Source organism: Ostrea edulis, chromosome 1 (assembly GCF_947568905.1).
Source record: "Ostrea edulis chromosome 1, xbOstEdul1.1, whole genome shotgun sequence".
Lineage (NCBI taxonomy): Eukaryota > Metazoa > Mollusca > Bivalvia > Ostreida > Ostreidae > Ostrea > Ostrea edulis.
Window position 1 is genome coordinate 84,908,597 of NC_079164.1, and position 72,089 is coordinate 84,980,685.

At 35.0% G+C, this 72,089-nt stretch overlaps 3 protein-coding genes across 7 annotated transcripts in view; 2 read left to right on the forward strand and 1 right to left on the reverse strand.

Moving 5' to 3' along the window:
* The first annotated feature begins 11,454 nt into the window (after nucleotides 1–11,454).
* On the forward strand, nucleotides 11,455–51,771 carry LOC125677345 (uncharacterized). 4 transcript variants are annotated; one of them, XM_048915357.2, is made up of 45 exons: nucleotides 11,455–11,532; nucleotides 13,598–13,738; nucleotides 14,475–14,622; nucleotides 14,754–14,949; nucleotides 15,457–15,605; nucleotides 16,150–16,242; nucleotides 18,401–18,571; nucleotides 18,842–18,979; nucleotides 19,188–19,367; nucleotides 20,364–20,524; nucleotides 20,642–20,779; nucleotides 21,024–21,122; nucleotides 21,596–21,779; nucleotides 21,969–22,113; nucleotides 22,823–22,956; nucleotides 23,133–23,259; nucleotides 24,392–24,483; nucleotides 24,661–24,825; nucleotides 24,927–25,049; nucleotides 26,015–26,149; nucleotides 26,353–26,472; nucleotides 26,777–26,917; nucleotides 27,004–27,191; nucleotides 27,527–27,626; nucleotides 27,718–27,888; nucleotides 28,201–28,281; nucleotides 28,509–28,589; nucleotides 29,140–29,241; nucleotides 29,429–29,533; nucleotides 29,826–29,972; nucleotides 30,139–30,226; nucleotides 31,400–31,564; nucleotides 32,840–32,952; nucleotides 33,500–33,605; nucleotides 34,171–34,205; nucleotides 35,186–35,287; nucleotides 37,609–41,068; nucleotides 41,178–41,267; nucleotides 42,074–42,164; nucleotides 42,981–43,143; nucleotides 45,902–46,057; nucleotides 47,168–47,210; nucleotides 49,407–49,489; nucleotides 50,287–50,386; nucleotides 50,876–51,771. In XM_048915357.2, coding segments are annotated over exons 2-45 (8,946 nt in total). In that variant the 5' UTR covers nucleotides 11,455–11,532; nucleotides 13,598–13,736; the 3' UTR covers nucleotides 51,211–51,771. The 4 variants fall into 4 exon arrangements, with proteins under 4 accessions (XP_048771314.2, XP_048771319.2, XP_048771383.2 ...); XM_048915362.2 differs by having other exon boundaries at nucleotides 35,186–35,275; XM_056163737.1 differs by lacking the exon at nucleotides 11,455–11,532 and adding an exon at nucleotides 11,537–11,779.
* A 2,370-nt stretch (nucleotides 51,772–54,141) lies between these two features.
* LOC125677551 (translation initiation factor eIF-2B subunit alpha-like) overlaps nucleotides 54,142–72,089 on the reverse strand; it is a 23,203-nt gene continuing 5,255 nt past the window's right edge. The window contains exons 2-10 of one of the 2 annotated variants that reach the window (XM_048915662.1): nucleotides 64,882–64,925; nucleotides 62,114–62,215; nucleotides 61,070–61,209; nucleotides 59,376–59,492; nucleotides 59,119–59,231; nucleotides 57,810–57,878; nucleotides 57,196–57,271; nucleotides 55,039–55,164; nucleotides 54,142–54,303 (exon numbers count right to left, since the gene is read on the reverse strand). In XM_048915662.1, the coding sequence (XP_048771619.1) occupies nucleotides 54,148–54,303; nucleotides 55,039–55,164; nucleotides 57,196–57,271; nucleotides 57,810–57,878; nucleotides 59,119–59,231; nucleotides 59,376–59,492; nucleotides 61,070–61,209; nucleotides 62,114–62,215; nucleotides 64,882–64,925 (943 nt within the window). In that variant the 3' untranslated portion in view covers nucleotides 54,142–54,147. Of the gene's footprint in view, nucleotides 54,304–54,647; nucleotides 54,744–55,038; nucleotides 55,165–57,195; nucleotides 57,272–57,809; nucleotides 57,879–59,118; nucleotides 59,232–59,375; nucleotides 59,493–61,069; nucleotides 61,210–62,113; nucleotides 62,216–64,881; nucleotides 64,926–72,089 lie in introns of those variants that run through there. The other variant, XM_056163997.1, reaches the window with a different exon arrangement.
* LOC125677564 (general transcription factor IIH subunit 3-like) overlaps nucleotides 65,133–72,089 on the forward strand; it is a 7,803-nt gene continuing 846 nt past the window's right edge. The window contains exons 1-11 of the mRNA XM_048915687.2: nucleotides 65,133–65,207; nucleotides 65,287–65,378; nucleotides 65,546–65,652; nucleotides 65,996–66,141; nucleotides 68,157–68,219; nucleotides 68,551–68,609; nucleotides 68,738–68,812; nucleotides 68,919–68,972; nucleotides 69,179–69,247; nucleotides 69,371–69,506; nucleotides 71,785–71,821. Of these exons, the coding sequence (XP_048771644.2) occupies nucleotides 65,201–65,207; nucleotides 65,287–65,378; nucleotides 65,546–65,652; nucleotides 65,996–66,141; nucleotides 68,157–68,219; nucleotides 68,551–68,609; nucleotides 68,738–68,812; nucleotides 68,919–68,972; nucleotides 69,179–69,247; nucleotides 69,371–69,506; nucleotides 71,785–71,821 (845 nt within the window). The 5' untranslated portion in view covers nucleotides 65,133–65,200. The remainder of the gene's footprint in view (nucleotides 65,208–65,286; nucleotides 65,379–65,545; nucleotides 65,653–65,995; nucleotides 66,142–68,156; nucleotides 68,220–68,550; nucleotides 68,610–68,737; nucleotides 68,813–68,918; nucleotides 68,973–69,178; nucleotides 69,248–69,370; nucleotides 69,507–71,784; nucleotides 71,822–72,089) is intronic.

Genomic DNA, 72,089 nt, shown 5'->3' on the forward strand with positions numbered 1-72,089 from the left:
TTTCTGTAAAGATATAAGCCAAAAACTGTCCATTCTGTGAGAGAAAGAACTGGTTGAGGCCCGTAGGGCCGAGATCAGTTCTTTCTCTCACAAAATGGACAGTTTGAGGTTTATATCCTACTTAAAACATTACATCTTTTGTTCTAAGAATGGACAGGCTCAGGTAAACCCATTGACAATGCAAATTATGAATAAAGCTTTTTTTTTTTTTTTTAATAATCTGACAATATAACCAGTCTTGCGTAGAAGTCTGTTTCTTTTGTTCACTTATTGGAGCCAAATTTTGATCTGAAAAGCATTGTGTTTTCGAATATTTGGATGAGGAAATAATTAACGCCAACCAAAAGAACCCAATGCGCCCATTTTGTGAAATGAAATTATTCATGAAAGCGAAAATAATAATTCAGAATTATGATATGCTAATAATTGATTGTATCTTGCTTAACGTCTCGCTCGAGAATTTTTCACTCATATGGAGACGTCACCAAGACCGGTGGAGGGCTTACGGCCATTGAGCAGTGAGGGTTCTTTAGCGTGCCACACCTACTGTGACACGGGTAATCTGTTTTTAAGGTCATCTCCGAGGACCCGTGACATTCACACCTGATGCCGAGCGCTTGGCGATGGAACTGTCACTACCTGTATTTTATCGACTTAGGTGTGTCGCGGCTGGGATTGGAACCCCGGCCTACCGCATGCGGAGCGAACACGCTAACCTCTCGGCCGCCGCGGCGGTCCCAAAAAAACGTTGTGAAGAAGCATTGCGACCTAACATTGAAAGGTGACAATACTCATTGGAGTTTGAGATTAAGATTGTGTTAACATGTATTTTTGCATAATATTTCTGAATTGTCAATATACATTAGGTCTATATATCCGATTTTTACAGTCCAGCGGATAGAGAAGTTCTATATATCGTCTGCTTTCTTTGGTAAAAAATTAAAAAGTTGCTGCAGATAAAAAAATTTTTGTTTTAATGTCGTTCTTGACAGATCTATAACGTTATATGCACTTCACTTCAAATATTCAACATTTCTCGAAAGAGAATATCCTAACGTCAAGTATTATTTCCAAACATCGACTTGACACAATCAATAACCCACCCCACCCCACCCCACCCCCAAATACAATCGTCTTGCATACCCATAAAGTCCAAAATAATTCAAAATAAGCCCTTGAAAAAAAAAATACCCTCACTGGTTATTATAACAGAACTTATAATAACCAGTGAGGGTATTTTTTTAAAGGGCTTATTTTGAATTACATGTATTTTGGACTTTATGGATATGCAAGACGTTGTTGACATGCATTAGAAATATTTTCAACAAAAATTGATTAAATCAACTCATGTAGCTTATTCGGGGTGGGGGTGGGGGTGGGGGGGGGGGGGGGTGGTCCTGAACCCAAGCACCTGTGAGATCATCAAAGATGTGCATATGGTAGATCTTAGGAATAAATAGGTTGATGCCTACCTGGCAAGCAGTTAATTACATTAATGCGAAGGGGAGATGTGATTTTTTTTTTTTTCGAAATTCCCAACTCAACCAAGTCATTTGAAAAGAAAAGACTGCGTAAACTGTGGATCCATCATGAAAGATGGGATATAGCTTTGTAGCTGAATGCATCGTTTACTGACAGTTCAAAAAATAATTGTACACAGCTGGGAAAGTCGATGAAAAATGCTAACTTACAAAATGACCATACCCTGCGGCTTCACTGATTTGAAGCCGCTATTACTTCATCAAAATTTTTGGATTCAAGAATACCGCCAAATGGTTCATTTACATCATTTAAAACATTGAAATCCAGGTTCCAATATCATTTTTATACGATCTCCACGGGCGGATCCATGAATTGCGGTTACGGGGGGGGGTGCCACTTTATGAGGCAAGGGGTCTGGGGGCCGCCTTGAGGCCCCCAGTGAGTCGAGAGCGAAGCCCTGGTGGGGGTTTCGCCCCCGGAAGCTTCTGGAATTTACAGATTGTATAGGGCTTGAAATATGTCTCCTATTTATAGTCATTTATACTAATTTCTATAATTTTTTATAAGGTAAAATTGATAAAATGACGCAAATTTTAAAGGTTTTTGAAAAAAAATTAAGTTTTTCCAATAGAGAAATTCAAGAAATCAAAAGATTTTGCCATTTACTTCTCCGGCTGGGAAAGAAAGAAATTATTGCTTTTTTAATCGTTTATTACATTTTTTCTAAACAAGATACTACGATTTACCTTAAATTTGAAAAATTATGGGAGGGGGAGGGGGCGTCGGCTGCCCCCCCCCCTTAAATTCCGCCACTGATCTCACTGTGAGTATCAGACTAACTTTTTAGACAAGACAGTCTTCTTGTGTATTCGAAATGCACATACACCATGCCACGCCGTGTCCACGGACCATTTTACACCGTGTGTTGGGGAATACTCGTGGTCTGTACTGTAGATTTTATTATCAACATTATTGTATTCACCCGTAAAATTACTAACTGAACCTAACATACACTAACTACGCAAATAACACATCAGTTTACAGGTACAGTACCTGGCCATGAGTCATAATTGTTTATTTTTTCACTAAATATATTTCATTGAAAAAATGCCATTTTGAATAAGCTTAGTGTAGTATCACTTAAATTGTAGCTAATTTTTATAGATATACTAACAAAAAATACACAATTGTGTGTAGTTTCTTCACATGATTTCAAAGTGATTTTTAATATCTATAGGTTTTGCGGTGAAATCACATGTCAAATGCTAAATTGAAATTTTACGGCACAAATTTGTTAAGAAATCATTATATTTCGATGTTAAAAAGTTTGCCTTGATGATTTCAAAAACTATTCTTAATGTTGCAGGGGTGGTGGTTTGTAATGTAGAAATAACCAACTCCTGGCTTAGGGTTCACAATGCAGTCATTTATTGTACGGTAAAACGAATAAGGATGATGACGATGATTACATAATGTTGATTACAAAAATAAATGGCCCTAAAAGACAAAATAGTAACAATGAATATCACAGCGATTTACAATCAACAGAGAGTACATTTCAACCTTAAGAGTTATCTCCCTTAATTCAAATATAGTAAAATATACTTTACTCAAATATTTACAGTTGCATTACAAATAATGTAACACTATGAAATTACATGTTTTAAATATAATAAAAGCTAATATCTTTTAATTACCTATCTATGGGACAAGGCCCAATGCATGCAAACATCAAAATGCTGCCTGGATGCTTCTAATCTATTTATAACAAATATATCATTACAGTATTATATACACTATAATAACTAAAGATATAATATAAGCATATACTGAGATGAAATAACTTTAAATTGATATTTACTGTTCTTCATAATATTTAAACTTTCACTCTTCTCTCAAACAGTGATATTAGTTATATATACATATTATGAAGATAAATGTTAATAAAATTAGTACTTACTGTCAGGTCTGGATTTGAAGGTCTAATAATGTCTTTGTCAAAACCAAAATGCCAAATCAGCAAAAAGATACAAAAACTGCTTAAAAGCAAGCCACGACCAACCTGACCAAAAACTCTCTAGATTCTAACTGAATAAAACTCAGTTCTACAGCCAATGAAATAGGAAGACCTGTGAACCTTTTCACTCACCTATTACACTAAGTAAATAAAGGGGTGGATCTGGGAATTTGACTTAAATCATAAAATGCGCTTTTAATTCCATATGCACTATTCATGTTTATTAAAATATGGTATCATATAATATATACAAGGTGAAGGCAATGCGCTCCTTGTGATTCTCTTCTATCTCAATCTGATGATATCCACTCTTCATATCAAGAACCGTGAAATAACGATTGCCATGCAGAGAGTCTAAGATGCCATCAATTCTCGGAAGGGCATACGCATCCTTCACTGTCCTCTGATTCAACTGTCGATAGTCGATGCACATCCTGAGCTGACCATTCTTCTTCCTCACTAATACCACGTTACTGGCCCATGGCGACTTTGAACGTCTAATCACACCACTAGTAAGCAGTTGCTGAATATGGTTCCTCACTTCGTCAATCATGCTGAGTGGAATCTTTCTGTGTCGCTGTTTAAATGGCACAGGATTGGTAAGTTCAATCTGATGCTTCACTCGAGCAGTGAGTCCAATATCCTCATCATTTTTCGAGAAGATGTCGTTAAAGGCTCTGATTAACTGGAGTCCTTTCTGGAATTCTGTTGCATTCAAGTTACTATCATCTATCTTGATCTTCTCCATAATGTCAGTATCCAGAAGTTTCTGTTCCTTTGAACTCCTGTGACTTTCTACTGTGACAGGTTGAAGTTCACACAACAATGCTTTCGGTGGAACTGTAACTGTTCTAGTTGATATGTTCGTGATGTGAATGGGAACTAATTCAGTCTTTTGGCAATCATATGTCACCAAAGTAGGTGAAATATCCAAGTCATCTGGAATGAATGATGAAGATGTCGGTTGTATAATGGCACATACTGGTTCATACAGAACTTTCTTGTCCAAGTAACCATTGATCACAACTTCACTATTTGCAGGTATGGTGATTTTCCTATTCTCTGCTGATTTGATGAAAGCCAATATGTTCCTATTCTTGGAAAGTTCTCTTTCACGCATCACTAAACATCTCATGGATAGGTACCACGGAGTATGCATGTCTGCTTTCTGTAGGAACTGGTATCCATACATATCCTTTGTGGTTTCCATAATGATACCTAGTAGATTGGTTCCGATAAGAACTGGAACTTTCGAATTATAATCACTCTGTGGAACAACCAGGAACAAACAGTCATTGAGTAATGGAAATGATGAGATTCCCGATATCTGTATGTCCAGTGAAATGTATCCGGAATATGGAAGCTGTTGTCCATCTGCACACTCTACACTTAGTGCAAATTCTAATGACTGTAGTGGAATATCAGGGAAATGTTCCTTGTAGAATGTTTCACTTATGGTAGAGACAGTGGAACCAGTGTCAAGTAATGCAGTAGTTGCAATGTTGAGAACCTTGATAGACACTTCATTGCACTCTCCTATCAATGACGACTTCTTGTTGTAAGTCTTTGAGGACTGCGTATACAGTTGATGTACATATCCTCGTTTTCGGGATTCCTGAGTATAGTACGGCCGTCTTTTGTGGTGCGTAATCACTCGACATCCTATTGCGATGTGACCATGTTGTCCACATTTGAAGCACACAGGTTCATCATCATGTTTACTGGCTGTCCAAGAAGAATGTTTTGGACTGTTATGTGACACATATGATGTTGATACAGTTCCTATATCTGTTTCACTGTTGTCCTGAGTGTTTACAATAGGATTATTCATATCTGAATTCACCGAAATCTGCATGTCATTAAAAATCACACTGTCACTAGTGTCTTTGTTTTGCACAGATTTCTTTCTCTTTGGTGGTTTTGGTTTCCCTGTCTTTTGATCCATAGAATTTCTGTTTTCTACAGGATTGTCTCTATCATTCTTGTGTTCCTGTTCCACTCTCCTTAAAGCCACTCTAAGTTCATCAAAGCTTTGGATGCTGTCAAACAGGTATCTAGTGATGTTCTTTAGTGAAGGTTCAAGTCCAATCCACAACATGTTGTGTAGCATGGAATCCTTTTCACTAGAATCAATGTCTTTAATCTGTCGCACTTTGCACATAATGTCCTCTAATCTGCAACTCCATGATGATACATCTTCAGTGGGTTTCTGTCGTGCTGAATAAAATTCCGCAAGAATAGCCTCTGCTCTGTCGACAAGTCCATAAACACTGTCTAATCTAGTGAGAATATCAGATAGTGTTGCTTCAACACCTAAATTCATCACAATCCTGCTCGCTTCGCCTTTAAGGGACTGTCGAATAGCTTGAAGTATCCTATCTGTAGGGTATCCATCCTGTAGTAGACACCGAACTTCATAATGCCAGAGCTGAAATGAAGTAGCACCGCTTCCTGAAAACAATGACAATTTAGGAATATGCATAGGCAAAACAGAACCATGATAATCAGACATCCATTCTATAAAGCTTTGTGGTGAATCTACATTTGGTTTAACATCCATTTCTTTAAAAGCATTGACAATGTTTTCAATCTCTTTTGCCGAGAACTCCATAGTACAATAGTATGCAATTACACTGCAAGTACCTATCGAGACATACAAAGTACACAAAATGATATTAAATATCAGAGAGAAATGCATTTGTCAATTATTCCATGTTCAATCAGTATCAAACAACAATGTGCATGACTGTACATGATTGCAATACAAGCATACAGTATAAAAGGAATAAAATACTTGCATAGTCAATGTAAACAAACACTACTCATGTAAACAGTTGATGTTTCCGGTATGTAGAGATGCACTTCCGGTTTGCAAATCGTGCAACATATTACAACTTCAGATGAGAAAATCATCAAATATGTCTGCACGATTTGCAAACCGGGAGTGCATCTCTACATACCGGAAACATCAACTGTTTACATGAGTAGTGTTTGTTTACATTGACTATGCAAGTATCATCCCAGCCTGTTCTTGGTAAAGAATGGCTCCAAGTCCTTTGGAACTAGCATCAGTATGGAGTTCAAATGGAATTGTCATGTCTGGGTATCCAAGTATAGGTGGTGATATCAAGTGCTGTCGTAGAACGTCAAAAGCCTCTTGTTGTTCTCTACCCCATCTCCAATTAACTGAAGATTGTTGTTTCCCTTTCTTCTTTGACGACTGTGGACTGGGTGTTAAATCTGTCAGTGGTCTGGCAAGTTTGGAGAAATTTCTGACGAATTTCCGGTAGTAACCAATGAATCCTAGGAATTTCCGGACCTCTTCGGGTGTTCTTGGTGTTGGCCAAGACTTCACTTTATCCACTTTCTCTGGATCTGGTTCTATTCCATCAGCGGAAATAATGTGTCCAACGTACTTAACCTTAGTCTGGAAAAATTGGCACTCCGGAAGAGTCAGGGACGACTCTTAAAAAGGAGGGGGACAATGTGGTAGTGTGAGTGATATGGCATTCCTACTAGCTCTGGCTAGTGGGTTAACCCTTTAGCTCGATTGGTAGAGTGCTGGACTTTAGTGTCAGAGACCCGGGTTCAAATCCCATCAGAGGCATAAAATTGTCTCTGTTACATTAATTATCATGGTATCACAATTTGCTAAGCATCATGGAAAAGAAAATTTGAAGAATTTTGTATATATTTCATAATCTTTTCTAACACTAAGCCTACCTCCAATTATTTCCTCATCATACAAAATTTCCTCCTCATTAAAGTCTCAAAAGCTTACACTCGAACAGCTTCCATTCAACAAACAACAATAGCATAAATTCATTACACATCTATATTAACAAAAACAACATCATATTGTCGATATTTTGTCGCTTACGAAACTTGGGCCGAAACGACTAGGTATCTAAAGCCGAAACGACAAGAGGCCGAAAAAACTTGAGGCCGAACGAACCTAGGGTCGAACTGTAAAAAGGCCGAAACAACTTGCATCGGTGTGAAATCACTGTTCACATAAACGGTATGGAATATGGACCATTATTGTAATATGAAAAACATTTGTAAACGTATATCATAAATATTTCCATTTATCAAAAACATAATTTGAATTTCCTTTTGATACAACGTTTATGATATCGCAACGATTGGTTGACCGAACATTTTTAGTACAATTGAATTAGTAATCAAAAATGAAAGTAAAGAGGCATGACTTGAGTTGATGGATCATTATTAGGAACAGTTGACAAATGGAGGATCTCTATAGTTTACTGGACTGTGATGAAACAGCTACTTACGAAGAGCTAAAGAGAAGTTATCAGAAAATTGCTTTACGGGTTCATCCAGACAAAGTATTATCACAAAGTGAAGGGAAAGTGTCTGACGTCAAGGGCAAGACGCATGATGAATTTGCAAAGATAAATTTTGCATGGAACATTTTAGGCAATCCAGATTTAAGGAAGCAGTATGACATAAAGTGGAAACAGAGATGCGTGTCACAAGATTGGCCAATTCAGGATGACATTGAAATTGATGATTTTGTAAAGTGTGAACTTTCAGAAACTAATGATGTTACTTTCATCTACCCTTGCAGATGTGGCGGTTTATATGTCTTATTAGAAACCGATATTCAAATTAAGTTTGACATTGTATGTTGTGATACATGTTCTTTAAGTGTTCGGATTTTGTATGACTCTTCATGATTTAAATTTGTAATATGACATTGTATATGTACGTATAAAAGAACAACTACAACTACACTTAGATGTTGTATAAGTGGCAGTATATTGGCTTTATTTCTTGTATGGGGTAGTACCGTAGTGGGTTAACACTTTAGATCATTGCTAGAACAGTGCAATATACTGACCATTACTACATGTATTGAATATTGCTGGTATCATTTGATGTTATGTACATGTATGTATATATAAGTCATAATTGTTTTCTATTAAAAATTTGTCCCTTTTGGCAATATATTAATATGCGAGTGCATTGATTTAGGCCTATAACATGATTTCAGTGGAGAAGGAGTTGTAATTCTGTATGGGTTGTGGTGGTCAGGATAGCTTTGGCCCTAGCCAAGTTGCCATCAGAGTAATAATTATTTAACACATAATGTGTAGCTGTTCCCCATCCAAGAAATGGTAATGCTTGCCGTTGCTTAACTTGTGTGATCAAGAGAGACCCAACCACATCACTAGAATTACTAGCATACCATTATAAGTTCCTATATACTGCCCAGCAGTGCCCGCTACACTTCCCCCTACTCTGGGATAGGTTTGGTCCCGAAGCTTAGCGCGAGTGCTCTTTGAATGTTTGGCAACTCCTCAGCAATGGCATCCGCCGTTCACCATGACAACTCCAGGCCTACCACCAAACATCAGAGTCACTACACTACCACAAGTTTGTAACGTGTAGTGGTCATCCATCAAAGGGCTGATGAGCTCGCCGTTGCTCAACTTGAGTGATCGAAAGAGAGACACTACCACATCACTAGAAAAGCTAACTCACTAGCAAGGCCATCTTCACAAGTCAAGGGTTATTAATTCGTTACCTCGAGGTAGCGAATCAATAACCCTTGACGTGAAGATGTAGCAAGGCAGTATAATTAGTTCCCTCTATACTGTCCACTAAACTATGTTTTGGTAAAATCCAAGTTCATTCAATCTCCTGTATTCTTCCAATTCTGGAAAGTCAAGCAGCAGTATTTTATATGTTTTATGAAATAAAATTGATATGACATTTGACAACTCAGTGGATAATTGGTCCACAAATCTATTTACCCACTGCTAATATGAACAAAGAACTATATGTATGATGGCACCCTTTCTTGGTCCCTAATTAATGTTTAGAAACTCAAAGGTCACACTTTTGTCTCCTGATAGTGGAGCATAGTCCTCGCAGGATGTCAGATTTAAGCCCTCATGGACACATAAATGGATGCGAATTCACCGTGGACCATCGTGACCATGGTGAAAAGATTCAGTAATGCAGGGTTTCTAGATTTTTGAAGCGATCGGTCGATTTATTTTTCTCAAAAACCACATAAATGAGAGTTTTCTTTGTCTAACATAAATCGCACGGAACGCACAGAAGTTTTAAGAAACAGAATATGTCCCATACTTTGAATGAAAGTAGTTACTTTTCTCAAACAATATCGAGTACCTACGAAAATTCGCACGGATGTTTGCTTCATGAGCTGAATTCAAGGTTCGAAACAATTTGAGAAAGAACCATGATAATCTGTCACAAGAATATAAAAAGACATTCAATTTCTTACTAAAGTGGGATTCATAATAGTCTTTCTTTTGACGAAATGCTTGAAAAGGAAAATAACGCAGGGTTAAAAGATGGAAGATGCAGCGTTACTAAGGTGAAAAGATATCAAAGATTGTCATATTGATTAATATCATCCAGTAAATTCACAATTTTAAGTTTTTCTGTCACATATTCTGATTTAGGGAATGAATCTATTTTTCTTTTCGCAGGCATGATACATAAGTTTCCCTTCCATTATAAGATATAAATAATTGCTACAAATAAGATGAATTGTTGGTACATGTATGATGTACAGGTACATCTTTAAGAGGATGTCAAGGTGCGATTTTTTTCTTTAATCTTAGCCATACTTTAAATCAGACAGAAACCCAACATTCAATAACTTAGCTGTACTATAATTTCCACGGAACCATACTCCAACTTCCAAACCACGAGCATAGAAAAGCAAGAATTTTGTAACATTTATTCAATGATGAAAACATAAGAAATGCAACATATAAATAAATCAAACATAATTGATGTGTCAAATTCAGAGGCAGGTCAAAGATTACAGGGGGGTGGGTGGGTTACATATTAGCCAAAATACTCAGCCACTTTGGGTGCCAAATCTCTTTCTCTTCTGGAATGTATCAATGGTACTAGCTTTGGAAATTAGTCTCGTGATAAATGGGAAAAAAAGTAATTCAAATTGTTTCAAATTACGTTTTGAAATTGAAAAATCTTTCATGTTTGATTGTCGTAAAATGTAACTTTGTATATATATAATTATTTTTGTTTGTTCCTGTTCATATCTAAATATATAATGTTCTAGTTGTCAATTACTCATAACTATCTATTATATGGCACGCCAAATTCACAAAAATGAGCTAAACATAGTTTCACAGTTGATAAACTAGGTTTATCGACTGTAAACTATAGTTTACGAACTGTAAACTATAGTTAATGATTCGTTAACTATAGTTTTCATCCATAAAACTATATTTAACGGTTGTAAACTATAGTTTACAAATGCTAATCCAAGTTTATCTGTCTTTTTTCGTAATTACGAGATAACTATCTCGTAATAACGAGATCTTTTCTCGTATATTACGAGATAGGGGAATGTAAATTTATTTTTTATATGATACTAATAGGCTTTCGTAGCATCTTTATCAAAACTACATGTACTTCAACGGAGGTTTTCAAGAGGATTCATATTTTCTTTTTCTTTCTTTTTTCCACAATCCGGAAGACAACCCCCTGTGACTTTTTGCAAAAGGATACCCTCAAGAAAACCCTCTTCCCGGGGAAAATTCCCCTTTATGTACATTTTATATTGATTCCTAACCGAAAAAATAAGAATCGTTACAATACTCCTGTTATCTGCAACACTCTACGAGAAAATCGGGGGTTTTTCTGTGGAGCGTTGCCTGCAACGTCTTGATGTTAGATGCTATAATAGCATGGTGGTAATATTTTAATTTCGTAAATAATATTGATAATAATTAGGGCACATGTTTTGTTAAAATGTTGATATAGACATGTATATATGAAAGAGAAACAAATGAATTCAAAGAGAAATGGTATAACCGAACAGTATCTTTCTGATGTCACAATTTTGAGTTTCAGAGAGAGAGAGAGAGAGAGAGAGAGAGTTACACAGATACATCGGGTTCGTAGAACAGCTACTGTTATTTTGATCGGGTTCATATGATAATTTTGTAAATAAAAATAAACATGATGCCTGATGTCTGTTGGTTTTGAAGGCTCTATGGAAGGTTAAGTTTATTTATAGCTTTATTATGGCAATTTATTATTTAAAATGGAATTAGATGATTAATAAATCGAAGTATGAATTTCTGACATTCAATAAGTAAGGATTTTGAATGGTATATATGTAGTATAGCTAAAAATATCGTGGTGGGTTTTTTTCCTACTACAACGAGCGCATTCCGTCTGTGAATCAGTTTGAGTCAGATGATCTGACAAAACTGCAGACTGAGATTCTGGATTTCTAACTGCCATGTGAGGATTGTTTGAAAAAATGACTGAATGAACAAAGTAGTTCATGGTCTATGTTAAGTGGTTCTATATTGCTAATATTTCTGGACAAGGAATGTGTTTTCAGTTTTACAAACTGCATTGTATTATACATGTAGTTTGTTTGTGTACTGATACCCTATATATGTTGACTTGTTTGAATTCTATGCCTTTCATTTGTTTTACTGGTATCTCCTTAGTGTCAAATGAAACAATGCATGATTTAAAGGCCAATATAACTGTGTACATCAAGATCTTCCGAAAGTTATAGGCCAGATCCTCAGATATATCACACACCACTATGTGTTGTTTCTAACTGAAATAACCAACTTGTAATCTCACTTGTTCAGCCATTCCACCAATTAGACCTTAATTCCTGCACCTTTCTGTCAATTTTGGTTGATGTTTAAGTTTGTTGTAAATCACTGTAATTTAAGCAGCAGTGTCTGTCACTGCATTGATTTAACGTTTTCAGTCCTTATAGGAATATATATTGCTTTTCTGTGGTTTGGTTCTTTGAACAGATCACGTTGTTTGACCTTAACTTTTACAGATTGGGGGGTTCCCACTTCAGCGTTCTTTAAATAAATGTCATTGACCTTGAACTTCACCTTAGGAGGGGACCTTTGTGTTTCTACTGTATAGGTTGATGAATGCCCAACTTCCCCCAACCTAATGAAGTTTAAATTTCCGGTTGACCTACTTTGAGGTGATGATGACCTGTTTCTTGACCCTGGACATTCTCTAGCGAAATGACCCTCTTGTTAACAATTGTAGTATGTAATTGACCTTGTTGGACTTCTAGTGGGGAGATGTACTATTCGACCGAGTTGCACGATTAGGGGATGACTCGTTACTGTTTGAGGTTGATTTTTGAAATGGTGTTGACCTTAATGACACTCAATTTTTCCTGAATTTCTGATTTGGTCTGTTTGCCTTCTTCTTTTATTCTTTTACTTCTTAATTCTAAACTTGTCATTGGCAAATTTGTTTTTGAGCTTTCTTGTGCATTGTAAAGTGTTCTAATTTTTGGTTTTTTGTCATCACTTGCCAAATTTTCAAAAGTAATTACTCGTTTTATCTCATTTCTTTTACTTCCTAATATGAGTCTCTGATTGGTTATTGCGCTTTTTAGGAATTGCATGGCTTTATCTAAGGTTGTTGGATTTTTATCCAATGCAGTTAAAGCTGCCTTTTTGTTTGAACAACCCTTTAAAAATGCATCAACTGCTACAGCCTGTACACAGTGACCAGGGGTATTCGGATACCCATCAGTAGCCATTTCCCTAACCTTTTCTGTGAATTCTTCTTGAGTTTCGTCACCATTCTGATGTACATCTTGTAACTGATGCCTAATTATGTGTGGTGGATCTTTCATACCGAACCTCTCATTCATTTTTTGCACCAAGGTGGGGAAATGGTTTTGATCATATACTAGATGAGTGCTGAAATATTTAAGGGCCTTGTCTCGCAAACTTTCAATTACATTGTCTAATTTCTGTTTGTCACTCCATTTATACCTCTTAGCTATGGGTATAAAATGGGTGCCAATCTGATTTCCCATCAGAAGTTGACATTTTGTGGGGACTCGGACCCTCGTACTTTCTTTGTGAACTAAACAGTGGTTAATTGCACTTGACACTGACCCTAATGGCTAATTTATACATTGCATTTTCTGATATTTATTTATTGCCCATATTTACCGGTCTTCTAATTTGCATAAATTAGGTATTAGTGTGTTTCCAAACAAAGATGGAAGCAAGCACAAATAGTTTAATTTCGTTGGACTGGCTTTTTATTTAGATTCTTCAGGAACTGCATGACTGAAACGATTGTAATGTAACTTGGTGGAATGGTCCTTCACTCCTTTATGTCAAGAAAAAGAAATATACAGTAACCTCCCAGGCCTGAGACACGTTCTTGGAAAATGTCTAGATCGTGAATGTAAGTAGGCCATCATATAGAAGGAGAAGATCAATCCTGAACGGCGATCAATTTTTCACACCATTTGTACAAGAGGGGACTTGACAGAATTAATACATTCTTCAAGCTACAATTGATCAAAATCATGACTGTTTCCTAATAATTGTTATATATCTAAAGTTTTACATTTACTGTTTTTCACATCACATTCTTACTAACTGAAAGTTAATATCTCGTAAACTTTCAACTTTTGAAATATGCTAATTACACTTGACCTGACAAACATTAAGTTTCAGTTAGTAAGAATGTGATGGGAAAAACAGAGTAAATGTAAATATTCATTCTAGTCAAAACAAACTCAGTGAGATCAAAATATTTTCATATTACTTGCATTTTCTTGTTGATGTTTTGCTTACTCTGGATATACCTATATAATGAACAACATTTGAGAGTACAACATGGTACAACAGAGGTTTATAATGAAAATGATGAAAAATATTATAATACAAGAAATGTCTAACTAACACACAATATGCTGGTATGAATAGACTTGAGGTATATCATCTTTTATTCTTTCAAACTTGAAAGACACTCCTTAAATGTACTCTCAAAAATCATATCTTACCTAGTGTATAAATAATTTCTATGTTTTTCCCATCACTAGATTTTATTGGACTACAGTTATAATTTTTTGTTGATATCAAAAATTATCGTCGCAAACCACAGGTTATTGTTTCATTGTATTTCACAAATTCAGGATGATGGAAATTTCTGGCACAAACATTTTCCATAACTGCACCTTTGTGTTGGAGTTTGATAATTTGACGAAATTGAAGGAAAAGCAGTGCTGGAGGAGAAAAGTGACAGATCATGGGGGAACTGTGTCCTATGTTTTTACCCGCAAGGTAAGTTTACAAGGAAGTTGAACAGAGCAGGGTTTGTACAAGTACATGTATTCACAGATGTAAAATATTATCTATAGCTCTGTATTTGTCAATTGTGCTGATTCTGTGCAATGTTTTTTTCTTTCCCTCAGACTAACTATGTGGTGTTATTTGGGGATATGTTGGAGAAAACATCATACAAACAGAGACAGGCAGTTCGATATAATGTGCCTGTTCTGCGATGTGAATTCATTTCAGACAGCATAGAAAAGCAACACCTTTTGCAGACAGCAAGTTATGAAGTGGGAGAACCGATTACTGGGAAGAATTTCAGAAAAGGACGAATATGTAATTTGGATTACTTTGATTACTCATTCGAACTATAACTTAATTACTGGTTTTATACTAATATGAAATTTCTCTTTCTTTATATTTATGTAGTAAATGTTGATTTATGAATGCACTTTTTTATCTTGATCATAATATCCCGAAAGCTATACACGTGTCTCACATTTCAGTGTAACTGATGTGTTGAAGATTAGGGAGGGGGGGGGGTATTATTTGTCTGTCTCTCTGTGTGGACCTTAACAATTATATTTTTGATATGAAACAGAGACTTTAAAATACTTGATGACTTGAGATCAAATCTAAGAGATTGATGAATGTCATTTATTGAGATCAAGGTCAATTTGCCACATTTGAACATGGTCGTATTTGGGGCATAATGTTTCACAACCACATCTAGTTTGAACTTTCACTTCAATTCCATGAATTTGAAAGTACATAATACCATTGAATAAACATAGAAATAGACGTGGAATCGATGAGAATTTTTTGTAACATTGTAATTTATAGCAAAACAGCAGAAGGCAAGAACATATCTAAATGTCAAACGACACAAGACTGTGAATTTAAATGCCATAAAATCCTGGTGCCTGGATGACCCCGAGGCCCCTTATCCCAATGATGACAATTACAAAGTGGCAAAGTGGGCTCTTCTGAAGGTATGTAATGCTTTAATGATCAGGAAATCAGTATCAACTTGCCATAAAGTTAATCATGGAAGCTTTGAATTATTTGTACAGTTTGTAAGTCATCTATAAATAAAGAAATGTTTATTCGGTATATACATACATACAAACATACATACATAAATACCAAGGATAACCCATGAAAGCTCAAAAGCTTATTTCAAATGGGATCCTTTGATGCACGGATGTTTGCGCTAGGGGGTCATTTATGTGGGAGGAAACCGGAGGAAACCCACATGTCCAAGCGGGCGACCACCAATACCCTCTCACATACAACCACTGCCGATCACAGGGATCAAACTCGGGTCACAGCGGTGAGAAGTGAGAGCGCTACCCAGACTCCCCTCTATAACTCTGTAGCAGTGATCTATGTTTAGTATGCTGTCAATAAACGCATAATATTTTTAAATGTTGTTGACTGTGACATTTCTGGGAATGGCTGGAAATGTTGATGTTATTTTTTGTTTGAAAATAATCTACATTTAGTTTAGATTGTCGGTACAATTTTATTTTGCAGTCTTCAAAACTGGTTCGTGTTATTGAGGTTCATGCACTAACATCTTGTGACAAGTTCCGGCTTTATCATCAGGAAGGCCAGATTGAAGGGGAGGTAAAACCACCAACACATGTATAACATGATTAGATATGATGAGTTTTCCAAGTACTCTATCCCCTATTTACACACATGGTATATTGTACAGTGTAAAACCTGTCAAATTCGACATGCAGTGGGAGACCAATTTTTTGTGAGAATCCGCATGTGTTGGAATGAACAGTGTAATGAAATTGAGAATGAAAATAAGGGTTGAAATGCTCAGTGAAACAGATTGCACAGGTGTCAAATAAGACAATTTTAACTATCTACATTTAATTTAGTTTAGATTTAATTTCCAATGTTTTGATTTTGATAATCTTTACTAATTGTAGTGATAGCCATTTCCTCATGAATGTGATGCAGTTGTGCATGAACAATGCTTGTATGAATCTTGATGAATATAACATGTCAATTTTAACCACTGGGAATTCTGACAGAAATGATTATAGAATGTAAATATAACAAGAGGCCTATGAGCCACATCGCTCACCTGAGTCACCTTGGTCCATATCAGAAGACTTTCCATATATATTTGCATGTAAAACCGTAGTCCCTATTATGGCCCCAACCTACTCCTGGAGGCCATGTTTTTGCAAACTTGAATCTACACTATGTCAGAAAGCTTTCATGTAAATGTGAACTTCTTTGGCTCAATGGTTCTTGAGAAGAAGATTTTTAAAGATTTTTCCTATATATTTGTATGTAAACTTTGACCCCCCACCCCTTGTGGCCCATCCTACCCCCAGGGGCCATGATTTGAACAGACTTGAATCTGCATTATGTCAGAAAGCTTTCTTATAAATATCAGCTTTTCTGGCTCAGTGGTTCTTGAGAAGAAGATTTTTAAAGATTTTCTCTATATATTTGTATGTAAAAGTTTGATCCCCTATTGTGGCCCCATCCGACCCCCGGGGGCCATCATTTTAGCAAACTTGAATCTGCACTATATCAGGAAGCTTTCATGTAAATATCAGCTTTTCTGGCTTAGTGGTTCTTGAGAAGAAGATTTTTAAAGATTTTCCCTATATATTTGTATGTAAAACTTTGATCCCCCTTGTGGCCCCATCCTACCCTCGGGGACATGATTTGAACAAACTTGAATCTGCATTATATCAGGAAGCTTTCATATAAATCTCAGCTTTTCTGGCTCAGTGGTTCTTGAGAGGAAGATTTTTAAAGATTTTCCCTTTATATTTGTATGTAAAACTTTGATCCCCCCTCGTGGCTCCATCCGACCCCCGGGGGCCAGGATTTTAACAAACTTGAATCTGCACTATGTCAGAAAGCTTTCATGTAAATATCAGCTTTTCTGGCTCTGTGGTTTTTGAGAAGATGATTTTTAAAGATTTTCCCTATATATTTGTATGTAAAACTTTGATCCCCTATTGTGGCCCCATCCGACCCCTGGGGGCCAGGATTTTAACAAACCTGAATCTGCACTATATCATGAAGCTTTCATATAAATCTCAGCTTTTCTGGCTCAGTGGTCCTTGAGAAAAAGATTTTAAAGATTTTCCCTATATATTTGTATGTAAAACTTTGATCCCCTATTGTGGCCCCATCCAACCCCCAGAGGCCATGATTTTAATAATTTAGAATCTGCACTACCTAATAAAGCTTATCTATAAATTTCATCTTTTCTGGCCCAGTGGTTCTTGAGAAGAAGATTTTTTAATGACCCTACTCTATTTTTACTTTTTTCTTGATTATCTCCCCTTTGAAGATGACCTGACCCTTTATTTTAGCAATTTAGAATTTTCTTTACTTAAGGATGCTTTGTGCCAACTTTGGTTGAAATTGTCCCAGTGGTTTTTGAGAAGAAGTCAAAAATGTTAAAAGTTTACAGACGGACGGACACCGGACTACGGGTGATCAGAAAAGCTCACTTGAGCTTTTAGCTCAGGTGATCTAAAAACTTCAATGCTTCAAGTCAGCATCCTTTTCTTTAAAATCTAACGTGCTTCATAAAGCATACCAATGTGAAGCGTCTTTTCAAAAATGAACTTTATTTCTTCGATAACACGGAGTTGAATATAAATTTACATTGAAAAGTATTGTTGCAGTATAAAGTATGTTTTGGTCATTGAATGTAAATTAATTGATTTATTTGTATAAAATAATCGTAATTATGACACTTTTGAACAAAACTCTTTTCAATGAAAATCATTTGTAGCACATTGTGGGGACTGAGGCACCAGTAGTATGGTACGTAGACACTGCTGATGAAGTGCTTGTCTGCTATGAACAATTATACAAGAGATACACTTCAGCCATAGTGAATATGGAACCATGGCACACTCCAAATTTCATCTCCAACCAAATAGGGTCACACAAACTGAAGCTGGTATGTGGTAATGAAACATTTTACTTACAAAGAAGAGGCATGTGATAAAATCCCCCCAATTTTTTTTTAGATTGAATTTTAAAAAATGGTGTGTTAAATAGCAGTAAGAAATGATTTACTTTTCTTTAACAGACTGTGATTGAACTTGTTATTAAAAAGTATTTGCACCCAATCTATGTATATTATTAGGATTATAGTGATGCAGACAGAATTTGTTATTTCAATTCAGTTTAATTTGTGACATTTAAAAGAAGAATACTGTTACTTCAGATATTGGATGATATTTGTTCGATGTACAATGACCTTGACCAAGATGTGGGAGAGTTTGTTGAGATGATCTGGAATGAGGCAACACAAGAAGCTGAGAAAATGTTGACTGTTTCAATGCAGCATACAAAAGTGGATAAGGTAGTCATATTGAATTTAACAGTTTGTGTAAATAGGTAGAAGAGAATTTCATTCACTTACAATGTGGAATTTTACTTTTGTAAAAAGTGATACTTATTAAGCTTGTAAATTAAGAAGCATGGCACATAAACAAAACAGCTATTTTACTGGTGATGTGTTGTGTTTTTAAAAGTAGTCCTAAACAACCAGAATATGTTTGCATGTATAGGTGGATGATGCCATGGCCATTCTGAAACAGATAAAACAAATAGTAAAGAAGAACAAATCAGATGATGGTTTGGCCGAATTAGTGGAGGAGTTCTATCAGGAGGCTCTTCCTCATAAACAACAGTACATAACAAAGGATATGACTCCAAAGGTGATTTCAGAGAAACTAGATCTCTGTCAGGTATGTGTTTTCCAGTGTGTGGGGGTGGGGGGGAGGGTCTCCTTTACAGAAGAGGATCTTTTTCAGCACTATTATATCTGTGTAATAAGGACCCCCATGAAGTCTTCAATAAGACGGAGTTCCCCTGATGTTTTCTGTTGCTCATATTTTGTTGTGCACTACAAGTCATTCGTTGGAGTTTCTTTTCATGTATTCATCAACATTTCTCATTTTCAAATTTACAGATCTATAGTAAAAATTGCTATAACTCAAAATATAACAGAATAAGATTTATTGACAAGCAGGAATTTGTAGACTCATTGTAAGGGTTCTGTTCTATATTTACATGTTACAGTGTAGTCATATTGTAAGGGTTCTGGTCTATATTTAGATGCTTCAGTGTAGACACATTATAAGGGTTCTATATTTAGATGTTTCAGTGTAGTCACATTGTAAGGGTTTTGTTCTATATTTACATGTTACAGTGTAGACACATTATAAGGGTTCTGTTCTATATTTAGATGTTACAGTGTAGACACATTATAAGGGTTTTGTTCTATATTTACATGTTACAGTGTAGACACATTGTAAGGGTTCTATATTTAGATGTTACAGTGTAGACACATTATAAGGGTTCTATATTTAGATGTTACAGTGTAGTCACATTGTAAGGGTTTTGTTCTATATTTAGATGTTACAGTGTAGACACATTGTAAGGGTTCTGTTCTATATTCACATGTTACAGTGTAGACACATTGTAAGGGTTCTATATTTAGATGTTACAGTGTAGACACATTATAAGGGTTCTATATTTAGATGTTACAGTGTAGACACATTGTAAGGGTTCTGTTCTATATTTAGATGTTACAGTGTAGACACATTGTAAGGGTTCTGTTCTATATTTAGATGTTACAGTGTAGACACATTGTAAGGGTTCTGTTCTATATTTACGTGTTACAGTGTACTCATATTGTAAGGGTTCTATTCTATATTTCCTTGTAAATGTGTCTTTTCCAGCTCATCTATGATGTACTGGCTGTAAGTGAAGCCACAGACTTTTCTCCCAATGCCAGCACAGTTGCCAAGTACAGGGCACTAAGATGTCGGATGAAAAACCTGAATGAACCAGCTGCTAAATTTCAACTCATTCGAAGCATTTTCAATGATAGGGAACACAGGTTATAAACTATTTTGCATTGGTACATTATGTAACCATTGGTAAAAACTGAAAAGTGTAATAAATAAGTGTATTTGATAGTGAACATTGGCTGATGTTACTTTTCTTCATTTTGTAGGATCATGATCCACAATGTTTTTGAAGTTGGTCGAACTGTAGAAGACATTATGTACCAGGGTACTGCTGAATCAATAGGGAATTCTCATCTTTTGATGCATGCCTCAGGGCCACAAAATCTGCTTGGCATTCTATCAAGGTATGCATCCATGTGTCTAAAGCCTTCCTCACTTAATTACTGCAAAATGCTTTTTATGTATCATGCAAACTTTTTCCCTGAAACTAGTGAATTTTGTGTTTTACTTTAACATCAAATACATACAAATGTTAATTTATGAATTATTTATTTAAAAAACTCAAGTGGTGGACAAAAGAAAGAACTGAATATAACGTGTATATTGTGAGAAAATATCCATGTTGTGTATGTTTATTTGTATCTGTAGGGGAATGCTGTTACCTCAGGATGTGGTAGAGGAACATGGAGTCACCAGAATAGATGGTGGAAAACTGGGATGCGGCATCTATTTCTCCAACTCGTTTGAGTAAAGAAAATATTATTCTGATTATGATTAATAGATCAAACATGTTTTGTTTATTCATTCAACTGACATTGTTGTTTTATGTTTTTAATTCGTGTTGAGACGTGCCAGCTTTTGTTGATGTGCCTTGTTTTATGTTTTTCACTCGTGTAGAGATGTTGCCAGCTTTAGGTGATGTGCCTTGTTTTATGTTTTTCACTCGTGTAGAGATGTTGCCAGCTTTAGGTGATGTGCCACAGTTTGATCAGGGAATGTTATCTTAAATAAGTAAACTAGCATAAATGTCAAGTTTGTCCAAGCCTGTAATTGACGGAAGAAAAGCTGCATGAAAAATATCCATTGTATGTTACAAGACCTGAAGTGTTACAAAAACACATCAGCCAGATGATGTCATAATTCCAAATATTGGTCAATTTTATCAAATTTACTGTAAATAGAATAAATAACTCCATTTGCGTGATTTTTTTTTATTACAGTACATGCCTTCAGTATGCTGTGCCCAGTGCTGTTACAGGAATGAGGATGCTAATCATCTGTGAAGTGGCCTTGGGAAATTGTTGTGACTATACAACAGTACAGCCTGAGCTTAAAGCGCCACCTAGTGGTTACCACAGCTGTCATGGTGTGAAAATGACAGAGGACAATAAAACAGATTTCCCAGTATGCTCTTGTGATGTACTTGGGATGGGGGAGAAGGGATACTTTGAGTGCTCTTTATCTTGCTCTGTAAATTAAGAAATATTGTCCCATGTACAATTTTAGATTCCCAGTATGAATTATTCATTTGTAACAGATTTTTGCCAGTTATGTCACTACTGATTGGTTGAAATTTGTAACATTTCATTACAGGATGATGAGTTTGTGATATACAACACATCACAACAACGAGTTCGATATATTGTTATGTTCACACTCCCATGTGATCCACCCATACATTCAATTCAGACAATGCCTGAAGAAAAGGAGGATATTGCAGTTGTTTCAAGCTCATTTGGTATGATCATTTCAAAAATAAATTTCATTTTTGAAAATACACGAGGGTGCATGTATAAGCTGCGACACTTTATGCCGGCATACTTCATGAAGCACATTTTAGCACTTCATGAATAGCATGCTGGGGTGAAGCATTGGTGTTTATACCTGTATGTACAGTATTTGCAAAAATGAAATTTATTTCTTATATTTACAAGTTACTTTCATTTCTGTTTGAATATTCCCAGCTGTTAAAATAGTCACATATATTTATCAAGATTCATACTCATTTTGTTTACATTCATGAGGAAATGCCTAGGTAAAGGTATTGAAGGTAAAATCATTGGAAATTAGACATGTTTATCAAGACTCTGGGACTTTGAAATTGATGAGTATTATAATATTTATTAGGCAATCAATTCTGCTTGTCATTGATATCTGATGTGCTACTCTCCTCTTGGGTAGGTTAGAGGGAAGACAAAAGGGAATGTAATGTTAGTTTCATTGTCAAAAGCCACGGGTGAAATATAGGCTCCTCTACCCTGGTATGTTTCAGCCATGGTTTTGCGATGATGTGTTAGTTTTTGGTGTAGTCAAAGGATGTGCTCTTAAAGAATGTAAAATGAAATGTGAGATGAAATGAATAGATTGCTCTTCAGTCTTGAATATATTTTCCATGAACATATTTGATGCATGTCTCATATTGCATACAAGATTCACAAAAATTGCAGATATCGAGGACTTAAAGGACCTTCCTGACCCTCTCTCAAAAGTGACCGGTGGTCTGATCGGTAGTAAAGGGTCAACCAAAATCCCACTCCAGGGGGTTCACATCCGGGCTAAGGTTGTAGATATGGTGGCAAAGGTAAGCTTTCTGAAAACATTGAAATTCAGGATATATAGTTTTAGCATTTTTTCTACATTTGCTAATAATGCATTGTACACTCAGTACCTGTATAGTGAAGAATAGAAAGCTAAAGCTCCATGGATTTAATGGATTAGTATGGTGGTATCCCTCTATACAGTTTTTGTTTCCAATAGGTGGTGATTCTGCAGTCCTATAAAAACAATATGACTAAACCAATTGAAGCAAAGTATGTGTTTCCGCTGGATGAGACAGCAGCTGTTTGTGGGTTTGAAGCTTTTATAAATGGAAAGCACATCATAGGTAAGGCAAGGGTGGAGTATATTTAAACAATAGAATGCTTTCTTTGTTGTTTCATCGGGTGATGAAGGTAGCTAGCATTGCAGAAAAAATTCATAACCCACTTATGTAAATTTTTTCTGCAATAATTGCTACATACCTTCATCACACGATGAAACAATAAAGACATTTCATTGTTTATATTTATACTTTTATGTATTGTTTTAAAATTTAAACAAGATTTAAGTACTAAAATATCATATGATTGACCCATTCGTAATGTTAAATGGAACAGCTAATGCACACTTTGACCTTGATGACGCTCCATATTTGGTACTGATTACACGGACAGGTGGCGCTAAAAAAACTGGATCAAACTAGTTTGCAAGAAAAATACTTTAATTGTCACAGATGAAAGAAATGTCAATTTCAAAAGAAATATATAAGAGAAAAGATTCAGTGAATGTAAATATATAAGTGGCAATGATGGGAGGAATGTGGTCAATTTTACAGTTGTATTCATCAGCTCCATTTTATATTTTAGAAGTAGGAAACATATTTTGGTATTCATAGTTACAATAGATATACAGACGTTGCAGCAGGTATATTGAGAATCTGCAGCTGGCATTCAGACGACATGCTCGCATGGAGATTGCTTGAAATCTGTATTTCAACAAGGTTGAATTTTTGTTGTATAGAAAAAAGCCTACCTGTAGTTGGTTGTAGGGTGGCCCTTCTTACTTCTGTGTATAGTTTTTCATTTTCTCGTGTGTATGGAGGATTTAAAAATTTCTGTGTATGAAACAACAAAATTTACAACCCTACAAAAATTATAGATTTTATTTTATTCATTTTGTGTTTAACAACCATGCATGCATTTCTGGGGTTATACAAGAGATAAGATAAGATAAGATAAGTTTATTCTAATTTTGGGCCCAGAGGGCATAACAGTAAGACAGTTTATAAAGAAGGAAATTCAAAAAAGAAAAAGTTTACAACATTAACTACAGGTTACATAGACTGCAAACTGCATGTGGATGCAGCATGTTGGGGAAACAAGTCTGGTGTCTGAAAGGCAAAAATGAAATACCTTAAATTCAGTCAAATTTCTTGCTGTACATTGTAATTGAATGTGTCATGTTTTCTTAATTTATAGGAGAAATAAAGGAAAAGAAGACAGCTCACCGGGAGTACAGAGAGGCCATTAGTAAAGGTCATGGTGCATATCTAATGGATGAGGAGGAGCCTGTAAGTTCAACTTCAGTGTCTCTGAAATCAGCTCAGTTGAATTTACAGCACAGTTTTTTTCTATGAAAACATAAAAGAAATTTTATACTGTGCCATATTAAATATCAATTACTTTTAAACCATGTTCCAAACAAGTCAAGATTTAAGACAAATTCTTTGTATTTCTCTAATTTTTAGGACGTATTTACTGTGAGTGTTGGAAATCTTCCCCCTAAATCAGAAGTCCTTATAAAGGTCACATACATCACAGAACTTGGGGTGGAGGGTGATAGTATAGCCTTGACCATTCCTGCAACAGTGGCACCATGGGTCAAAGACTCAGCACTGGCTCAGCAAACCCAGGTACTGAGTATTAACAATTACAATTGTTTATAGATTATTTAGCTTTCTTATGAGCCTGGATCATAATCCATTTTATTTCAATGAATTGTTATTGCTTTTAGGCAGAAACATCAGTTCTACACATCAGTGACCCAACAGGCTGTCAGATATCATTACAAGTGGCCATAGAAATGCCTTTTGTGATCAGGTCCCTGACATCAAGCACCCACTGTCTGAAGTACAAAGTAAGATCATGATGCTTTGTCTGGATATTTTATCTCAAATTTATTTTACACTCCCATTGAAAGGGGGGGGGGGGGGGGGGGGGGGCATATTGATTTGTACCTCTCGGTCTGTCCAAGTGTTGTCCACTCAATATTTTAAGAACTGTTTTCTTGACAGACATCAGATTTTCCTGATGAGTAGATTTTGATTTGAAGTCACAATGTCATAGGTCAATCTAATCTAAAAATAGGAAGACATTATCCACTTAATATCTTAAGAACCGTTTGCCTAACAGACATCAAACTTGATACACTTATTCCCCCTAAGAAGCAGATATCTGCTTTTTATTTTGATGTCACAAGGTTAAAGATCAAGGGTCAAACTGGACATAGTAAGATACTGTCTGCTCAATATCTTGAGAAATATATGCTTGAAAGACATCAAATTTGATTATGGTGCTCTGGTACATCCTAAGAACTAGATCACTCCTGATTTTGAGGTCTCAAGGTGAAGGGTCAAACTACTATGGACATAAGAAAATATTGTCTGTTCAATATCTTGTGAACCCTTTTATGACAGACATCAAACTTCGTACAATGGTACATCTGGAGAACTGATGTCCCCACTTTATTTTCATGTCATAAGGTTGAAGGCCTAAACTCAAATGATTGGTTATATTGAAATTCTGCTCAGTATCTTGAGAAATCAAACCTAATATTGTGGTTGCCCCAGACAAGCAAATAATCTATATTTTTAACTTTCATTACAGACATTCCAAATTTAAAGTTGATCCTTTTTCAATAATGCCACATAGGAGGCCATATATGTTTCTGAAATATTTCTTGTTATTCTATGTATTGTGAATATATAGTCCATTATCATAAATCATATGTTAATTGATTTCCGTTTTCAGTGACATTTCACATGGATGTACCTTGATCATGTACCCAAAATGAATTGGTTTATGTTATTTTTAATTTGATAGAAAACTGCGACCAAGGCTGTGGTGGAAATACCAAGGAAATCTGAGTTTACAGAGGGATTTCAGCTTCTGATCACATTAGCAGAGATCCATGTTCCACGGATGTGGGTAGAAAATGACCCAGAAAAAGATGTACAGGTAATTTTCGCAGAACAATAGGTAAAATAGAGTCTGATATTATGAACTTTTTTAGGGTTTTTCCTTCAAGAAGTTTTAAGGGAACTTGTAGACAAAATTGTTGAAGGTGCCGTGCCATTAGAACATATAGTTGGATAATGTGTAATTTACCTGCCTTTCGCTTTTGTACCGAAAACTGTTTTGTTTTATTCCAAAATCTCTAGGCCTGCATGCTAGCTTTTTACCCTGAGTTTGAGGCAGCAATAGATCCAAGCCCAGAGGTCATATTTCTAGTAGATTTGTCCAATTCTATGAAGGGAGACCCATTCAGAGATGCTAGGAAGGTATGCTCTTTAAAAAAAAGCCTTTCTTTCATTGGTTTCATCTTACTGGACATGTTATCAAGACATAATTACTATGTATATATTCAGAATTATAAATGATAATCTTATTTTCTTATCAAGACAACCCTGTGAATTTGTATGAAAATAATTAAGTTCTAACAAATGAAAAGTGATTTAGAGTACATCCATGTAAAATATTACTGAAAACCGATATCAAATACACACCTTATCTGTGTAAAGTTTAGCTTTCCAAAACAGAACTGTCTTTATAGTCCTAACTGTGTGTACATGATTTTTGTTGCAGGTTTTGTTACTGGCACTTGAAAACCTCCCAGAGTTGGCTACATTTAACGTTGTGGTGTTTGGATCATCCTTTAAGGAGCTCTTCCAGTTTCCACACAAAATTACAAAGAATTCAACAAATGAGGCTATAAGATACATTGAGGTATGTGAGTATGCTGTAAATGAAAATACACTGTGCACAAATCATTCAAAAGCCATGTATACTTTAGATTGAATTTATATTTTCAGACTGCCAATCCAGTGATGGGTTGCAGTGATGTGTTGTCTCCCTTGAAATCCTTTTATTTACTAAGTCCACCAGAGGGCAGTAGAAGCATCTTTCTGATTTCTGATGGATTTGTTGGAAACAAAGAGGGCCTATTTGAAGCTGTGGCTACAAACAGTGCCAAAAATAGACTGTTCTGTCTAGGAGTGGGGTAAGTGCTGGTAGCATTACACGGGTGTGGCTACAAACACCTCTCTCAGGGAGTTGGGGTAATTACTTGCAACATTACTCTGGTGTGGCTACAAATGTTTCTCTCATGGTGTGGGGTGAGTACTTGTGTGGCTGCAAACCTTTCTCTGGGAATGGGGCAAGTTCTTGTAGCATTGCAGAGGTGTGGTTACAAACAGTGCCAGCTTCTCTGTCTTACAGTTACTAAGTGCTTGCAGCTTTACACAGTTACATGTACTTATTGAGTGGAGTGTATTTTGTTCAAAGTTGCTAGACTTAATTGATTTAGTGATGAATAATCATCTGATTTCTTTTCAGGAGCAATAGAGACGGTCATAACTTGCGGAGTCTGGCAAGTCATGGAGGAGGGACATATGAATACTTCGATAAGAAAACAAAATTCAACTGGAAGTCGAAGGTAGTGCCTTCTCTCAGATGTTATGTATGTAGAAATGCTGAACGTGGAATACACATAAAATACCTGGTATTATTTCATGTTGTGGCTATAGATTGCAGCACAAATAGGGCAGGCTACACAACCAGGAATATCACAAGTACAGTTGGAGTGGGGTCCATCTACTAATAAACTGGATCCACCCCTTCAGGCACCCTGCAAGATCCCAAGTCTGTTCAGTGGCTCCAGACAGGTGGTGTATGGATTTGTCAAGAATTGTACACAGGTACTAAATGCCACTCAAAGTGCTGTTGATATTCAAGGAATTATATTCATCTACATGCAAAATGTTATATCTTGAAAATGATCTAAATAAATGTTAGCAGTTTTTGTCACTAGTGATATCAAATGTTATACTATTTGTCATGTTTTGAATAAAGAAAAATATCAAACATGAAAATTTCTCTGACAACTGATTTCTTGATAAATTCTTGACAAAAGGTGTGTCTGTAAATGTACATGATCAATGTATGAGTACTCAAATTGAGGTGTAAGGTCCCAAAATTCTTTAAAATCACTCCATAAATTTTGTTTGTAGGCAAAATTGATGGCAAAGGTTGATGGAAAAGAATTTGATACTGTTGTTTCAACATCAGAACTTCATTTTACCGAAGGAAAGGCATGTCAAGCTTTCACAAGTTTACCTGTAGGAAAACAGGAAAAATATATGCTATTGAAATCTATGAATATTAAGTTCATCGAAAAAGTATGATATTGTATCCAAATGATATTTACACGGAAGAAAAAATGAATTTTCGAATGATAACACAATATTTATTCAGTAGTCCATGAATTCTTTGTAAAACTTTTGTTGGAATTTGTTTTGATGTTATATTTGTATAACAGATGCTGCATCAACTGGCGACCAGGGCAGTCATTCGAGACTATGAAGACGGCATTCTGAGTGACAACAAAGTAAAGCACAAGGTAGAAACTGACAATTAAATTCTAATTCAATTGTACACTAAACCAATGCAGAAAATTCTACATGCAATTCAATTATAAACTAAACCAATGCAGAAAATTCTGTTTGAATTGTAAACTAAACCAACACAGAAAATTCTAATTCAATTGTAAACTAAACCAACGCAGAAAATTCTACATGTAATTCAATAGTAAACTAAACCAATGCAGAAAATTCTAATTCAATTGTAAACTAAACCAACGCAGAAAATTCTAATTCTATTGTGAACTAAACTCGCATAGAAAATCTTAATTAAATTGTAAACTTAACCAATGCAGAAAATTCTAATTCAGTTTTATGTATAAGCTGTTGAAACAAACACAAATATATTCTAATTCAATTACAAGCTAAACCAATGCAGGCATAATCTACATTTGTACTTCTATTAGAAATTAAACAAATGCAGATAAATTCTAACTCAATTAAAAATTGAATTAGAAACTAGTCTGACAAATTCAAACATAATACATGTGATAGACAAAATCAGTTTAAACTCTTTATGTAAATTTTCAGATGATCAAACAAGATAGAAAGCAGCTGATTATTGAGCTCAGTAAAGAGTTTGGTATTGTGACTCCCTACACTAGTTATATAGCCATTGAGGAGAGGACTGAGGTCAGGCAACTATCAAATTCACAAATTGTTTCCGTCAAAAATTAAAAGTAAATTTTGTGATTGTGATATTAAGTATAAATCTATTTGCAGTTTTGCCACATTTTTAATCAACATTTGAATGAATCTATGGTAAATTTGAGAATTTTCTGAATTCATTTTTATGATTACAATCTTTCTGCAAATGAAGGGGGAGACAACTGAGGGTCCTGACATAGAGGAGCTGGTGAACAGGGAGACTGTGGATATCCTGCCGTATGTGGGGTGGGTCAATCCAGACAATATGGATGACAAGGTGTGTGTCCAAAGCATTCACTGTAAAAATAGTTTCATGAAGGAACTTGAATTTGGAGATGTTAGTATGTTTTTAATAGTAAAGATGTGACTGTGGGTATTTACCTTTAATAAAGTGAAATGTCACTGTGACAGTAGAGAATACGCTTAATATCATTTAAAGCAATGTGCTTTATAGGGACTAGTGGCATGATAATGGGAGTGTCTGGGGTCATTAGTCTAAGATTAGGCTGGCTGTAAGAAAGATATCTAGGTGTAGCAATGTCTGAGTAATATTAATGATTATTAAACAGGACCCAGTCAAATGTGTAGAGGAGCTGCTACGAAAGGCTAACATTGCAGAAAGCTTTTCTCAGTTAGAGGCCGAGAGATGCTATCTCTCTGTATTGGACTACAGACAGGACTTAATGGAGGAAGAAAACAGAGACTTGGCCGAGAAGGTGAGACGTAGCTGGAGTTATTAATGATGATGTATATTCTCTTCAATTTCAATATACCATTAAATCAATAGGAATATTGTTTGTCTGAGGTAGTCAGCATGTAATGTAGTTTTAAGTTTTATTATTGATGCACTTTAATGGTACATTTCCATGCATTATTTTTCAGGTTTTGGAGAAAGCAGACCAATTTTTCTTAGGTCAGAACTCTGAACATTCCAGAAAAGTTCAGCAACAGTTCCACAAGTTTCTTCCCAGTAAGTTTTCAAGGAAGACTTTAACTCTGTAGGCCACTTAGATGCATACAGCTACAGGTACAATATACATGTACATGTATACACTTAGATGCATACAGCTACAAGTACAATATACATGTATACACTTAGATGCATACAGCTACAAGTACAATATACATGTATACACTTAGATGCATACAGCTACAAGTACAATATACATGTATACACTTAGATGCATACAGCTACAAGTACAATATACATGTATACACTTAGATGCATACAGCTACAAGTACAATATACATGTTTATTATATAGCTAATAAATAGTCCTACAGTATATAAAATCTGCGTAAAATCTAGAGAATGTTAGCGTTCAATATCCTGAGAATTTATTGAACGCTAACTTTGCATTGCGTAAATTGTATGCGCCCGAAACATTCCGAGTATGAGCGTTCAATATTGACGTTACCGTAACGACGTAAACAAGCCAAAATGGCAGACGACGGTCCTCCGAATCTCACAGAGCCGGTATTTGATATTTACTTAATCAAAATGTTTTACTGTACATAAATTATGATGTTCCCATATACAAAATCAGTTTGCTTCATGCATTAATGAAGGGTTAAATATTGAACAGTTAAGAAATGCATGCTGTTATTGCACACTGCCAATATTGATGAATTCTCGTCTATTTTGGAGCAGTTTGAGTGAAAAGGGATATAATTTAACAACTAAATACTTTAGCTATATAATAAAAGGGTTATTGAACTTATATAGGTGAATATTGGCACTCGTTGGCTGTCAAAATGCACTCGCAAGCTCGTGCATTTTCACAGCCAACTCGTGCCAATATTCACCAATATAAGTTCAATAACCCTATAATACACTGGGAGTGCGTTCGAGATTGCCGTTCTTTGCACAAGTACAAATTCCTGTCAATTCCAAACGCAGAGTACACAACCCAAAAACGCCGAGTAAACAACCCAAGAATGGGTTTGAGGTGCAAAAACTCACACAACCTCTGTAGGTAGTGTGGTCGAATAACAAAGAACACGTTCGTGCACACATGTTCTTGTTGTTCGCAACTCTAAGAATGGAGCACGAGAACAATGGGAACAGCGATCTCGAACAAACTCTGGGAGTTCAGTATTTCACTACCAATGTCATGAGTTATACCATTTATTTTTCACTCCAGTTCCTAAACCACTCACAGTGAAAACTCTGACCGGAAGATCAGTACCAGTAACAGCAGGAACAGTGGAAGAACTGAAATCAGAGATACAGAGGAAGGAAGGAATTCCCAAGGACAGTATACGATTGATTTACAATGGCAGACAATTACTAAACACAGATAATCTAGGTGGGATTTTTCTCCTTCCAATTATTCAGTGATCGTTCATGGGAAAACTATCACGCATAATGTAATAGCTGGGGACTGTTCTGTACACTGTGCAAAGTATTGGGTAACTTCCTTGGTATTAAAACGATGTTTTCAGGGTTACTGACATGGTTCAGCAGTTCTATGATATGCAGGAAATCGTTGGTGACTCTTACTTACCTGTAGATTGTCTTGTTAGAAGTACATGTACATTTAATGTAATCATCTTGAATTCCACAATTTCATGATTTTCTATGTTGGTACATTTAAGGACATTGGATATCAAAAAAATGTTTATAATAGAATTTTGTAAATTTCCATTGTTGTTTGATCAAATGATAAGAAAACCCTACGTAAATATTAAAACGTTTATGAATAGTTTTATAAAATTTTGTAACATTTTTAGCTCACCTGAGCTGAAAACTCAAGTGAGTTTTTCTGATCGCCTGTTGTCCGTCGTCTGTCTATCTATCTGTCCGTCTGTAAACTTTTCACATTTTTAACTTCTTCTCCAGAACCACTTGGCCAATTTCAACCAAAAGTGGCCAAAAGCATCCTTGGGTAAAGGGCTTTCAAGTTTGTTCAAATGAAGGGCCATGCCCCCTTCAAAGGGGTAATAATCACAAAAATGCAAAACTAGGGTGGGGTCATCTCAAGAACCACTGAGCCAGAAGAGCTGAAATTTGCCTGAAAGCTTCCTGACATAGTGCAGATTCAAGTTTGTTCAAATCATGGCCTCTGGGGATAGGATGGGGCCACAATAGGGGATCAAAGTTTTACATACAAATATATAGGGAAAATCTTTAAAAATCTTTTTCTCAAGAACCATTGGGCTAAAGAAGTTCACATTTACATGAAAGCTTTCTGACATAGTGCAGATTCAAGTTTGTAAAAATCATGGCCTGCAGGGGTAGGTTGGGACCACAAAGAAGACTAAGGTTTTACATGCAAATATATATGGAAAGTCTTCAGATATGGGCCAAGGTGACTCAGGTGAGTGATGTGGCCCATGGGCCTCATGTAGTATGTTTATGGCTAATTGTCCATCCTGGATTTTTAATTTTACTCGTGCTGCCTTCTTTTGAATAAAAACATGGCCAAAAAAAATCCTATCTGATTCAGCAGTTAGATGATTGACTGATAGATAATTAAACAGTAACAGAAAAGGTGAGACACGGTCATAACTTCAGAACACCAGCGCCCCCTATCATTTTAATATGAAGCATTATTGAATTGTTATCTTAAAATCTTTATTAGATATGCCAGCGGACTCCAACATTTATCTTGTTCTTCGTTTGAGGGGAGGGCCATCTTCTAGCCACGAAGAAATACATCATCAGTCCAGTATACAGGCATTGGCCCAAGATGAGGTAATGGATATCACTTTATATTCTATAAAGAAACCAATATGAATAGTTCACCCATGTAGTTGTCATTCTTTATGCGCAGAGAGACAGTTTTTGAAATCTTTATATCAAAAATGTTTTGAAGTGCTCTTCTAACATTTCATGTTCCCTATAGTATTGAAATAAGACCAAATTTTACACTTCCTGAAAATTTTCTTGGATTATATACATAACTAGTCCCTGCTTTATTATACTGTGGGAATAAAAGAAGGAATGAGGATTGAGGAGGCATGTTGATTTTGTTCTGTCTGTCTGTTTGTCTAGCTGTCCATCTGTCTGTCTGTCTCCAACCATAACTAGAACTATGCGAGATACAGACTTCATACTCATAATTGCAGTGAGCTGAAAGGTTATAGTTACAGCCACAATGCTACTGGAATACAGTGTAAATGACAATAAACGTATCGGGGAGCACCCATCATTAGTGTGAACGATCCTTTTGTTTCACTTAGAATTAAAATATAAAGTTGATTGAGATGTGGTACTCAGTTTTATATACATGTATCATCAGGTAGGAGATGATGAATACAATCAATTCATAAGCAGTCTTTATACACCGGAGGTGCAGTGCTTAGAAAAAACAAACATACAACCGCAACGCCAGTCCTCCATCTGCAGTAAGCATTGCCTAAGATTCATTATTATATCTGTGGTGATTTTCTTGCAGCTTTTCATTGTTAGAGTTCATTAGCAATTATGTAAAAGAATATCTTAGATAAATACTTGCATGCAAATCATTAAATTTAGTTATCTAAAGTGTTGAAATGATTGAAATGATACTTTATCCGCAATGTCAAAGTTTTGACAAGAAATGTGTATTGTATAGAGTTTATAGTGATAAGAAATGTGTATTGTATAGAGTTTATAGTGATAAGAAATGTGTATTGTATAGAGTTTATAGTGATAAGAACTAAATTTCATATGCTGTATACAGTTTCCTTTTCACCGAGTTTTAATTTTTACTTTTTCCATTGAAAGCCAAAATGTGAAGATAACATTTATAAAAATGAAAACCATGAATTTGAAACTGAAAACGGATTTTGATAGGTATCCAGGAGCAAATTTAAATGTACATACACTGTATGTATACATTATTTAGATAATCTATATCTTAGAGAAATGTAAATCTGACATAGTCATAGATCCACATTTAAGTAGATGATAATTTTGTTGTTATTATAGCACACAGAAAGATGAAAAAGAAGAAAAGTAAACGGGTATGTAACTCTAATTTGTGGTATTTTTTGACCGAATGATCCCCGTTTCACACGGACTATTTTATGTTAATGAGAAGTAGCACACCTGAGAAATCTGATGTGGATGATAAGTGGTGGATATGTACAATGATATTTTGAAATTGAAAACTTTTAAATTTACCTTATTTAGGTAAAAATGCAGTTTTAGTAGAAAGTGAACCAAAAAAATTAAAACCCCTGCCCAGTCTAATAAAAATCAGATCTTCTCTAACCATCACACTAGTGTAACAGAGAAGATCTGATTTTAATTAGATGGAATCACTGCTAGACTCGAAGCCATGATCTGCAGATCAGTGGTCAACACGTTGACCTACTGAGTTACCCAGGAAGGCAATTACCGGTAGATTAAAAGGGAATCCCACAAATATTGCTGATATTTATATTTTCATTCATATTTCAAAAAGGAAGTCGGCCATTATAACGATTTGTTATTCCCCCTTAAAAGCATTCTTTACAGAACCTTTTGAAAACCTATGTAATACTTACCTCTGAGAATTATCCAATTTTAATCTCAAGTGTCCTGTTGTCATTTAGTTTAGAATTGAAACAAATTGTTAAATTTCTTTAAAAACTCTCATTTTGTGGTTTCATCAATTTTTATGGACATCAACTTTTGAGGATTTATCAACAAAAAACTAAATAATTATTGTGATATATACACATGTAATTATGTGGGGAGCGCTGACACTGAATTTCATTCACATGTATAAGCAATACTGTACTTTGTGATCCCATCAACAAAAAACAAAAATTGATTGATTTTCAATGAAAATGATGAAAATATGTTTGTAGAGAATGGGGCAGCATATGGGAGACATGGACCTATCTTAATAGCTTATCTGTATCTGCCTTCATAATATAATTACTTTTTTTTTCACTTGATATTGTTATGTAGAAACTTTAAAAGTTTTGAAATATATTGATTAAATTTTCTGTTTTAGTTACTCTCAAGGCCTGATGAAAGATTTGCATTTTATGATCCGAAATCCAGATGCATGGCTGGAAAACCAGACAATTCGGCTAAACTGCAGGTCTCAGATACGGTTTGTTGAACTGATATACAAGCATCCTCATGTTTAGTGTATTCAAACTGGTTCATGCTGTCACCCTGGCTTAGGGCCATGATAAAGGAATTTTATTTAAAATCTTCTAATAAAAAAGCACTTAGGTAAATTTTGTCAAATTAATCAACTACCATCCTCATATGGTTTAAATTCAGTTTTCTTTACACCGTTCTTTGACCATACTACCTACAGAGGTTGTGTGAGTTCTTGCACCTCAAACCCATTTTCATGATGCATACTCGATGTTCGGGATCGGCAGGAATTTGTACTCTTGCGAAGAACGGCAGTCTCGAATGCACTCATAGTTTATGTAGAGGTCCAATAGCTTACTGTTGCAAGTTGTACAACTCATGGCTTAAGAAATACACTCGACATAACCTTGACAGGTGTGTTACACTCGACATAACCTTGACAGGTGTGTTACGCTCGACATAACCTTGGCAGGTGTGTTACACCCGACATAACCTTGACAGATGTGTTACACTCGACATAACCTTGACAGGTGTGTTACGCTCGATATAACCTTGACAGGTGTGTTACACTTGACATAACCTTGACAGGTGTGTTACGCTCAACATAACCTTGACAGGTGTGTTACACTCGACATAACCTTGACAGGTGTGTTACCCTCAATATAACCTTGACAGGTGTGTTACCCTCGATATAACCTTGACAGGTGTGTTACACTTGACATAACCTTGACAGGTGTGTTACGCTCAACATAACCTTGACAGGTGTGTTACACTCGACATAACCTTGACAGGTGTGTTACCCTCGACATAACCTTGACAGGTTTGTTACGCTCGACATAACCTTGACAGGTGTGTTACCCTTGACATAACCTTGACAGGTGTGTTACGCTCGACATAACCTTGACAGGTGTGTTACACTCGACATAATTTTGACAGGTGTGTTACGCTCGACATAACCTTGACAGGTGTGTTACACTCGACATAACCTTGACAGGTGTGTTACGCTCGACATAACCTTGACAGGTGTGTTACACTCGACATAACCTTGACAGGTGTGTTACACTCAATAACCTTGACAGGTGTGTTACGCTCGATATAACCTTGACAGGTGTGTTACACTCGACATAACCTTGACAGGTGTGTTACACTCGACATAACCTTGACAGGTGTGTTACCCTCGACATAACCTTGACAGGTGTGTTACCCTCGACATAACCTTGACAGGTGTGTTACACTCGACATAACCTTGACAGGTGTGTTACGCTCGATATAACCTTGACAGGTGTGTTACCCTTGACATAACCTTGACAGGTGTGTTACGCTCGACATAACCTTGACAGGTGTGTTACACTCGACATAATTTTGACAGGTGTGTTACGCTCGACATAACCTTGACAGGTGTGTTACACTCGACATAACCTTGACAGGTGTGTTACGCTCGACATAACCTTGACAGGTGTGTTACACTCGACATAACCTTGACAGGTGTGTTACACTCAATAACCTTGACAGGTGTGTTACGCTCGATATAACCTTGACAGGTGTGTTACACTCGACATAACCTTGACAGGTGTGTTACACTCGACATAACCTTGACAGGTGTGTTACCCTCGACATAACCTTGACAGATGTGTTACCCTCGACATAACCTTGACAGGTGTGTTACACTCGACATAACCTTGACAGGTGTGTTACGCTCGATATAACCTTGACAGGTGTGTTACGCTCGACATAACCTTGACAGGTGTGTTACCCTCGACATAACCTTGACAGGTGTGTTACACTTGACATAACCTTGACAGGTGTGTTACCCTCGACATAACCTTGACAGGTGTGTTACGCTCGACATAACCTTGACAGGTGTGTTACCCTCGACATAACCTTGACAGGTGTGTTACACTCGACATAATTTTGACAGGTGTGTTACGCTCGACATAACCTTGACAGGTGTGTTACACTTGACATAACCTTGACAGGTGTGTTACACTCGACATAACCTTGACAGGTGTGTTACACTCGACATAACCTTGACAGGTGTTACGCTCGACATAACCTTGACAGGTGTGTTACACTCGACATAACCTTGACAGGTGTGTTACGCTCGACATAACCTTGACAGGTGTGTTGCCCTCGACATAACCTTGACAGGTGTGTTACGCTCGACATAACCTTGACAGGTGTGTTACCCTCGACATAACCTTGACAGGTGTGTTACACTCGACATAACTTTGACAGGTGTGTTATGTACTGTTTCCAGTGCTCTTGTTAATTTATAATCCACCCATGAGCTATGTTGCCTTATTCTGACATCTTGCATTATCATTTTAGGAACTTGACAATGTGATGGAGAATAATGAAGAGACTCTGAGAGCGGTATATACTTTGAATGGTACTGGGGATGTAGATAATTTTTATTATGCAGCCACTGATGTTTCAAATGACATACCACTTTCAGCTGAATATGAGACACTGGGAGTATTATGCCAGTATGTTGGAGATTTAGCTTTGCCAGGATTTAGCACAACTTCACAAGCATATAATTCAGCTTCGACAACAACATTACCAGTATATAGCCCAACTTCTCCTAGTTATAACCCAACTTCTCCATGTTATAACCCAACTTCTCCATGTTATAACCCAACTTCTCCAAGTTATAACCCAACTGCTCCAAGTTATAGCCCAACTTCTCCAAGTTATAGCCCAATTTCCCCAGCATATTGTCCAGTACTCTCAGAATTTAGTCCAACCTCACTACAATGTGGTCAAACTGCCCCAGCATCTAGTGTATTAAATACAGCTGTAGTTACACAAATTTCACATGTAGGGATGTCATTTTCAAGACCAGATAGTATACGGTCAGGAAACAAAATGCAGAGTACACCCAGCATGCTAGCTGCAGAAAAAGATTCGTGGTTTGCAGTACACAGGTTTAGAAATAGGGAGAAACATGTAAATATGCACAGAAGATTCAGCGTTATCCTGGATGATGAATCAAATGATCTAAGTGAAAGTGAAATGTTGATGGAGGAAAATGGTAGAAGATCTAAAAGCAGTGACAGGGGAAGCAGTCTAGTAAGAAGACCCGAGAAAAGATATAAGGATTCAGCCTCGGAAGATACCAATGGCAGCTCTGAAAGTAGTAGAGGGAAAACTTTGAAGAAATTGCAGAGCAGGAGGATAGAGGGAAATTTGAAGATATATCAATGGAGAAGTGAATGTAGAAGATCAAAGGTATCTCAAAGGAAAAGTAGAAAAGGAAACTTGGATAGAGATCAAAGTAGAAAAAAAAGCAAGAGCAGGAACAGAGACAGAAGATTGAAGAGACCTCGAAGTATAAGTAGAGAAAGAAGCTTGGGGGATAGAGATCAGAGAAGAAGTAGAAGATTGTCGCGATCTCGAAGTAGAAGTAGAGAAAGAAGCTTGGAGGATAGAGATCAGGGAAGAAGTAGAAGATTGTCGCGATCTCGAAGTAGAAGTAGAGAAAGAAGCTTGGGGGATAGAGATCAGAGAAGAAGTAGAAGCTTAGATAGGTATCAGAGCAGGAGTAGAGAAAGAAGCTTCGATAGATACATCAGCAGACATAGAGCTAAAAGATTAGGGAGGGGAGGTAGAAGATTGATGAGATCTCGAAATAGAAGTAGAGGAAGAAGCTTGGGGGATAGAGATCAGAGAAGAAGTAGAAGATTGTCGCGATCTCGAAGTAGAAGTAGAGAAAGAAGCTTGGAGGATAGAGATCAGAGAAGAAGTAGAAGATTGTCGCGATCTCGAAGTAGAAGTAGAGAAAGAAGCTTGGGGGATAGAGATCAGAGCAGCAGAAGTAGAAGATTATCGCGATCTCGAAGTAGAAGTAGAGAAAGAAGCTTGGAGGATAGAGATCAGAGAAGAAGTAGAAGATTGTCGCGATCTCGAAGTAGAAGTAGAGAAAGAAGCTTGGAGGATAGAGATCAGAGAAGAAGTAGAAGATTGTCGCGATCTCGAAGTAGAAGTAGAGAAAGAAGCTTGGAGGATAGAGATCAGGGAAGAAGTAGAAGATTGTCGCGATCTCGAAGTAGAAGTAGAGAAAGAAGCTTGGGGGATAGAGATCAGAGAAGAAGTAGAAGCTTAGATAGGTATCAGAGCAGGAGTAGAGAAAGAAGCTTCGATAGATACATCAGCAGACATAGAGCTAAAAGATTAGGGAGGGGAGGTAGAAGATTGATGAGATCTCGAAATAGAAGTAGAGGAAGAAGCTTGGGGGATAGAGATCAGAGAAGAAGTAGAAGATTGTCGCGATCTCGAAGTAGAAGTAGAGAAAGAAGCTTGGAGGATAGAGATCAGAGAAGAAGTAGAAGATTGTCGCGATCTCGAAGTAGAAGTAGAGAAAGAAGCTTGGGGGATAGAGATCAGAGCAGCAGAAGTAGAAGATTATCGCGATCTCGAAGTAGAAGTAGAGAAAGAAGCTTGGAGGATAGAGATCAGAGAAGAAGTAGAAGATTGTCGCGATCTCGAAGTAGAAGTAGAGAAAGAAGCTTGGAGGATAGAGATCAGAGAAGAAGTAGAAGATTGTCGCGATCTCGAAGTAGAAGTAGAGAAAGAAGCTTGGGGGATAGAGATCAGAGAAGAAGTAGAAGATTGTCGCGATCTCGAAGTAGAAGTAGAGAAAGAAGCTTGGAGGATAGAGATCAGAGAAGAAGTAGAAGATTGTCGCGATCTCGAAGTAGAAGTAGAGAAAGAAGCTTGGAGGATAGAGATCAGAGAAGAAGTAGAAGCTTGACGAGATCTCGAAGTAGAAGTAGAGAAAGAAGCTTGGAGGATAGAGATCAGAGAAGAAGTAGAAGATTGTCGCGATCTCGAAGTAGAAGTAGAGAAAGAAGCTTGGAGGATAGAGATCAGAGAAGAAGTAGAAGATTGTCGCGATCTCGAAGTAGAAGTAGAGAAAGAAGCTTGGAGGATAGAGATCAGAGAAGAAGTAGAAGCTTGACGAGATCTCGAAGTAGAAGTAGAGAAAGAAGCTTGGAGGATAGAGATCAGAGAAGAAGTAGAAGATTGTCGCGATCTCGAAGTAGAAGTAGAGAAAGAAGCTTGGAGGATAGAGATCAGAGAAGAAGTAGAAGATTGTCGCGATCTCGAAGTAGAAGTAGAGAAAGAAGCTTGGAGGATAGAGATCAGAGAAGAAGTAGAAGCTTGACGAGATCTCGAAGTAGAAGTAGAGAAAGAAGCTTGGAGGATAGAGATCAGAGAAGAAGTAGAAGATTGTCGCGATCTCGAAGTAGAAGTAGAGAAAGAAGCTTGGAGGATAGAGATCAGAGAAGAAGTAGAAGCTTAGATAGGTATCAGAGCAGGAGTAGAGAAAGAAGCTTGATGAGATTTCGAAGTAGAGGTAGAGAGTATAGAGATCAGAGCAGAAGTAGAGATAGAAGTAGAGGTAGAGAGTATAGAGATCAGAGCAGAAGTAGAGATAGAAGTAGAGGTAGAGAGTATAGAGATCAGAGCAGAAGTAGAGATAGAAGTAGAGGTAGAGAGTATAGAGATCAGAGCAGAAGTAGAGATAGAAGTTTGGGTAGTTACAAGAGCATGACAAGAGGTATGACGATATCTCGAAGTCGAAGTAGAGATAAGTTTCGAAGGCGAAGAGAAAGAAACTTCGATAGGTCACAAAGCAGTGGAGAAAGATGTAGACGTGGAAACAGTGGTGGAAAAGTAGACAACAGAGGTTCTGATGAATGTAATTACAGAAAGCAAGCATGCAACAAAGTCCATGAGCTGGAGGAAGCTGTCAAAAGATATGACTTTCAGCTTACAGAACAAGGTGAGATCATTGAATAGAATGAAAATTCTGGAAACACTATTCAAATTTTGATTACTATTACATTTTTTATTTTTGATGTTGTTATTATTATCTTGCTGTTTATTTGCAGAACTTTTAAAGTCTGTGTGTTATAGTAGAAGTCAAGATGATGAATATACCAGTATTTGCAGTGAACAGGGAGAGGAATGCTTCTGGAGAGGTACTTCATATGGATTTTTTGCAACAAACTGATTATATCAAATATATCACATTGTACCAATGTAGTTGAATACGCCAGTTTCGAAATAAGAGCTCTCCTGTATAGGAGGTACATTTAGTAGAACTTTGAGTGCCTACGTGAGACAGAGTGAACCTACAGTCAATAAGGAAGACGATAAAAAATATTAAAAGTGGCTTCTCTTTAAATGTGTAAATGTAGGAAATACAAAGTACTATCAAAAGAAATGTTTTACTATTAAAAGTAGAAACATAAAAACAGTGTCATATTTGAAAGTGATATCCTGGATATGATACCTAAGACAAATGAAATTACGTGATATAATAAGAATTCCATGTATTTAATTACTCCCTGAATACTTATCACTTACTTAGTTTGTGTATCAGTTGAATTCAGGTGATGAAACAGTGTATGAGAAAAATACTAAGTACATTTATGTAATACTATGCAGTGATGAATATTTGTCCCACTCCCGCGTGTAAACAAGTTGTTTCGCGCCTTACTATGCACAAGAGTTCATCAAAGAGAAATAACTCGATTGTATCTCGAAACCGGTGTATTGGTGGACCATGGATGTCAGCCTGGATAGCTCTGTAGTAGGAGCACTTGTCTAGCAATGCAAAGGTCCCTGGTTCAATTCCTGGTCCAGTCATAGAATTTCTTCTGTCCTACTACTCCAATGCTCCAGTTTTTATATACACTGTTATTAAACTTGCTGTTTTTATGTTGAGATGCATGTTTCGAAAGAATGGACATATATAACTATCACATTTCAAATTCTTTTAAAGGCTGTATCTGTTTTCAAAACTACACTGATAGTTGTAGTAGAGAAGAATGTGTTTCCATAGAAATTTGGACTCTTTGCAAAGTTGAATCATGGTAAGTTACAAGTTTGCTATTGTGGTAATTATTACGTAACATGGCAGAGGGGAGGATTTTCAACGGTTGTTGTCATTAAAAATTCCAAAATGTTTTTCATTTTTTACCATTTTTTTTCTCACAACAACTATAATATCTGTGGTTCCACCCTCATGGGACTTATCAAAATTAATGGTTTAAAGTAGAAAAGTTGTATTGATTTCCACTTAATTTATAGGTTAATTTAATCTATAACCAAAAAGAATATATGTATTGCTAGATTTTAAAGATGCCAGACATACAAACAAGTTTATATCAACATCTGAAATTCACACATTTTCATTAAATGGCATGATAAAATAGTTTACATAAAAACTGGTTGAAATGACAAAATTTTAATTTCAACAGTTTCAAAAACTGCTGCTTTATGAATATATATGAATTAATTGTGGATATCAAGGAAATCATTGTATAATAAACATACAATAGAGAAATACCAGCATAGGAATCATTGCCCTGGACAACATTTTTGTAATATAGATAATTGATTATCTATAGAAAATATAAACATTTTCAATATCAATTTGCTTACCAGATTTGTTATAATACTCAGTAAATAAAATTCCCCCAAAGGATATATTTTTATCAGGTACAAATTCTAATGAAATAAAGATTTTGCAAGAACTTATGATGTCACACGAGGGTGAAATTACTATAAATCGTTCACAAATGATTTGAGTGAGATAAAAAGTGGATGAAATTTTCTCACTGCAATGTACATGTATACAGTATTAGAAATTGAAGTGATTTGACAATTCTTTTTTTATTTGTTTTCAGGTTTCAAGATATTGTATTGCGTGAAAGGTTGTATATGGAATTTGTGCCAGAGTACATTATGAATATGCCAAGCCTTCGGTCGTTTCTATGTGTGGAAGCTTCCATGTACCCTCCACACCAGAGAGCCGAGTCGTTACTGAGTGGACACCTAACCTCTGGACTGGTAATATTGTCTTGTAGCTCACGGATAACCGTCATTTTATTCAGCTTTGTCAAGTCCAAAGAGTAACTGTAATATCGTTGTTTATAGGTCAACATCTAAAATATCACCAGAAGACAAATAGTCCTCTCTAAATGGAACAAGTGCTTTTTTTTCTTTTTTTTTTGTAATTCATTTATTTTTTGATTTCATAGTAATTAAACATTTACATATTAACAACACATGATAATACAGTATATACATATTTCAAGCAAGTACAAACATGCTTGTATATTTAGAAGTGTATATATAATGTGAAAGGTATTTAATTTCTGAGAGAGAGAGGAGGGGGGAGAGAGAGAAGGGGAGAGATGGGAAGAATTTTACCTGGTCCACTAATCAGTCTCAATCATTTCATGTAAAGCAATTGTTTTCTGTTGACAGTACATAATTAAACTATTAAAGCAAATCACATATATTCTGCCAGTATTTCTCATATTCTGTATATTTACAGCTTTTTAGCAGCAGAGATTTTTCTATATAGAATCTATTAATAAAATGTTTTTCACAGCACAAACATTTAGTATTGGAGCCATTTTATACCTACTTGCAAATATGTAATACTTGACAATAAGTATTAGTAAATTTTGTACTTTGTGTAAGTTTCTTTTATTGTATTTGCCAAATAGTATGGCTTGTCTATCACATATAATTGCTATTTTTATACAGAAAAAGTTGTGTAGCACAAATATGAGAATATAAGAATATGTTTTAACAAAGTAATTTTCATTCCCCAAGATGTAAAAATGAATTTTTTTCTTTTGCTTAATGTTTTTAGCTCACCCAGGCTGAAGGCTCAAGTGGGCTAGCTTTTCTGATCATTTGTTGTCTGTCGTCCATCTGTCTGTAAACTTTTCACATTTTCGAGTTCTTCCAGAAACATTGGGCCAATTTCAACCAAACTTGGCAAAAAGCATTCTTGGGTAAAAGAGATTCAAATTTTGTCAAATAAAGGGCAACGCCCATCTCTAAGGGGAGATAATCACGAAAATGCAAAAAATAGGGTGGGGTCATTTAAAAATCTTAAGATGGATTAGGAATAGACATCAGAATATCATTTAGAAGAGGTAGTACCAAGATTTTAAGTACAGATATCCCTCCTATTGGTGTTAGATATCTTTTGCTCCACTGGCTGATAACTGCCTTCATCTGTATTAACTTTGGTTCATAATTTATTTTTGGAATCTTTAGCAAGTCTATATCAAAGTGAATTCCAAGTAAAGTCAATCTACTATACCCCAAGAAAAGTTTAAAGTTGAATATAGAATTTCTTGACTAACTTTAAACTTTTATCTTTATAGTCACTGATGTCAAGGGTTAGTGCGAGGTAACAAATCAATAACCCTTGACTTGTGAAAATGACTTTTAATAAAAATCTAACATTTTCAATATGTCCTGAACTTTTATGGCAGATCAGTTATATCTTGTATGTATATATATATATATATATATATATATATATATATATATATATATATATTTCTCATGGCAAAGTCTTTCATTTCATATCATGATCTTTGACCTTGTGACCTACTTTTAAGAAAACATAACCTATCAAATATATCCAGAACTATTTTAGGTGGGTTTTTGGCAAGACCTTGTACACAATGATGTTTGATTTTTTGATCTTGGAGTTTGACATACTTTTAAAAAATCCTGACCTATTCAATTTCTCTTGAGGTAGAGCTTTAAGGGGAGGAGGGGTGGATTCACCACCTCGTTCCTTGCCCTTGATTTTTAAAAAATGGTTAAAATCTATTAAATAAATGAGAGAAATATACTCCAGATTCCAGGCTATTTCTACCAAAATGTTCTGGGGTAGACCCCCCCTGACTCCCACTACACAAAAGGGGCAACCCTCCTGAATCTAACATCGGTCCTTTAGGTTCAACACCTCCTTGGCCTGCTACATGTACCATTATGGAACCATCATTTTGAATGCTTTACTAACAGAACTGGTGTATATTGTAAAGGACTTGAAAATTTCACAAATAGGAAAGTTATTCATGAGTGATTATAAAGAAAATAAATGAAAATTGTGCACAAAATGTTTTGACTCATACAAAATATAATACACCTATCAACTATTTTACATTGCTACAACAGACGGCATTACACTTGGCAAAAGTTAGCATCAGTATTTTGGGGCTACAGAGTGAGTCAGTTAGCGGTGTCTTCAGCTACGTAGTCGTACTTAGTTGCTATTTAGCCGATATGATCCTGCCTGCACCTCAGTAAAATATTGTTCTGTGTAGCCAATCGGACTAGTGGTTCTTGCACCATGCACTAAAGATTATTTTAGTGCTATTGATACTAAATTAAATTTAAATGGATATATAGAAAGAGCAGATAGTCTTTTATGATCTTAGGGGTAGGAGTTTTGGTATCAGGATGGGTTAAAAATGGACAGTGATGAAATCTTTTAACAACTGGACATCTTTAACATCTCCTTGATGTCTGCAAAAAAACTGCCAAAAAATGCAAATTTTCAATTTCAATATTAGTATTCAAAACAGGAAAAAAATTCTAGATTTCATAGGCCTTTGGACTAGTGATACTTATAACTAATATCCAGGTGAGTGATAAGGCCTCTGGGCCTCTTGTTCTGCATGCAATTCCATTTTTTAGTTCACTGGCATAAGATCTGGCATATTTCTTATGTTGAAAAAAGTATGTCCAATCACAGATGTTGCAACTAATCCATTGAATTATGATTTTCTAGGTAGGTTGCATTCAGACAAGGTGGACATCAGGTAGATTTGCACTTTTGCTTGTATCCAAGGACAACCAACATAAACCCATAAGGCTTGTGGTTCCAGGACTCGGAGAGGAAATGGCAGATCAGCTTCAATCATTTATCAATCAACATAAAAGACAGGTATGACATCAAAGGAAAGGAAGTGCATGTATAGAGTGTGGTGTATTACAAATTACAGTAGATTCTGGATATTGTTTGTGGTGTCTCCTTAAGTATGTACAGTGAAACCTTCCTTACCATTCTTGACACTACTGTTATGTTGAAGTATTTACAGTGCAGCTTCAATCATTTATCACTCAACTTAAAACACAGCTGTACAACACCAAAAAAGTAAAATGGATGTATACAGTGCAGCTTCTGTTATTGCTGACTCTTGTGTTTATAGTCAGTCCTCGCTATTGCTGTTTTAAAAATTGTGCAGGACTTGGTGAAAATGCAGTGAACAGATCACTGTATGATTCCCATTCATGGTTTGTATAGGTCACGAAAGTCTCTGAATTCACTTTATAGGTCACAGAAAGTCTCTAAATTCACTTTATAGGTCACGGAAAGTTTCTAAATTCTCTTTATAGGTCACGGAAAGTCTCTGAATTCACTTTCGTCTCTAAAAGTCTTGGAATTTTAGAGGGATACTTGATTTTCATGGAATTCCAGGCCTTGTTATTTAAAAGTGCTTCAGTATCAACATTCGTGCCAATCTTTGTTAAATTATTAAATACAGTTCAATTTCTAATTTGTTTATTTCTCTATTATGGTAAGCTTTTTTTCTTACATTACTAAGATGAATTCAATGTCTCAACTTTTTGTTTGGATTTGGGTATGGAAAACCAATCAGTCTTGGAATTTGAAGTTATTAAGTTTATTTTAAGTATGAGCATGCAGCGCAAAGTAATATTTTGTTAACCTTGAATAATATGTAAAGCCAAATGGACACAGGACCATGGAAAGCTTCCAGCTCTAACGAAGGAGTTGACTGTATCATTAGGTACCATAAATTTGATCTTTATATCCATGAACAGAATGAAAATAAACCATAAACTGCATTTCAATATACATGTTCTTTGATAGTAGTTAACATTAACTTTAAAGCTGGTGCTTAAATGCTGCAAATATGTACATGTATATCCATTATAAATAGAATTCTGGATCATCACTGTAGCTAGGCTACTGAAACATCTGTCAATCATAATTATGTTCTGATAATGGTTGTCTCTGATTTTTGAATTTTAGGTATCTGATTACAGTGTAAGGCTGGAAGAGAATTCTGCTACAGGTATGTCAAATTTCTCACGACTGCTGGAGATTGATATGCCCCTGTAATTGGAGATTCGGGGACATATCTAGTTTTTGGTCTCTCTGTTAGTGTGTTTGACCACAATAACTTTAACTTTGGCCATAACTTTTAAATGGATGGTGATAGGGCTTTCATATTTCACGTGTTTTTCTTGCAACAAAACCTTTCTTTTCATATCAAAATTTTTACCTCATGACCTTCACCTTCAAGTTTAGCCAAACGGGGGTATCAGTGTTTCACAAACACAGCTTGTTTTTTAGCTTTTCTGATTGTCTGTCTGTAAACTTTTCACATTTTCGACTTCCTCTCCAGAACCACTGGGCCAATTTCAACCAAACTTGACCAAAAGCACCCTTGGGTGAAGTGCTCTCAAGTATGTTTAAATGAAGGACTATGCCTCCTTCAAAGGGGGAGATAATCACAAAAATAGGGCGGAGTCATTAAAAAATCTTCTCAAGAACCAATGAGCCAGAAGAGCTGAAATTTACATGAAAGCTTCCTGACATAGTGCAGATTCAAGTTTGTTAAAATCATGACCCCTGGGGGTAGGATGGGGCTACAATAGGGGATCAAAGTTTTACATACAAATTTATAGGGGAAAATCTTTAAAAAAAAAAATTTCTCAAGAACCACTTGGCTAGGATAGTACACATTTAAATGAAAGCTCCCCGACATAGTGCAGATTCAAGTTGTTAAAATCATGGCCCATGGGGGTAGAATGGGGCCAAAACAGGGGAGCAAAGTTTTACATGCGAATATATAAGTAAAATCTTTAAATATGGGCCAAAGTGACTCAGGTGAGCAATGTGGCCCATGGGCCTCTTGTAGTAAACACACATTTTCTGGTGCCTTTTATATTTTCATACGCCCGTCATTAGATGGGACGTATTATGTTATGGCACTGTCCATACGTCTGGCTGGTTGTCCATCTGTCCGGGGTCACGTTTTCCGGACCTTTTTCCGTAATCAATGCAAGTACAACTTTGAAATTTGGTCACAATATCCCCCTCAAGAATTGTAAGGGTGAGTTTGCATTTCAGCTGGATTGGTCCATCCTTGACCTACTTTAGGGCTATAAGTAGGCCAAACAGTTTTCCAGACTTTTTTTCATTACAGATACAGATATTGCCCTGAAAATTACACATAGCCTTCCTTTCAGAGACATACAAGTTCAGTTGGCATTTCAGATGGATTGGTTTGTCCATCCATGACCTACATTATGACTAAAAGTAGGTCAAACAGTTTTCTGGGCTTTTTTTCATTATGGATACAGACATTGCCCTGAAATGTAGTCAGAGGCTTCCTCTTGGAGGAATACAAGTTCAGTTTCCATTTCATCTGGGTTGGTCCATCCTTGACCTACTTTAGGGCTAAAAATAGGTCAAACAGTTTTCCGGGCTTTTTTCATTATGGATACAGATATTGCCCTGATATTTAGTCAAAGGCTTCCTTTTGGAGGAATACAAGTTCAGTTTGCATTTCAGCTGGATTGGTCCATCCTTGACCTACTTTTGGATTAAAAATAAGTCAGACAGTTTTCCGGGCTTTTTTCATTATGGATACAGATATTGCCCTGATATTTAGTCAAAGGCTTCCTTTCAGAGGAAAACAAGTGCAATTAGCACTTCAGCTGGATTGGCGCACTATGACCTACAGTACTTTAGGGGTAAAAGTAGGTCAAACAATTTTCCAGATTGTTTTTGGTATGGTCACAGGTATTGCTCTGAAATTTAGTCACAACCTCCCTTTCAGAGAAATATATAATCAGTTCACATTTCAACTTAATTGGTGCACCATGACCTACTTTAGGGCTAAAAGTAGATCAAATGGTTTCTTGGAATTTTTATCATCAAGATAGATATTGCAACGACATTTTGTCACAACCTCACTCTCAGAGAAATACATAATCAGTTCACATGTCAGATGGATTGGTGCATCATGACCCACTTTAAGGCTTTTCTATTCAGAATATGTGTTGTATCAATTCAGAGTACACAATATGCTTCCAGGTTGAATTTCACTGTCCAACGGGCATATATTTTGCAGTACTCTTTTACTCTATTCCTTAATTAAAATACCATGAATTCTATGCCTGAGAGTCCAGTAAAATGTACTCACCCAGACATTGATGTTTTCAAGTGCATTCTAACATTCAGCATTTGATTATAAAACCAGATGCACCATACATTGATATGTGGAGAACCATAAAGGATACGGAACAGAATATAACGAGGGACAAGTTACCACCCCTTAATGAGGTATGACAAATTGATGATGAGGTTTAGCAAACTGATGATGAGGTTTGACAAATTGATGATGAGGTTTAGCAAACTGATGATGAGGTATGAAAAACAGATGATGAGGTATGACATTGATGATGAGGTATGACAAACAGATGATGAGGTATGACAAATTGATGATGAAGTATGACAAACTGATGATGAGGTATGACAAACAGATGATGAGGTATGACAAACTGGTGATTGATGAGGTATGACAAACTGATGATGAGGTATGACAAGCTGATGATGAGGTATGACAAAGTGATGAAGAGGTATGATAAACTGATGATGAGGTATGACAAACTGATGATGAGACAAACTGATGATGAGACAAAGTGATGATGAGGTATGACAAATTGATGATGAGGTATGATAAACTGATGATGGGGTATGATAAACTGATGATGGGGTTTTAAGAAGAAGAGAAAAATCTCGTTTAGCACTAAAACCTTATACTGTACATTTTACCTAAATTTGCAAAATGAGTTCTGACTTAAGTCATAGAAATTACTTGAATATTTTCATTGGATAAATTGAGATTTATAGAATGTTGATAATTAAGCTCTTGGTATTCTCAATTTGTTATCAGAGCTCAGCCTCTCTGTTCTGATGGAGGATTTGAATTCTTTAGAATGGCAGTGCCACATAGTAAATATTACCAGTATATATAATATAGCGCTGTAAATCCCCATTTATTAAAGACAACCCAGTAATGTCATAGCATGCTTTTTGTCCCTATTAAAATGTAAATCTCTTGTATTGAAATTCTGCAGCGTGGCCTGTGGAATCTGGATGAGAGTGTAATGAAGGCACTTGGAATTCATCATAGTAAACTACAACAGCTACTGAAAAATCAGGGTTTACTATCGTTACGTAAGTTGAATCACCTATTCATCTCAATCCAGATTTACCATATGATTATCTTTTGAAAAGCGTAATTTAAATATGCATTTTTTATCACGTTTACTCCTTGATACAGTGGATATCACCTAGTACATAAAGTTTAGTTATTACACTATGTTTTCCTATGCCGTTTGTGATGTCACAAAGAAAAATCAATTCTATGTAGTTTGTTTACAAAATTTCAGAGAGCGAGACAAAATTCCCAACAATACAGTAACGTAAATGAAGAACGGGAGTGGGTGGGTGGGGGTTTAACTTGTGATAAACAGAATCTCATTGTTTGTGACGATTTATATCCAACTCGTGTTTTTCTATCCCCTCGCCAAGTCTTGGAGGATAGAAAACACACAAGTTAAATATAAAAACACAAAGCATGGGGGATCCTATATATATTTGTTATTTACATTTTTTTACTTGAGAAAGTAATTTAATTGTCAATTAATTTGTTTGTTTTTTAAGCAAAAACCATTCAAGATAAAGCTTGTATGCTATTTTCTACGCTCCTGGTTGGCATATTCTGGTTTATGCAGGAATTTAAAAAAAGAAGACTACCTAAATGGCTGTGTAATTGTGAGAATATCGTAGATATATCCCTGGACACCTCATCCGTGACTGTTAAGCTCCGGTGTATGGAGGAACTTGTCAGCATTCAGTTTGATTTCCCTCCAGAAACATTCATTCGGCTGGAGAGTGTCAAATCCAAGTGGACCTGTTACATCAGAGAGCTGGAACTCGGGAAAAATCTCCCTCATCTGGTGGACTGTCTCCTCCAAGCCTTGTACAATTATGACTAATTCTTGTATAGCACTCACATGTACCAGAATGCAGTAGTACTATATGTGAACTTTTTTTATCATATTTAAAATTTTGCAGTTGGAGCTGATGCACTATTTGGCGTAATAATGATTTAGCTCTCCTTCTATGTATCATGATAGATAAGTAGAGAATTTTATATTTTAGTGCAATTTTAAATTAGTGCTCTTGCTACTCCGCCAAAATTTTAATCTTGTTAAAAGAGGTACATGTTCTGATGATAATCAGCATATATACATTTGTATTTAATAATCATGTGGATGTACTAGTTTTGAAAATTCTGTGATACTTAAACTAACAAGGCTTTTACTTCTGCAAATATACTACACAAGTACACTAGCTGTACATTAATGTTCGTAATAGGGATGTCAACAAATATTTGACTATTTGAATATTCTTTGATACCATTGATGTTAAAAATTGACTTGATCTTTTTTTTATTCGAATAGTCAGTAAAAATTGCGCATTGTGATAATTTACCAATTATTATTTTAAACAGACATAATTTTGCATTTAATTTGAAATAAATAGAGTGACATGCCTATTTTCTTAATTAATTGTCATAATGGATGTTAACATTGGGATCTACCTATCAGGACTTCTACGGTTGACTGAACACTAAATGGTGGGAATTATGGATGTAATCACGTTTACTTTGGGATCTACCTATCAGGACTTTTTGGTTAACTGATCACTAATCGGTGGGAATTTACACCACACTGCCCATGCTGTTATATACACTCAAGGTGGTTATCATCACTGGTATTAAACTGAAGATAGTAACGATCGTTACTATCATCCCAAGATGGCGGAAGGAAATTCCGGAAAGACCATGTTTTCTTATTATATCTATTTGTATTGTTTATTTGCGAATGATATGTAGGCAAGAAATATCATACACTAGCAACAATTACGATCAGGTGTTATTTTATCTTTTATACGGCTCATATGAACAGAAAATTCGTCGTTGAAAAAACAGCGAGGATGATAGTTACTGAATGAATGATAGATGATAGATAAATGAATGATGATAGTAACGTAAAACTTTCGTTACTATCATCCTCGCTGTTTTTTCAACGACAAATTTTCTGTTCATATGAGCCGTATAAAAGATAAAATAACACCTGATCGTAATTGTTGCGAGTGTATGATATTTCTTGCCTACATATCATTTGCAAATAAACAATACAAATAGATATAAGTAAACGTGGTCTTTCCGGAATTTCCTTCCACCATCTTGGGATGATAGTAACGATCGTCACTGTCATCAGTTTAATACCAGTGTATCATGTTTATCCTCTACAATGCCTTTGCATGACAAATTTATTTCAACATCATTTACATGTTGAACATTATGTAGATTCAATATGCCTTGAAGTTGCTTGTATCATAATTATCAGTTGGTAAAGGCACATATATATGCGAGTAAGTTCTACTGAATAATAAATGTATATATATTGTACAAAGGAACATTACCGTCACAGTGGTTAAAAAAGTTCGAATTATCGAACATTCTTCGACTAAAGCTATCAAATAATCAACTAAGAAATTTACACACTTTGACATCCCTAGTTTGTATAATCAAAACCACCATACTCTATAAAATCATTAAATTTTGTGAAATTCTTTTTTTTATGGTTCAGACAATAAAAACTGAATTCTCAACTAACAGGATAACTACTGCTAAGACTAGGAAATCAGACCCATTTTCTTCTCAAATCACAAAAATCTGACCCATGAAAATCTCATTTTACATTACAGACTTCAAGTCACTACATTCTCCATGTCCACAATTTTTCAATAATTATGTTTAAATACATGTACAAGTATTTAACTGTTGAATATGAACCTTATACATATAAATATTTTTAGGTCACCTGAGTCACTCAGATGACCTACTGCTATCTGTTTATGTCTGTAGTCATGCAATTGTCATAAACTTGAATGGCTGAACCAATGCTAACCAATTTTGGTGCAGTATATAGCAACAATGGATAATGGGGAACAAAAATTATAGATTTTGTGAACCCTGCTTCCCTGGAGGCCAGAGACTCAAACCATCAAAATGAATGCAATCTTCAAAAATCTTCTTTACTCCTTGACCCCAAGCAGTCAACTGTTCGCATGATTATAAAAAGCAACGAATCCTATACCAAAATGGTGAAGTTCATGACCCCTGGGTTTAGGCCCCAGGGTAAAGTAAAGGGCTTGGCTAAGGTGGTCATATGTATCTTGGAAAAACTTCTTTTTTACTTCTGGACATCAAGAAGGCAAAACGATTGCATAATTATAATGAACATTGAATCTTCAAAAATTATGAAATTTATGACCCCAAGTTTCAGGTTCTATTATTATAACATGAGCAAGAAAGAATGGAGTTTTCTACTGAATATTCCTAGAGTAGAAGTTTTGGGCCCTATGACAAATTACCCAATGAGATATTAAAAATGTTTGGGTATTAATGATTTTTAAAATTTCATGCAGACAAGTCATGAACTTTAGAAAACATGATGTATTAATGTACTCGGATGACCATTAAGGCCCATGGGCCTCTTGTTACGTATGTGTATGGCGTGTAAAGGAATCTGCTGTGTAGAATACCTGTTTGAAATCTGCAATCTGTTCAATATCTGCTTCTAAGATATCTGCAGTCTGAGATGTCTGTTTGAAAACTTTTGACAAATATCTGCATCTGAGATATCTTTTGGAAAATTTTTGCATTCTAGATATTTGCTTAAAAACTTTCGTACAATATTACTCCACACTGTGTGAACTGCTTATGGTTATGGAACACTAAGGCTAGTGTACACCTCTGATGATGTTAAGGATTTTAAAATATATACCATAGTAGAATTAAAATGTCACAGGCAATATTAAAGTAATGTATTGGTACACAAAAAATAACTACGAAGTGTATGTTAGCAATATAATTTAATGAGTTCGTCACTGACAGCTGACGGTGTGAGAATGCCGAGGTCTGTGAACAGCAATGTTATGTAGGAGGGTGGAGTGTAGTCTACCAAGGGGTGTTCCTTCATCAGGTCAGGACTAGACTTCAGAGTACTGGCGTGGTACTGTAAAAGATATTATATAAACATCAGGACTAGACTTCAGAGTACTGGCGTGGTACTGTAACAGGTATTGTATAAACATCAGGACTAGACTTCAGAGTACTGGCGTGGTACTGTAACAGATATTATATAAACATCAGGACTAGACTTCAGAGTACTGGCGTGGTACTGTAACAGATATTATATAAACATCAGGACTAGACTTCAGAGTACTGGCGTGGTACTGTAACAGATATTGTATAAACATCAGGACTAGACTTCAGAGTACTGGCATGGTACTGTAACAGATATTGTATAAACATCAGCACTAGACTTCAGAGTACTGGCATGGTACTGTAATAGATATTATATAAACATCAGGACTAGACGTCAGAGTACTGGCGTGGTACTGTAACAGATATTATATAAACATCAGGACTAGACTTCAGAGTACTGGCGTGGTACTGTAACAGATATTATATAAACATCAGGACTAGACTTCAGAGTACTGGCATGGTACTGTAATAGATATTATATAAACAACTGGAATCACTAGAAAATTATACCCAGCAAGACATATTGAATACAATGAATTCCTGTTACAGTAGATATAAATGTAAAAAATTCACAAAATATGCCTATTCTGTAATGCTAGTATATTTTAAAACAAGATGGGGGGAGGGGGTATTCTACTGGCATATTTTACTCTCTATCACTACCATACACATTCTGTGGTATAAGTACATGTAGTTTTCATACCTTGAATTCATTGGGGAGATCTTGTTGGTTAAGTGGATATAAACGAGCAAATTTGAAACTTTCTGCAACTACATAGAATGGTTTATTCATGGCTTTTGCTGTCAGTCCCATTGTGTATGTGCCAATCTAAAATGAAAAAAATCCCATATGCAGCATAGTACAAAACTAAGTTACATACTTACCAAACAAAGAGAAGGAAGATATGGTTTTTGTATGTAAATAAGAGGACTGAAAAGTTTCTAAATACAACTTCGTACAAAGCATAACTTGTGACCTTGATTTCACTTTATTTAATTTCCCTTAATGATAGGCAGGACACTGATCAACTGAATGAAATATATTGTCAGTGACTACCCATCATAATAGTGACTGTCTTTGCTTTACTATGACATCATAGCCTACTAAACTACATTGAGCCTTGTAGTAGGCTGTGATGTAATGGCTCTTGAGTACATTTTGATGTCACAGTGCTGAGGCTCTCAAATTTTCTACAAATTCTTTGTTGACTTGAACGATATATAATTAGAATTTTGACTTGTATATTTTTCAGGACATTTTAAATATTGACAAGCATTGAAGTACGTACCATTGAAGTACATGACATTGTATATTATATGATATTAAAAAGCAGTTATAGTAGTGGAAGTGCACAAAGTTCAATATCGCTCCACAGGCACACTGGGGATAATTTTTCATGTACAGTGTATTATAGACTGTATTTTTGTCTAAATCACAAACTCTTGAAGATACAGAAAAATTACTGAAAGGATATCTATTTCCTATAGTCTGTAAATTTCAGACAAATTAATATCAAGTAGAATTTAATGGGAATTAATGTAATGTTTTCACTGACTTTCAGGGGAGATAACATTTCCATGTACAGAACTTCCTACAATGACAAGACACCCACCCCCCCCCCCCCTCCAACATATCTTCCTACAATGACAAGACACCCCCCCCCCCCCCCCCCCAACATATTTGGGTCCTCTACACTACAATTTTACCAAATATGAACAAAAAATTATGGACAAATAATTTTTGAATGCCACTGCTCTGCCTATCCTAAACACTTCAACGGTTGTCTTGTAATCAGATATGTCCCAATGGGAATATTACCCTCTGAATGGCTCACCCAAAGTGGAGGACTGTATTTGAAATACAGCGTACTTGAATGCCCCATTTGCACAAACTGCTACAATTGAAGCATTATGTTTTAACAAGCCAAACTATGATTCTATTTAACCTTGGCCAAATGACCTTGGTCAGAGTCATGACACCATCTATTAAAAGCAACCATTGTGACAAGTATGAGCTATTGTTTCCCCTAGTTATATATTCAAAACTTTTCTTTACCAGTGACTTTGGCTTAATGATCTTGAGTCAGGTCATGAAACACCATCTGGCTAGAATCAATTAAAGCTTTATGACAAATATGAGCTTCTAAATGTCTGTCTATTACAAAGTTTATATGAGCTTCTAAATGTCCGTCTATTACAAAGTTTATATAAGCTTCTAAATGTCTGTCTATTACAAAGTTTATATAAGCTTCTAAATGTCTGTCTATTACAAAGTTTATATGAGCTTCTAACTGTCTGTCTATTACAAAGTTTATATAACTTCTAAATGTCTGTCTATTACAAAGTTTATATAAGCTTCTAACTGTCTGTCTATTACAAAGTTTACACCGAAACGAAAATAGCAGATGAAGAGACAAGCAGGCAAGATGGACATGGTGATTCCTATGTACCCCTAAACTTTGTCTGTGGAGGGTATAATCATTAATGTCAATGCTAAATCTCAAACAGTTCTTGAGATACCATTGATACCCAAACATCAGGTCTGGATTTCTCAAACAGTTGAAACTTGGACTTAAGTCAGAGATTTTGCTCAAATTTCGACTGCTCAAATAAAAGAAAACTCCAAATTAAGTCTGAATTTTGTTTTTGAGAAATCCAAGCCATATTATAAGCTAAGGACAACATTGTCACAACTCTGCTATAAACACAGACTGATACTTTTGTGTTCTTTGTCCAAAACTGGAGAAAAGAATACAGATAAAATAAAGAAACACCAAACTTCACCATCAAAATTAAGTCTAAGACTTTTCTTTCTCGGTTCATGTTTTTTGTTTACTCCATTCCTCTGTTAATTAATCACCTTGTTAATTATGCCTCCACTCTCCACCACGCCTTCTGCTCCCACCAAAACCATGTCTACCTTCTCCATTACATATCTGTCATTTAGACAAAAGAAATCATTCATGTAAGAATTCCTCGACTATTCTTGAATTGAAATAAGGGAAACCTAATCATCTGAATCAATACATGTATTTAGATTCATCATCTACATTTTGAATGCGTTGGTCGGAGTACCAATGGCTGCCTTACAATATGATACACTTCATGATACACACGTGATATGACATGAATCACAATTTTAATAATTTAAGATTTATTAGTTTTTCCGTTATTTTGTAGTAGTAGTACTTATAGTAAATTTAGTATCATTTGTAAGATAAAAGTCAAAAGACCTACTGTACTAACTTGATCATTAACTATATAAAAGTAACAAATAGAAATTACTAGAGTAATATTTGCTTAACAACACTATTAAACATATGCCACACTCTGAATCATTTCAAATTATTGACAAATATAACTTACAACTGTATCACTTATCATACTTGCAATCAATACAATCTAGATACTGTCGTATTTTGAGTTCAAACTTGGTTAACTATTTTATCAATAACAGAATTTTTAAAGAATTACCCAACTGCAGCATCCAAAACGAGTGTAACAGGGATCTCCATTTTCTGCAGTTCATCGTATGTTTCCAGACTGAAGAAGATCAAGAAAAGTTGTTCATTAAATAGGTATACTAGTAAATGAACAAGTATGATGAGGCCAGACCTGGGGTCAATTACTTTAAAATGTAATGCATTAAATTACAATTACATTGGAATTTTCACCATTACAATTACCATTACTTTCATTTATATAAGTAATTAATTAAATTACAATTACTTTGCTAAAGTAATGAATTACATTACACATTACAAAAAAAAAAAAAATACAAAGAAAATTTATGAACACAATTTATTTGAAGTTAACTTTTAAATCAGATTGTGAATAAGTATATTTGTTATTTTACACATTATAGTTGCATTTTTTCAAAAGTATTGTCAGTCAGAGAGCAGCGTTCTGGTCTGAAAACTTGCCTGCAATACTTGTATTAACATAATTAAGTAACATATTGTCTCTGATCTCATATCACTTAGATGAAATTTAAAATATTTACCTAAAGTCCTTCAATTCATTTCATAAGTTTTTATTAAAAATTTCCATTAAAAAATCAATTGAATTATTCATAAATGACCATTGAATGAACACATTAAAAAAAGAAATATGTTTTTATTTGAAGAATGTATTTTTAATGTATCATGTTTTAAAAATTATTAATCACTTTCATTGAAAAGAAAAACTTTGATAATTGCATGAAATAAGAAATGATATGTAATTCAAATGTAACTGAAAAGTAATGGTCATTACTGGCATTTTTATGGAAGTAATGCATTACATTACAATTGCTTGTAATTCAGAAATGGGTGCATTACACCCCATTACTTTAAAAAAAAATGTAATGATTACAATGCATTACCATTACACATTACCATTACCCCATGTCTGGATGAGGCCAATTACTAGAGATTTCATTTTAGCATGAGGAGTTTTGACTTTCTACAATTCTTAGAGTACTTTCCTCACCAATTCAGTTACATATTCCGCACAGTCTGATTAAAACCAGCCCCCCTTCTCCTATCGTCGTCAGACGATAGGAGAAGGGGGGCTGGTTTTAATCAGACTGATATTCCGCACTTCTTAGACTTTCCGTTAATAACATGCAGTATAAAACACCCCAGATCCACAATTCCCTTTAATATTGCCATCTACTTAAAGTCTTGGTTACAACTCTGATTTTAACACAAACCAAACACGCACGACTCAGGGGTAGTAACTCTTTATAATCTAGTGACATCTACTTTGATACAAGTACACAGCTGTAAGAAAATGAACTGACCCTGATTTGTTGGGTCGAGATTCTGTCACATAAACATGGAATCGTTTGTTGCTCTGTTGGGCTTCCTTTAAAACTTGTAGAACAACTCTCGACTTTGAATGTGTCAAGATGGTCTGTAAAATGAATTTGACAGTTATTTACATTCTGGTGTTTTATCTGACAGTTATTTACATTCTGGTGTTTTATCTGACAGTTATTTACATTCTGGTGTTTTATCTGAAGCTGAAATAAATTAACTTGTCCTTGCTTTGTCTTACCGTTCCATCTCTAATAAATTGCTGGGCTTGTTTAGCAATTTTCTGCCGAGAGTTCTTGATTTTGCTTAGGAAAAGGTTTCCTCTTTCTACCAATATTCTCTGGCAATCTTGAATGTTCTGCAATACAGCGGGAGAATGAGACACGAGATAAGAAAAAAGACACATTAACATAATCTGAAGCATGAATTATATCTAAAGTTTATCTAAGGACACCTTAAGAATAATTGGCCTACAAAAATGAACAATCAAAATTTACACAATATGACAAAATCAACAGATATGAGGACAATGCTGAGAAAATATTGATTGCATTTGATTGGCTACATCTTAAGAAAACCAACCAATGACATAACAAGAGTGACACTCAGATGGACCCCTAAAAGAAAAAGGAGGAAGGGCTGTTCAAAACAACATGGATGTTAAGATGGAATCAAAGCCAGGGGGAGCTCAAGATAGAGGAGTGTGGAAATCTCTAGTCTTTGTCCTATGTGCCTCCGGGTACAACAAGGTCTATTTAGGAATATGTATTATCAGGACATACTGTAACATGACATTTCTCTTCTGTGATAGATCAATATCATTCCCTAAGTTTTGATGAGAATATATTTGTTATTAACGTGACTCCCATTTCAATTTACCAATGAAAGCTGCAAACCAAATGCCCCTATTATAACATATATATGTAAAAACAATGTACCAGTATACAGCTTGATGGGGGGGGGGGGGGGGGGGGGGGGGGGGGATTGCACAGACACCAAAATGGCTCAAAGTAACACTTTTAAGTTCTTTATCAATAAAAAGGATCATCAGTCTCTATAGTTGTGTAATGGACTGACATGCACAAGCCTTTACCAGGGTTTGATTTGCTGCCTTCTGATAATTATGAACTAAATAAATGAAGCAGGTTAGTTCTTGCAGTCCCCTTAGGTATCCTTGTCCGGTGGGGTTATGGGACGTCCTCTCCCACCCCTCCTCTGGTCTCTCATGAAAGAAGGTTCAGGGTTTTATCCAGCTTTTAGATGTTACTACCTATTTCATATTTAAGGGGAATTTTATTTAAGAATGCAGTCTTGAGTTTCCAGGGGAGGGGATTGAAGAGATACATCCTCAGATTATAAAATATCAAAAAGGACGTATAAATTGATTGACAGCTGATTATTGTCTATATTGTGAGACTTTGAAATATTATTATTATATTATGGAAGATGATTTAGAATTAAATTAATATGATATATAAAATTAAATGATTTTTTGTTAAAATTCTCATACAAATTTGTGTAGTTTCTGAAGGGAAATTTTTACCTATGAAAGCTGAAATATCCAATTTGTTGTCAAAGGGGGAAAGGTACCCTTTACCGGTAGTAAAAAGAACATAGATAAATCCCTGAGGTTAGAGGTCAGAATTGGATTCATTTTCAAACTTACCATACTCTGATATTTTTTTTATCAAAATTGTAGAAAATTACTATGTAGTCATTTCATTTAAAACTTTTAATTCCTATCAAAAATCTTAATCATGGGGCCCACAAGGGACAGTGTTTTACAAAGAACATTTATAATTACAAGAGACATATATGAGACATATAACAGTTCAATACAGCACTAAAGTGTAGTTTACTAAAGCTAAAACAAGTCTGGGCGATTTTCTCATTATAGTACAGTGTATAACTTTATTACATGCTGAAGTTCCTTACTGGGTGTTCCAAACTCGTGAGGGTTATGAAGCGGAGGAAGAGCTCTCCAGCAGAGGAGATAGAAGTAGTGCTGCTGTCTGTTTCGGTCAATATCTGTATTGCCTCCTTTAGCCTGTCTCTCATTTCAGCCAAAGTTTCAACTGCAGAAATGGGAAAATGTAAACATCGACACAGATAGGGCAACACATACTCACAGTACTTTCATTTTTCATTGACTTGAAGAGAATATTTTGAAGAAAAATAAGGGCACCAGGTTTGCAAATACATGGCAATGTAGTGGAACTGTGATAAATGCATATATAAACCTGTAATTATTGCTGAAATTCCTCAATTATAATTTTCACACCATGACAGTGTTATATATATAATTATGTACTTTAGTGTGAAGTATGAAATCAAAGTATATGAATTCACCCTTCCAATGTTTTTCCCTTTTATTGTAATCATAGCGATTTCCTTATGAATGTGCTGAGAAAAATGCATATATAGATCTTGATAAATATAGCACGTCTATTTTAACAGCTGGGAATTCCAACAGAAATAAAAATAGGTTGTAAATTCAAAAATAAATTTCATTTTTTAATATAAATGACAGTATGAAATGCAGCGCTTCATGCTGGCATATTTCATGAAGCATGTAATAAGGTTATGAACTGCAACGAGTCGCTCTGGCATACTTTTATGAGGCGCTAACACACTAGAGTAGTAGTGTAAAGTGTAAAGCATTGCAGTTCATAACTTCATACCCTCTTCTATTTTCAAAAATGAAATTTACTTTTTAAATGTACTATCTAATTGCATGAAATTAGACAAAAATCCTGTTTATACATTGCTGCAAGTCCTTTTCTCATCTGCATGACATGATAAGATAAGATAAGTTTATGACATGTATGCTAGAGTGCTATGGTGTAGTGTTCCATAAAATATTTCATGACATTCTACTCTTTTCAAGTGAATTTGTTTTGGAGAGTAAACAGACTTTATATTTAGGTAAAAATCCTCTTACAGAATCAATCATTCATAATTAAACATTTATATACCTACTTTTATTATTTTCGAGGAAGTGTAATAAAGTTTTAATGGCTGCCACAGCTGTTGAGAGACTTGGGTCCTCCTTGACCAGTGTCTTGAAATAAGATGATATACCTACAAAACAAAGTATTTATTATCTATTATATATCATCTTCCTCTAAGGTACAGATTTAATTGGTACTTTTACCCAGTCATATAGGGCTACACTTCATACGAACAATCTAGCTCGCAGCCTTATCCTCTCTCATCATTAACTTGGACCTTGGGACATTTATATCCATTTATGTATAGAACATTCTATTACATCAATGAGATATGATGAACAAATGAACTGTGGGCATTAATTTGGATAGATCAGTGGTAGCAGTTCCCACTCTAGTGTAAAAGGAAGAAAGAAAATGCAAAATCCAGGCCCCCTGAATCTCTAATCAGGTTCTCTACCAATTGAGTTATCTGGCCACCAGCAATCGAACCTGTCTAATTGCTACATTTCTCCCTCCTTAAATGTCTTCATACTTGAAGACATCAACCCTGGCAGGATTTTTATTTCCTGGCAGGCATTTTTTCCTGTCAGTTCCAGGGGATGGTTTACGGCACCAAATGTAACAGGTAGGGAGAAAATGCAACGGACCAGACAGGGATTCGAACCCGGACCCCTTGAATCTCTAGTCAAGTGCTCTACCAACTGCGCTATCTCGCCATCCACGATCGAATCCGGCTGACTGCTACACTAGTAATATTACAGGGGTCCTCAGTTCGACTTCCAGTCCAGGGCTCACGCTGCCTATCGCATTTGTCGCATTTTGCGATTTTTCAGGAAAAATGAGACAGAAATTCCGGAAATGCGACACGGACATTTCGTATTTTAGAAATCGCGGCGCCATCTTGGATTTCAGCTGTTGGCATCCAAACAGCCTCAGGGCTGTTTTACCTGTGCAGAATGTGGATACCCTGCCGCATGAACAATAGACGTAGTGGTGTCTTGTTTATTTAGCAGTTTACACAAGACAAAGGGTTGATCCTCTGTGTGCAGGTAGGTGTGAATGAAATGAACTTTACACGTGCGAGTTGCTTACATATCGTAATGAAAATAGAAATAAAGTATTCTGTGTAGCTTACTGGGGAGGTACCTGTTTTAGACTGGGGGGAATAAAAAGCGTGTGATTATGCACACAAGCTAGTTAATGGAAGATATTTATCAATACAAATGTAATTTGTTTTTATTTGTCAATAAAAACATATAAAATTTAATTTGTCGGTACAAAAACAATTTCATCTAGAAAATTAAATTATTGAATGTTCAGCTACATTTTCTAATCCATTTGACGGTAGTATAGTTTAAAAATGGGGGAATGTTGGGGAAACTGTATCATTCTTTAGGTCTTTGGTTTGATCTATATGGAAAATGGCCATGAGGAAACGCAAAATTGTAGGTTTTTCTGACATTGCTATGCTGTCATCTTTTGACTTCACATCATCTTAAGCCATTTAAAAATTTATTTCAGACTTCCCGAGTTCCCTTCTCTACAACATGATGATATTTACTAAAGGACTGCCTTGCCATTCAAGATTTCAAGATGAAAACAGGATTCTTCAGTGAATTCTTTGAAGAATGTGATGTTGTGAAACTATGATGATGTGTTATGTATTACAGTAATTAATCTTCAGTATCTTTGTCATCAGTGACTTTTTATAGACTGCAAATTTAATGTTAATGATGAGTATTATATGTCATTTGCACTACTAACATGATTAATAAACATATAGAAACTCTTTATTGTCTTTATTCAATGTAGCCAGTTATAGGCTATGGAATACTCCCTATTTTTTTCCCCAGCTGGTATGAAATAGAATTGAATCAACTTAGCCAACAACAATATTTAAAAATAAAACCATGATTGTGTTGCAATGTCATCTAGACTGACTGATAAGCAATCTGCTGAAATACAATATCATATAGTGATTTATGATAAAATCTGAACAAAGATGTGTTGTAAGAATAATCAGAGACATATATATGATATGTTGTATATGCCCTCTTGAATAATATACATGAAATATAGATAAATATAGATAAACAGTATGAGTCGATGCACGCGCGCCAGGTTGCGACACAAAATTTTGGTCCAGTGTGAGCCCTGCAGTCCAATACATTTAATTCTCACTACAGATGGAGAGATGCCTTTTCTCTTTCGAGAAGTGGACAGGTATATAACCTACATCCATGTGGATATTAGTCCAAACTATCTGACATTTTTCTGGCTTTTTAATGATTTTGATATTTACCGTGCCAGGAATGGTAAATATCAAAATCATAAAAAAAAGCCAGGAAAACGTCAGATATTTCGGACTATGTGGATTAGTTAGAATAATCTAACTGTGTCTCGGGACAGGGGGTCCGTAGGACATTATCATTTTAACGATAGAACATTCTATCTATATGTGGATATATGATGTTCTTGTCTCCTTCTCTAAAGAGAATAGGGTCATGTTCAGCTACGTTTAAACTAACAGAACAAACTTTAAATGTTGTACTTTGTGGGAATAAATATTGTTATGTTTATTTAAGATTTCAGTGTCCCTTAAAATATGGATTTATATAAAGATTATAGAAAATCTTATGAAAATACACGATATGTTGTCCCAAAATATGTTACTAAAATACAATCGATCAAAATGTACGCCTGCATATCCAAAGGGTTCGCCGAGGAAAATTTGAGCACTAATAATGTCGTCATCCTTATTAATGTATAATGTACATATCCCCAAAATATGCATACCTTCTCTCAGAGAATCTCTGTCCATGTTTGCATCAGCTCTGAAACTGAAAGTACACAAAATGAGAAATGTTAATCATATCGTGCCGCGTTTAGATTTTGTTTAGTAATCGAAGTTTTAATAAAAGGATATTGTTTTTGAATATATGCATATAATATCATGATAGAATCATTTATATCAAAATAAAGATTTTTAATTCATCTCCAGAGGTTGCATAATCATCATTGTAAAATCTACGAATAAATCATTGAATGCATTGATGTTGCGAAAGAAAATGAAAGTAGAACATGCTACTGGAAGTTGATGTTTGAGGCTTGAAAAATGACAGGTAACTTGGGCAATTAAAGATTGTTTTGGACGTTATAAAGCTCAGTATATCCTCAATTTTAGTCATATTTTCTTTTCAGAGAATGTGAGAAGTCAGTTGATAGTTATTCTAGATACCAATCCAGTATGGTGGGGTCAAAAGCCTTCCTCTCACACGAAGGCCCAACAGAAGGTAGGCCTGGTGTTCGGCACACACACTCACACCCCACATATTTGCTTTACTTGTTTGAGATTTAAAAATAAAAACCAGACTTGCAGAAACGTTTTAATGATAAGTTACTTACAATGACATGCGTACATTACATCTATTGTATTTTTTGGCATGGTTTACATTATTAGATGACGTTGACAGAGTGTTTAGATTCTGTTATGGTGTTTGCTCACTCTCACTTAATGATGAATCATTCCAACAAACTGGCCGTAATAGCTGCCCACTCTGATCAAAGGTAAGTAAAAATTTCATTTGTGTTGGTGATTGAGTATTGAGGTTTCTCATTTAAGAAACAGAAAATATTAAAGAGCCCTTGGAATATGTTCAGAGTTTGTAAATTTTCAACTCGTCATGAAATAACATTCATGAGCCACTACATGCGAAATTCCTTGAAATGAGAGAAAACTTTTAGATTAAACACATGTGTTTTATATTTTGATATATTGCTCATATACAAAAAAACATTAATTCTTTTAGGTAAATATAAAAGATATATTTTATGTAAATGTACTAATTAAAGGATGGCAACTGCATATTAAATTACTAATATTAATTACGGCACATACGTTTCTTTGCAGTGTATTTCTATATCCCAAAAATGTCCCCCCAACCCCCGATCTGCCAGACTCAGATGGTGTAGCAGAGGTGAATGATGGAAAATATGAACTGTTCAATCAAGTCGACAAACAAATTGAAGAGGGAGTGAAAAGTCTTATAGAGAATTGTTAGTTTGTAATGAAATCAGGAGATTATAGTTTTTGGTTGGATATGTGTTTGCAACTTAATGGTCATAAGTATTGAACTAAACTAGAGGCAGTAAATTAGAAGGTCAAAGCTGTGAAATACAGGTTAAGTTAAAATGAACTACATTTAGTGGTGTTTCAAAAGTAAATCTTGGATAAAATTTTCAAAATTACTTTTATGACTGACTATATATAGGAACTGGATGTGACTTGTCTTAGTAGCAACTACAAAACCAACTGAATCTGAAGACACGTATATATGTTATAGACAGGACCACAATGTAAACTAGTTTATACAACTAATTGTGCAATCCTGTATAAATAAAGGATATTATTATTATTATAGACAGTTATTTGACATGTACATACTCTCTAGTACATACTAAATTTCATCAGTACATACTCTCTAGTATATACTAAATTTCATCAGTACATACTCTCTAGTATATACTAAATTTCATCAGTACATACTCTCTAGTACATGTATATACTAAATTTCATCAGTACATACTCGCTAGTATATACTAAATTTCATCAGTACATACTCTCTAGTATATACTAAATTTCATCAGTACATACTCTCTAGTACATGTATATACTAAATTTCATCAGTACATACTCTCTAGTATATACTAAATTTCATCAGTACATACTCTCTAGTATATACTAAATTTCATCAGTACATACTCTCTAGTACATGTATATACTAAATTTCATCAGTACATACTCGCTAGTATATACTAAATTTCATCAGTACATACTCTCTAGTATATACTAAATTTCATCAGTACATACTCTCTAGTACATGTATATACTAAATTTCATCAGTACATACTCTCTAGTACATGTATATACTAAATTTCATCAGTACATACTCTCTAGTATATACTAAATTTCATCAGTACATACTCTCTAGTACATGTATATACTAAATTTCATCAGTACATACTCACTAGTATATACTAAATTTCATCAGTACATACTCTCTAGTACATGTATATACTAAATTTCATCAGTACATACTCTCTAGTATATACTAAATTTCATCAGTACATACTCTCTAGTACATGTATATACTAAATTTCATCAGTACATACTCTCTAGTATATACTAAATTTCATCAGTACATACTCTCTAGTACATGTATATACTAAATTTCATCAGTACATACTCTCTAGTACATGTATATACTAAATTTCATCAGTACATACTCTCTAGTATATACTAAATTTCATCAGTACATACTCTCTAGTACATGTATATACTAAATTTCATCAGTACATACTCACTAGTATACACTAAATTTCATCAGTACATACTCTCTAGTACATGTATATACTAAATTTCATCAGTACATACTCTCTAGTATATACTAAATTTCATCAGTACATACTCTCTAGTACATGTATATACTAAATTTCATCAGTACATACTCTCTAGTACATGTATATACTAAATTTCATCAGTACATACTCTCTAGTATATACTAAATTTCATCAGTACATACTCTCTAGTACATACTCTCTAGTACATGTATATACTAAATTTCATCAGTACATACTCTCTAGTACATGTATATACTAAATTTCATCAGTACATACTCTCTAGTATATACTAAATTTCATCAGTACATACTCTCTAGTACATGTATATACTAAATTTCATCAGTACATACTCTCTAGTATATACTAAATTTCATCAGTACATACTCTCTAGTATATACTAAATTTCATCAGTACATACTCTCTAGTATATACTAAATTTCATCAGTACATACTCTCTAGTATATGTACTAAATTTCATCAGTACATACTCTCTAGTATATATACTAAATTTCATCAGTACATACTCGCTAGTATATACTAAATTTCATCAGTACATACTCTCTAGTACATGTATATACTAAATTTCATCAGTACATACTCTCTAGTACATGTATATACTAAATTTCATCAGTACATACTCTCTAGTATATACTAAATTTCATCATTGACAGGTATGAATGGTCAACTCTATCCAGAATCCCTGATAGCAGGTGCCCTGACAATGGCTTTGTGTTGTATCCTTGCCACTGGTTCAGCATATTTTATTGAGTAATTATAGGACAAGGAGAATGGTAGTTGTTTGTATCATTTTATTGATGAATGAATGATTATCTATTGAACACATTGCTCTTCATTTTATTTTTTTTATGATTTATTCTACTTCACCACATTTTATCATTAAAATTACTGAAACAGTATGAATCAGTTTCTCCCTCCTTCAGCAAGCTGTCTTCAAAATTTCAATGCTTAATAAGAAATTTTGAAAGCAGCACTAATAATGTTGTATGGTTAGTTACCTTTGATTTGACAGATTTGTTTGTACAGTATGGTTCTTAACCAAATAAGATATCAACAAAACCGAGAAAAGTCATGAAGAATCAGGAATTCTGTCAAGTCGAATTCTGGTAGGTTTCGCATTGTTATGGATGATAAAGCACTGACAGTAATCTAGAAACTCAGTCATTGTCATAATAATAGCCACCCTCTTTCTCAAATACAATTGTCAACAAACTACGTGTTCTTCGTTTTGTAGGTTATAAAAGGCTCTGAGGACAATACAGAACAGTACATGAACTTAATGAATGCTGTTTTCACAGCCCAGAAACAGGTTTGTTTAGGACTTCACATTTTAAGTAATGTAGATGAAATATAATTACATACCTATTAATTATTGTGAAAAGATGTGTTACTTTTATTTCTTGTACTATTTGCAGAATGTGGTTATTGATGCTTGTGTTCTTGACAATGACTCTGGCTTGCTACAGCAGGTGAAACACTCTTATTGTTGTATCTTTCTTCCAAGATTTTTTAAGAATAAAATTCTTGAGTCATTATTTTATGTAAAAAAAAATATCAATCAACAATTTAAGAACTGTTTTTCCAAGTAGACAAAAAAATAGGGGGGGGGGGGGTAATCATACACTATGAGAGGAAGCTGAAACTGGTAATGTTTGTATTATTTATATATTTATAGGCATGTGATATAACAGGAGGCATTTATCTCAAGATTCCTCAGATGAAAGGACTGTTGCAATATTTGCTGGTTTGTACAATATTTATTCAATTACTGATTTAAACTTTTTCTAAACAGGCTGGACCTAAGTTCACCTAACCAACTTAAAATGTTTAGTTATATTTTATTATGCTCTGGACTATTACATTGCAGTGGGTATTCCTCCCTGACCCCTTAGAAAGACCGAAATTGACCCTGCCCCCAAAAGTCCAGGTAGACTACAGAGCTGCCTGTTTTTGTCACCGGAATCTCATTGACGTTGGATATGTGTGTTCAGTATGCCTCTCAAGTATGTTTAGCATTCTACATTTATAGATCTAATCTAGTGTAACATTATACATTTATAGATCTAATTTAGTGTAGCGTTATACATTTATAGATCTAATCTAGTGTAGCATTCTACATTTATAGATCTAATCTAGTGTAGCATTCTACATTTATAGATCTAATTTAGTGTAGCGTTATACATTTATAGATCTAATGTAGTGTAGCGTTATACATTTATAGATCTAATCTAGTGTAGCGTTATACATTTATAGATCTAATCTAGTGTAGCATTCTACATTTATAGATCTAATTTAGTGTAGCATTATACATTTATAGATCTAATCTAGTGTAGCATACATTTATAGATCTAATCTAGTGTAGTGTTATACATATATAGATCTGATTTAGTGTAGCGTTATACATTTATAGATCTAATCTAGTGTAGCATTTAACATTTATAGATCTAATCTAGTGTAGCGTTCTACATTTATAGATCTAATCTAGTGTAGCATTCTACATTTATAGATCTAATTTAGTGTAGCATACATTTATAGATCTAATCTAGTGTAGCATTCTACATTTATAGATCTTATTTAGTGTAGCATTATACATTTATAGATCTAATCTAGTGTAGCGTTATACATTTATAGATCTAATTTAGTGTAGCGTTATACATTTATAGATCTAATCTAGTGTAGTGTTCTACATTTATAGATCTAATTTAGTGTAGCATTCTACATTTATAGTTCTAATGTAGTGTAGCATTATACATTTATAGATCTAATTTAGTGTAGTGTTATATATAAATCTAATCTAGTGTACCATTCTACATTTATAGATCTAATGTAGTGTAGCGTTATATATAGATCTAATCTAGTGTAGCATTATATATTTATAGATCTAATCTAGTGTAGCGTTATACATTTATAGATCTAATCTAGTGTAGCATTATATATAGATCTAATTTAGTGTAGCATTCTACATTTATAGATCTAATGTAGTGTAGCATTTTACATTTATAGATCTAATTTAGTGTAGTGTTATATATAGATCTAATCTAGTGTACCATTCTACATTTATAGATCTAATGTAGTGTAGCGTTATATATAGATCTAATCTAGTGTAGCGTTATATATTTATAGATCTAATCTAGTGTAGCGTTATACATTTATAGATCTAATCTAGTGTAGCATTATATATAGATCTAATTTAGTGTAGCATTCTACATTTATAGATCTAATTTAGTGTAGCATTATACATTTATAGATCTAATGTAGTGTAGCGTTATACATTTATAGATCTTATCTAGTGTAGCGTTATATATTTATAGATCTAATTTAGTGTAGCGTTATACATTTATAGATCTAATCTAGTGTAGCATTCTACATTTATAGATCTAATCTAGTGTAGCGTTATACATTTATAGATCTAATTTAGTGTAGCGTTATACATTTATAGATCTAATCTAGTGTAGCGTTATACATTTATAGATCTAATTTAGTGTAGCATTTTACATTTATAGATCTAATCTAGTGTAGCGTTATATATAGATCTAATTTAGTGTAGCGTTATATATAGATCTAATTTAGTGTAGCATTCTACATTTATAGATCTCATTTATTGTAGCGTTATACATTTATAGATCTCATTTATTGTAGCGTTATACATTTATAGATCTAATCTAGTGTAGCGTTATATATAGATCTAATTTAGTGTAGCATTCTACATTTATAGATCTTATTTAGTGTAGCATTATACATTTATAGATCTAATCTAGTGTTAGCATTCTACATTTATAGATCTATCTAGTTTAGCATTCTACATTTATAGATCTAATGTAGTGTAGCATTATATATAGATCTAATTTAGTGTATCGTTATACATTTATAGATCTAATCTAGTGTAGCATTCTACATTTATAGATCTAATCTAGTGTAGCATTCTACATTTATAGATCTAATCTAGTGTAGCATTATACATTTATAGATCTAATCTAGTGTAGCATTATACATTTATAATATATCTAATTTATTGTAACATTATACATTTATAGATCTAATTTTGATAGTCTGGTTAAAAGCAATACTTGTTACCAAATTATCGTAAACAAGTTACAAGCTTCCATGCAGCATATACACATCAATATAAATTTACAAAGTAGGTGATACAAAGATCTGGTTTCAACGAGATCGTAGTTTATACTCTGTTACAGATTATTTACCAATATCATAATTCACAATAGAATAAATATATTTTGAATACATTCTTTAGATTATATAATTTTTATTTTTTTTCCCTAGTATTTTGTGCATTCAGTCCAATTTGTGGAACTTGTCAGTAAGTATTGACAATTTTTTTTTCATTTTTATTGATGATACAACTTGCTAAAAATGCTTCAAAAATGTATATAGAGTAATTTGGGGGACTGGAAATTTAGAATTTTGGTTTGAGTTTTTTATTTGCTAAAAATTAAAGCCCCAAAATTTCCATTTGATAATACATGATTTGAATTATAAATCCTGCCAAAAACTAAAAGTATCTTCACAATAATACTACCACTCCCTGTGTAGATTTCTCTACAAAAAAGAAGTAATGGTTAGGGTAT

Excerpts from the sequence above, each read along its gene's own strand:
- LOC125677345 (XM_048915357.2), top strand. Across the intron at positions 18,980-19,187 it reads AGCATACAAAAGTGGATAAG|GTGGATGATGCCATGGCCAT; the intron begins GTAGTCATATTG and ends TTGCATGTATAG. Across the intron at positions 41,069-41,177 it reads CTTTCAGCTTACAGAACAAG|AACTTTTAAAGTCTGTGTGT; the intron begins GTGAGATCATTG and ends GTTTATTTGCAG.